The sequence below is a fragment of the Arvicanthis niloticus genome, chromosome 18 (genome assembly GCF_011762505.2).
Source record: "Arvicanthis niloticus isolate mArvNil1 chromosome 18, mArvNil1.pat.X, whole genome shotgun sequence".
NCBI classification, from domain to species: Eukaryota; Metazoa; Chordata; class Mammalia; order Rodentia; family Muridae; genus Arvicanthis; species Arvicanthis niloticus.
Genome location: NC_047675.1, coordinates 34,559,840 through 34,631,928, shown reverse-complemented (window position 1 = coordinate 34,631,928; position 72,089 = coordinate 34,559,840). Strand labels below are relative to the sequence as shown.

Here is a 72,089-nt window from a genome sequence, read left to right as displayed (position 1 = left end):
TTGGTCCTTGCCTTGATCTTGTCCATTTCTCCTTTGCCCTTGCTACACCAACGCTGTTAGCCTTATTTTCCTCATCAGTGAAGCGGGAGAATAGCAATGCTGCTTTCTTCAGGGGTAGGAGGGGCGAATGCACGAACACACACATACAGACACACACACACAAACACGCCTAGCGTCTCCTCACGGCAGTTGCTCCGTAAACAGAAGTGCCATTCACACATTCACATTTGCCGATCTGAATTCGCCAAGGACTTTCCTGATTCAAGGCCTTCATAAAGCCCTCTGTCGGTTCTCTCTCTTTGTACAGTTGTCCACCCCTTATCTTTTAAGTTCAAGTTTAAATGCTAACCTTTTCCAAGTCTTCTCTGACTAGTCTATTCATACACACTTAAGTCCCCTCTCCCATTGCTTCTTCCCGTAGCACCCAACTTGTTTCTACCACAGCACTTTTTTTTCTACCTTGTGACGACGCACTGTTTGTTTACATGGGAGAAGGCCTATATTTAATGCCCTTATCTAGTACAGAAATATTTGTGCATCGAATGCACGGATGACAGAGCTTCGTGCCTTTCATCTTCCGACATCAAAGCCACCTTCCTTATCTCGTGCATCACGCTGTTCTTGCCAAGTCCGGTATTCATCCGTTCTCCCATCCTTTGGCCATTGCTGACCGGCTAACGGCAGTGAGACCTGAAGGGAAACATCTCTCAATCACCCGGTCCAGCCCGTACCACTCTCACTTGTCTGCTCTTCTCTCTGGCTCCTGGACCGGTTTCTCCTTTGAGAGCCTCACACTTTCTTTTATATGTAAATGATAAATAATAGAATATGGAATATGCTGAGTGCGGCCAATGACTAATAACTCCTCATCTGCCAAGTTAGAAGAGTTTGGGAATAAATTAACTCGTCCTCTACCATTAAGAGATCAATGCCTAGGCAATTAGTCCAGGAATAGCCAAGAACAGGTATCTCACGCACCTACCTGAGAGACTCAAGAGATGGAAGAAGTCACGCAGAAGAAAAATCTTAGTTCCCAGACTTGGTCCTCACCATGCTCATCCTGTGTGCACAGAGAAGTCTCTTGAAGCTCTGTCACGTGAGCTAAGAAGAGATGACCTGACCCAGCCCATGAATCCCTCCTTCAGGCTTGCTTTCTTCCTTTCCCTCTTGCTCATGGCCAAGAACACCAAGATGGAAAATGCCTTCGACTGAATTTTTTATTATTTATTGATTGATAGCCTGTAGTTCTTTCTCTCTCCCTTCTCAAGCCTCCATGCACTTTGCTAATTACTTGTTTGGAAGCTATCTCACTTTCCACTCTGCAGCACGTTTCCACCTTTGGAAGGAATGTGGTAATGTGACAGACTGTAGGCCAGACAATAACTAGGCACCAAGAAACGTCTTCTAACTGAAAGGGTGGTCCCACCGTGCCCACAGTCACCTTATGCCCCATGAAGACAATGATGCCATAATGAGAAACGGCATTGGCCATCCATCTAACCTGTCTTTTCCTTTCACAGATGCAGCATACAGATAAATGTCTTTGCCTTTCATTTTGGGCCCGATCAAGATTCAAATGACTCAACATCAAATAAGATCAGATGACTCAACCTCTCTCATTTGTACATTCAAGGCTCTCTGACACCACTGTAGGATCAGCAGACGAAACCCGAATCTCCCATGGATGAAAATGTTCAATGATTTGAATTATTAGGAGTAGTCCAAATATTAATTTGTCTAAGAAGGAGACAATAAACTCCACTAGTTTGGAGATGCTTGAATGGAGTGACACTTCAGTGGGATTCACTGACATGAACTGTCTAGACTCTCACGGTGAGGGCTTGAGGGAAGAGAAGATAACGCAGATGCTGACTTCTCCTCTATTCTGTTGTAGATTCATTAAAAACAAGCTGGGAGCCGGCAGTGGTGGCGTAGCCTTTAATCCCAGCACTTGGGAGGCAGAGGCAGGCAGATTTCTGAGTTCGAGGCCAGCCTGGTCTACAGAGTGAGTTCCAGGACAGCCAGGGCTACACAGAGAAACCCTGTCTCAAAAAACAAAACAAAACAAAACAAACAAACAAACAAAAACAAGCTGGGAAGATGGCTCAGGAATTAAATGCCTGTCAATCAAACTTGAGGTCCATGGTTTAGATCTCAGAACTCATGCAGTGGGCTTGGCAGGGTACCTGTAATTCCAGCCCACATATTCACCGTCCCTGCACTTAAACCTAGACCAACAAAGTTTAATGTGTTAGACTTGAATCTATGAGGTAAGCCAAGATTGCTGAATGTCTACTAGGCATAAGAAGTGAGAAAGGCATGGGTCTTGTTTGCAAGGGTTTTACTCCCCCACCTCAAATTTTCATATGCAGTATGTTTGCGTGTGTGTGTGTGTGTGTGTGTGCACACGTGTATGCGCATGTGGGCACATATGTGTAGATATGCATTCACACAGGTACATATGCATGTGAAGGCCCATGGATGATGCTAGAAATCACCCTCCATTGCTCTTCCACCTGTCCATTGAGGCAGGCCCTCTCAAGCAAACCCAGAGCTCACAGATATGATTAGTCTTGCTTGTCTGCTGGCTTTGGAAATTCTCCTATGTCTGCCTTCGTGGGCTGGAATTACGGGTACCCTGCCATGCCCACTGCATGAGTTCTGAAAGCCAAACTCTGCTCTTCAAGTTTGACTGACAAGCACTTGATGACTGAGCCATCGCCGGCTTGTTTTTTAAGGAATCTACAACCAAACAGAGGAGACATACACAGAAATGCCTGGCGCACCCTTAAGAGAAAGACTCATCAGTCTATTTCCCCACTTGTGTCAGATCTTTTCTTTCTTTTTTTTTTTTTTTCATTTCTCTTCTTTTCTCTCCTTTTTAAATTTTTTAAAAAATTTTTTAAATTTTTATTTATTTGTTTATTTTTTGAGACAGGGTTTCTCTATATTATAGCTCTGGCTGAAACTTTCTCTGTAGACCCGGCTGGCCTCAAACTCACAGAGGTCCATCTGCCTCTGCCTCCCAAGTTCTAGGATCAAAGATGTGTACCACCCAACTGGAAAAACTTCTAACTGTACGGAATGTCAAGAGGAGTCTACGCACTGATCGCCTCTGCCAAGTGCTTCTGGCATCAACCTATGACATTCCTTGTCCGAATGGAGTCCATCTTCTCTTTCCCTGTGAGTCTTCCCAAACACTCCTTGGCCATTTTTTTTTTTTTTTTTAATTTCAGATCAAATGTAACAATCAATTTCTAAAACTTATTTATCCATGGCACGATCCCCAAATCCTTCTCTTCTGGGGCACTGTTCTCTTGCTAGACTTCCGAATTTATCATGTTCATCCTTAGATGTAATTTCGAAAGTTTAATACAATGTCTTCTATGTATGTTGATTACTGAGTCAGTTTTCCCTTTACTGTCCATTCAGCCACATGTTCCCTTCTGCCCCTCCCTTTCTGTACTTAATTGAGCTTCTGTGATTTGAACTGTTCTTGTAACTACAACAGGGATACAACCAAGGGAAAAAAGTTCAACAAAATACAAGTCTTACGAGATGATGGCTATAGGGAACTGTACTCATGAACACGATCTAAATTTCATGAAAATATATTTTCTAGTCACCTGTCACACAGCAGCTACAAAGCTTATAAACGTCTGACTTTTTAACGTAGCCTCATGAAACTTGTTTGTAGACATTGCTCTAGTTGGTGGTTTAGTATTTGAGTTCTTAAACCAAAGGTCATTTGTTTTATATTAATTTTATCCTGGGGGTGGGACCAGTCGATCATTTCAACTCACTGTAGTTTTTAATTTTTAATTTAAATAATATATATATATATATATATATATATATATATATATTTTTTTTTTTTTTTTTTTTTGCTTTTCGAGACAGGGTTTCTCTGTGTAGTCCTGGCTGTCCTGGAACTCACTCTGTAGACCAGGCTGGCCTCGAACTCAGAAATCCGCCTGCCTCTGCCTCCCAAGTGCTGGGATTAAAGGCGTGCGCCACCACCGCCTGGCTATAATTATTTTTTAAAGAATCTAGAAATTCCCCTCCAGTATCTAGCTACTCCTTTTAGTTATAGGGCCAACTACAAGTGACACAAGTCACTCAGTCTGCCACCATGGGGCATGCCAAGGCCGTCACCCAGCTAGCTCTATGACTTACAAATAAATTCTTTATCTCCATCATCAAACAGATCATGAACATTTATGATCAAATGAAATATTAAAATCTTGATGCTATAAAGCCCAAAGAATGATAGCAGTTTACTAGTATCTATAGGGAACAAACTAAATATGTACATTGATTAAAAAAATAGAACGGAACCAGATGTGGTGGTGCATCCTAATCCTAGCACTTAGGAGGCAGAGGCAGGAAAATCTCTGTGAGTTTGAGACTAGTCTGGTCTACAGAGGGAGTTCTGAGGCGGTTGGTGCTACATTGGGTGACCCTGTCTCAAACTAACAAAAATGTAGACTTTGTAAAAACCTACGTTTGAGAAGGAAGGCCTCTTGGCTCAAGTCAGATAAACTAAGCCTGTGCAGCCAGTCTCCAAGCTGTCTCTGGGCTAGGGAAAAGAGCAGTGTCCTTTAAAAACCATCTTGGATGTCTGTGTTTTAAAATCCACTGGGTCCTATCGGTCTGTGGTTTGTGTGTTCCGTCTTTGGAAAAGTTGAGATGAGATTGCACTGTGATTGGCTAGAGCACTCCGTGCTTTGGAATGAGAAACCCACTGACCCCTGACCACAGCCTGGTCATACTGAGGGCATAAGAGGACTGAGAAAAATCAAACAGAGGTAGGACATGATACAGGGAGAAAAACTCACACAGCAGGCCCAGCATTAGGGCTGAAGCTTAAATTACCACCATGTCAATAGAAGGTGATAAATCAAGGGAGATATTTACTGATTAAAATTACAGACCCCTACGGGAAACTGCATAAACAGATTGAAGAACAAAACCCACAGGGACTGAGTTCAGGCAAATCCATCCGCCTTTGGCCAGTTATTTCTGCTTCCAGCCAACTCTTGAACCCTGGAGGGTCACCAAGAGAGCAACTTGCTCCATAAAGCTCAGACTTGCTACATATGGATCCGAGTAACATACAGGGAACCATCAAACCTTTAAACAATTGGGAAGAGACTGGGGACTCAGCGCCGTTCACAAGTGACCGACCGTCTTACATCATTATTCCCATCTTATTCTCAAGTCTGGCCTGAAGTCCACAGAAGGAGCTAGAATGCCAGCTCTGCATATGTTATTTGCCGACAGAGGCTCCAAGCTTACAGATACTGAAGGGTGGGGGGTAACTGGCCCCAATGCTCACCTCGATATAAGGTTGGCAACTTGTAACGATCACCAGTTTAGTGTGCTCATGTTGGCATTCTCAGGGGACCCAAAGCTTTGCTCTTTTATCCTGGCCTCTTCAAGTTCATTGCATAGGTACTATTATTTTGCTTCTTAAATCCTTAGCATGTGCATGCTCGTGCGCGTGCATGTGCATGTGCATGTGTCTGTGTCCAAAGGCCACAGCTTGAATGTGGAAGTCGGAGGACAACTCGCAGGAGTCAGTTCTCTCCTTCCTCTATGCTTGTCTTGGGGATTGAACTCAGGTTGCTGGGCTTGCAAGTGAGCACCGTGACCTGCTGAGCTACCCAGTGGGTCTCATCTTATTTCTTTAGAGCATTCTTGAATAACAGAAGTGTGCGATCATGTCAGTTGCTTTTCTCACTGCTGAGACCTTCTGGTGGAAGCAAGTCAGGGTGGGAAGGTTTTATTTTGGCTCATAGTTCAGAAGGTGTAGTCTCTACTATGTCAGGGAAGGTATGGCAGATGAGGCAGCACGAACTTGATCTCAGATCAGGAAGCAGTGCGCCAGGTAGTAAGTGGAAGCAGATATCTTCAAGATTCATCCCCAGCAACCTCCCTTTGCTAGCTAGTCCATAGTCCTAAAGGTGGGTTTTTTTTGTTTGTTTGTTTGTTTGTTTGTTTGTTTTTAAACAATCTTCCAAAACAGTGCTACCTGTTGGGGACCAAGAGTTTAAAACCATGAGTGTGTAAGGGACATTCCACATTTGAATTATAGCAATGGGTGTATATAACCAGAGTACAATATGTACATCCATGTACGGGAATATCATAATGAAAACTGTTAACGTATACAATTAATATATACTAATGAGAAAAGAAATGAGAAATAAATGCTTCTGAAAGGTCCCATTGGGGACGGAGATGCAAGGGCGTCCTATTTTGCAGTCTCCTGTGAATTTCCTTTTGCCATTATTGGCTGCGCAAGTAGGAACATCTCCCTGAGCTGCTCTGATCTGCTAAGGGGCAACATGAGTTTCTGTGTGATGGACAGGGGAAGCCCACAGGAGGATGTGTAACATCATCTCTGGCTCCATTATCTCAGAATGGTCTTGGGGTCAAGTTCTGCCCTTGTAACCTACAGTGCTTTCCTTTCCTTTCATGCCTTCGACCGTGGATGTGCAACACTCACTCTGAGAGCATCAGGCAAAAACATTGCGTGACAAATGGGTTTCATGACAAACAGGGGCAGGAGGACCATTTATGGGATGCCTGTCGATGGGAGATGAGTGTTGGGGATGTGGTTTCTGGGAGGCCTCTCTGTGTGGTGGGACGTTCTGTAGACGGTGTGAAGCTGCTGAGCGTGTTTAACTGTGGGCTGGGAGCAGCCAACATCCAAAAGCTCCATGTGTGCAGACACAGCACACGTGGCGTTCTCTTCCTGTGAAGGCCATCTGCTTTTGTCAAGCTAGAGTGCGGATACCCTTGTCCTGTCTCTCTGGAGCCCGATGATGGTTTCTCAGTGGCGCTGAGATTTGGATTGATCTGGCTGAGTTTTGAGCAACCCTGATCTTGTCCTCAGAGCTGGGGAAAAAAAGGAGGGGTGCAAAGGACCTCAATAAGAGCATGTAGACCGATGATTCTCAGCCTATGGGGTTGCAACCCCTTTTGGGGGGTATCAATAACCCTTTCATAGAGGTCACCTAAGACCACTGGAAAACACAGGTATTTCCATTATGATTTGCAACAGTAGCAAAATGACAGTTAAGATAGAGCAATGAGACTATCTTTATGCTTGGGATCACCATGACATGAGGAACTGCAGTAAAGGCTCTCAGAAGTAGGAAGGTTGAGGACCACTGGCGTAGATGCTCTGATTTGGCCTTGGAAGAAGCTGTAGTGACTGACTGGTGCCTGCCTCCTTATCTTGGCCTGCTTCCCTGTTCTTAAAGATCTCAAAGTTGAGTTACTGTGAGTTATTGCTCGCTCGTTCACGCTTTTGGGTGAATTCCCTGTGTGGGAGTGTCTCTGAGCCCATCTCTTCCCATCTGTCCAGAGGTGGTGGTGCTGACCAGGCAGAAGTCACATGTTTTTAGTTCTGGAAATTTCTGAACTGTCCTTTCACTATTTGTTTTTGGAAATTGTGTTCAGAGCTTCCGAGCTTGGCTCCTTTGTCCCTTAGAACTTATTCTGACTGGCTTCCAGGGCATGCTCATCTCCCCTCCCCCCTCCCCCCAAGCACACAGTGGGGATTGGCTAGCATTGGTTAGGCTGTTTCTCTAGCAGTTCACAGAGTGCTACCATCTTGTGTTGTTGCTCTGTAGCTCTTTGATACTATGACCCGGAGCCCTTTAAATGAAAAACAGTTGCAGAATCGGCAGCAATTTCAAACTTCTGCCAGAGCACGAGTCTACAGAGGACTGGACCTTGGGGATCAGGCCATGTGTCCGGGAAGGGGCCTGGTTTGTGTCCTTGGCTTTGACCATTCCAGTCTGCAGGCCTTGGCTTCTTGTCTTCCACAGTGGAACATAGATTCTTTAAGGCGTGGCCAAGCCTTCCTTCAGACTTGACCTGTGCCTTGTTCTGTCTGAGAATGGAGGGTTTTCCTTTTGCCAAGTGGTATTTTTATAACCTTCGCCAGGCCAGGCCTAGAAGCAGAGGCCTAAACTTCCATTTTCAGAGTGGCCAAAGGTCAACACCTTGGCAGCGAGAAGCAGCAGCCATGTAGCTAACAACAAGGCCTTCACAGATGACAAGAATTCTTACTTGGAAAGCCAAGCACAAATAGAAAATACCCTGCAACACACCCCTTTGCTCTCAACTGTAGGAGAAGGTTGTAGAACTGGAAACATTGACAATGAAATGAAGAATTGAAGATGCGCCAGTAAAATTCTTGTGTTTATGGCCTTTCTTTGATACCTAGAGGCACCCTGGTGTTCCCCACCCCCCAGCCCCCAAGGTGTGTGTGTGTGTGTGTGTGTGTGTGTGTGTGTGTGTGTGTAGTCAAATGGTCTTGGTCAGAGGGTGGAGTAGGTGCTAAACCTACAGGGGTGATGGCTCATTTTCATGAGAAAAGTCTTCCTTCAGAAGCTTTTTTCTGGCATTCCACGGTGGGGTATTTTCTTATCCTGCTGGAACATCCTAAACGACCTAGTACTGTGACTAAAATATAAGATCCTTCTGTGAGCATGAGGAAGGATTTAATATCTGTGAAATCATCTTTGGGAGAAAAAGACTTTAAACTTAAATCTAAAAATAAATAAATAAATAAATGAAAAAAAAATCGTATCTCGTTCCTTAATCAAATTCAGAGTGATGTGCAACAAGCTGTGCTGACAAGTGTTGATTGACTGTCTCCTACCTGTGGTATTGGGAAACAGGGTTGGCAAGCTTGGAGAGTTTACAGAAAACAGTAGGAACAACTCTAAGGCGTTTGTGCTGTCTCTTAGAGTAGATTTTTTTTTTTCTTTTTTTTCAGAGACAGGGTTTCTCTGTGTAGCCCTGGCTGTCCTGAAACTTACTCTGTAGACCAGGTTGACCTTGAACTCAGAACTCCACCTGCCTCTGCCTCTCAAGTGCTGGGATTAAAGGCGTGCACCACCACCGCCCGGCTACAGTGGATTTTTTTAAAGAAGAGATGACTCGAGCCGAATTATGCTTCAGAAGCCTCATCTTTGAGCAATTACTGACAAGGGGGCTCCTCCCGTCTTCCTGTTGTCCCTCCTCCTATTCCTACTGTCCTCTTCCTTCTCATTTTCTGTTTTTCCTCTGGACAACTTCCTAGACTACAAGATGTGGACAATATTATCTGCTTAGAGAGTTATTGTAGGATTTCCTGGAATGATATAAAATGCACAGTGGAGTAGAGCAATTCTCTAGTTTCCAGATAAAGTTTTCTTTTCTTTTCTCTTTCTTTTTCTTCCTCCCTCCCTCTCTCTTCCTTCTTTCCTTCCTTCCTTCCTTCCTTCCTTCCTTCCTTCCTTCCTTCCTTCCTTTCTTCTTGGAAAAACCACCCAACTGTTGACCATTTACCTGTCATAGAACTTGGCTTTGTTCTCCTGAAGAAGAGAGTGTTAACTGTGGGCCCCTCTTTGATGTTTCACGCAGACTATGCTTAAAAACACCATTCATTTCCTCTACTGATAAGCTGCTGCTTTAAAAAGAAGAAACAAAGATAAAAAACAAAAACAAAAAGCAAACCCTTAAGGGTTCGAAAGTGGCTCAGTAAGTGACAGTGCATTCTGCACATGCATGAAGAACCGAATTCAAATCACCAGCATCCACATGAAAAGCTGGACATGACCATGTGAGCTTATAACTCCGTTGTGTGGAGGCAGGGGGATTACTGGATCTGGCTGGTTGTGAGAGACCTGGTCTCAAAGAATAAGATGTAAGGAAACATAGTAGAACACTGGCATCTTTTAGTTTCTGTGGGAGGGAATGCACTCCCAGCTCTTAGGCCTGCAATGCTGACTCCTTCCCCATCTTTGCATGGTTCGGAAAGACCTGAGAAACAAACCAAATCAAATCAGGCCTCAAGCAGCACTCTTGGGACAGATGTGGAGGGACAGACGATTGCGTGTGAAAATTACACACTCAGCGGGAAACATATTTGTCTCCAAACATTAGCTTAGGAACTTCTCCAGTGCCAGCATTTCTTCCTTTCTTGCCTTCATTTCTAGTTCATTCTTATCTGACTCCTGTCAGCTCTCAAACTGACATTTTCCTCTTCTGATCTTTTCTCAGATAGTAAAGAGAGATTTTTTTTTTCCCTCCTTTGGTTTGATACAAATAGCAGTTCAGCCTACAGAGAAGGGCCAGGGACAGTTTGGAGTCCTAATCCCTGACCCCCTGCCCTCTTCTAACTAGCTATTGACATTTAAATTAAAAAAAAAAAAAAAAAAAAAAAAAAAAAAGCTTGCCATGCTGGGATGAGATAATATTTTAGAGGGCAGGAGAAAAGGGTTGTGGAAGGGAGTGTGGGGGATGGAAAGGGCTGTAGTGGGGAATACAGGGGCTGGAAGGCTTCAGAAAAGAGTGTGATGCTAGCCTCAAAGTCAACCTTCAGGCTTTTAAAAGTTCAGCTTTGCTGATATGATCTAGCAAAGAAAAGGTTGCAGTGATCTGTGACTGCTTGTGCCTGTCATTCCAGGTATCCAGAAAGCTGAGGCAGGAGGATCTCAGGTTTGAGGCAAGCCTGGGATGTTTAGTGAGACTCGGTCTCAAAACAATGACAATTGCAACAATATGGAAAGACCTTGCCTTTCAGGTCAGGATGGGGTGGGTGGTCCTATTTAAATGATAGACACTTGTCCTTTTGGGACGTGAATGTCAAACTGTGATGTTTTCATGATGCTGTGGTGTGATAGAAATAAGCTTTATAGTTCGTGTGTGTGTGTGTGTGTGTGTGTGTGTGCACGCGCGCGCGCACACCTGTGCATGTATGTGTAGGATATTGGACCTGGAATATAATATTTATTTAGATTAAAAAATGAATTCTGAAACACCCATATTCTCTCTTTCTCTCTTATAGCTATTTATGTATAGTGGGGCCACTGTCTGGATACTTCCAGAAGGCCACAGTGCTTAACAGAAAAGGATGAAGGCATTCCTGGATGTCTCTACCTTCTAGACAGTTCCTTTTCCTTCTTGTATAAGACTTGGGAAGTTCATACCAAGGGCCAGTGAGCAGCCTGGGGAATTTGACTCATATGCTCATCGTTCCCTGTGGTGGGCAGAAATTTCACTTTCTGTTTCATGCATTCACTGACTGAGACCCTTGAAATGAGGCCTGGTGTACCACTAACGAATGGACTGCAGGGAACCAGCCTGCACTGGGTCCTAGGGAATGATCTAGAAGACTCAAAAAGGCCTTTTCCATCTTTCATTTCCACGGCTCTGAATATGTTGGCTGTTTATGAAGCATTGGATTGGCTTTTCAGGCATATTGGTTGGTTTTGAAAAGAGTGTTCAGTGGAGGGGTTTGGCTTCTTTTAGCCATAACTCCATGACCCACACTTGGGAAGCTGCCTGAGAGCTACACTTCTGTATCTTCTCTCATTCCTTGTGGCAGAGTGGGAAGAGATCCTAACGTGCTGCCTTGTACTGTCTTTCAGCGCACAGTAGCTAAGTACTGTGGTCTCTATGTCCTGGGACTCTTGCTGGACTAGCGAAGGAGGAATGGAAGGACATTAAGTGACTCACTACTGTTTTGTGTCTCCTCTGAAATAAGCCAAGGCTTAGGTGCAGCATAGAGCTCTTCCTGGAAGAGTCCATTTGCTTCCTCAGAAGAGATGATCGGTTTGAAGGTCACAGCCAGACGTGAATCTAAGGTCAGGGGAATGACTTCCCAGACCCAATAGGAAGTCGCCCGATGTGCCTGGGATGGTGTGATCTCCTGCTCTACAGCTGGCAAGTTCATTTGGGAAACAATTGTTTTGGGAGAAGACTGGCTGGTTTTTCTGTTGGTAATTGTTCCCATTGGCTTTCATCATGTCCTGCTCCCAGTGTGACACAAGGAAACAATTACTGACAATAAAAAGAGACAGGGCTAAGCTTGAGGAGAAGGGAAGGGTCCTGGGGGTTTCCAAGTTTTCTTTGCGCTCATACATGGAGTGTTTCCCACCATCCCCGGGTGTGGAAACAGGAACAGCTTCAGCTTTTCCATCCATAAAACAGGAATCTTAATTATTGTTTGTTTCACAGAAAATGCTAGGATTTCTGCTAGGATGCTAGGATGAATTAGCTGATATAAATATCTCACTATGGAGAGGAACTCTACGTTGTAACTGTGAAGGATCTTTTGGGATGGTATAAGGTACCAAAGAAGCATTTGAAACATTCAGAAAGGAAACTGTGATCCTTGACACTCCAAGATTAATACAACAGGTCTCTCTCTCTCCTTCTCTTTCCTCTCTCCCTCTTCCTCCTCCCCCCCTCCCCCTTTCTCTGGCATATGGACACGTTTGTGTGGGATAGGTGGAGGCAGGTGGAGGTCAGAGGTTAACATAAGGAAGAAATTGTCTTCCTCAGTCACTTCCTAGTTTGTATTTTTGAGATACTCTCACTGAACTTGGAACTCAACATTTTGTAGGCTGGCTAGCCAAGGAGACTGAGGGGTCCTCTGTCTATTCTTCTCCCAACCCTGGGAGTATACAGAGCCGCTTGCATTTTCCTTGTATGCAGGTGTCATTGGCTCCAAACTCAGCTCCTAGTGCTTGCAAGGTGGGCACTTCATCAACGGAGCCGTTTCTCCAGGTCTGACATCATACTTTGAAACCCTTTATCCAGATGGAAGGGGTCAGTTCCCAGTGAATCAAACCTCGAGGTCACTCACAGAACTATGGCTTCAGGTAGAGTAGAGTTCTTTATGAAGGGCAGATCAGAGAGCCAAGGGAGACAGGGACAAGTACTGAAATAGGCTGTGCTCAGTAGTTTTTTTTCTTACCAACTTGACACAGGCTAGGGTCATCTGGAAAGAGGAACCCCAATCTTCAATCAGACTGGCCTGTGGGCAACTTCCTTAATTAATGATAGACGTGGGAGGGGCCAATCCACTATGACAGTGACATCTATGGGAAAATGGTCCCGTGCTGTATAAAAATACGGGCAGAGCAAGCCATGGGGAGCAAGCCAGTAAGCAGTACTCGTCCATGGCCTCTGCTTCAGTACCTCCAGGTTCCTGTTTGAGTGCCTGCCCTGATTGCCTTCATGATGGCCTATAAGCTTTAAGATGAAATAAACCTGGACTGGAGAGATGGCTCAGTGGTTAAGAGCACTGACTGTTCTTCCAGAGGTCCTGAGTTCAATTCCCAGCAACCACATGGTGGCTCACACCCATCTGTAATGGGATCCGATGCCCTCTTCTGGTGTGTTTGAAGACAGCTACAGTGTCCTCATAAACAAAATAAATAAATAATAATAAAAAAAGATGAAATAAACCCTTCCCTCCCCAAGTTGCTTTTGATCGTGACAGTGATTGAAAGCAGCCCAGGACAAGGCCCATATCCGTGTGTGTGCCTCATCTCATTTGGAAGAATCTCTGGCCAGCAGGAGCTTGCCAGCTTCTTGGAGTTCTGTTTTCAGCCTGCCATCCTCTAAAAAGAGCCCTGTTCATGGCTGGAAAGAATCTTGCCTTCCTCCCTGCTGGCCCCTGGCTCTTCCCAGCCTGCATGTCAGAGGCACCAGTGAAGCAGGCCCACCTCTCCCCCATCTTCTGCTAAAGCAGTTTCATCAGGATTCTGCAAGCTTCCCATGTAACCACCCCCTCTTAAAAATCTGAAAATGAAACAAGACATATTTCTAAGGTTGTCAGCAGGTAGATCCACTGGCTTGTGGTAAGTACTCTCTCTGGGAGGAGCGATCCGTTCTGATGTCTGTGTTGAATGCTCTGTGGCTCCCCCTTGGCCGCCCCTGTGTATGTCTGTTCGCTGGGCAGGGGTGGTGGTGATAATATCGTTTCTAACAACCAGACTGAAGCGTAGCCTCAGGCTGTCTTGCAAAGCCCCCTCCAAACAGCGTCTAATTAATTTTTACCCTGCCATTCCAATGAGTCCCGGGAGTGTATCGGCCCCACAACAAAACCCCCTCATCTAGTGGTTTGGAGACAGCTTTGACGTAACACTTGGCGGGTCTTAGATCTCCAAAAGAAAAACCGTTGTAGAAAAAAAAAATTAAGGAAACTCTCTCCTTTTAGTCTTTCTACCCCACTTGATATTTGTTTTTCTCTGGCTTTGCTTCTTCTTTCCCCTCAGTGATCATTAATCTGATCTTTCCTGAACTCCCTCCTGCCCGTGGCACTTTCAGAGAGAACCCTAGAGATATATATGTATATATATGTATATATATATCTCCTGTAGGAGGACCCTGGCATTCTCTGGAGTCCAGGGTCAGGTAACTGTATGGGGCTGCCCTGAGAACCTTACTAGGTTTAAAAGGCAGGAAAGAGAGCAGGCAGCTAACCTGACTGGCTTTCATCTGCAGTGTGGCCAGGTAACACTGGAAGCAAGGGAGAGGTTTGTTAAAGAGGCCTTCTCGCCCATCACATCAAAGCCGCAGTATTCCGGTACCCACTCCCTTCCCCTGGAAGCAGGCATGGAAGAGGCTCAGTCTCACTGTCTGGCTGTCCAAGCCAACTCCCTAGAGGCTACCTAAGTTGCTTTCTTTCTCACTCTTCAGGAAGTTGGAGTTGGGTCAGGGGCTTCCAACCTGGCGCTGGCCCACTACTCTCTCTGTGGCTCCAGGCTTCTCCCTCCCAGAGCTGAGCAGTTCCTGAATGCTGTATCCTCCCCGCTTTCAGCACCCACTGCAACCCCCTTTCATCCACCCAGGCTGCTTATCTTTGGACCTTGGAATGAATTAAAATTCACAAAAGCATCCATTTAACAAGGTATTCAGAGATGCTGCAATCTAAACCGGCAGTGGATGGAGGCTTCCTGGGATTTCAGGACCAAGAGATTGAGTGACTGTTCTGTTCTCAAGGACCCCCCCCCCCCCCCCCCCCCCCCCCCCCCGCAGAGGAGACTGATCTCCTGCAAGCCTCTTGGGTGCTAATTTCACCATCACTGGGTGCCAAAGACGTTCCCTTGGGACCACTTGACTTGGCACCTCCTAAGAAATGGGGTCATTGTTTCTAATGAGTTTGAGCAGTCTGGCTCCTTGAAATGAGTTAATCACAGAATTGCAGGCCTAGGAAAGGTGTGTTTGATGGCTGGCGTCTCTGTACCCGGTCCAAAGAGTGAGAGCCAATCCTATTTTTGAAGACACCCATGGAGCCACACACCAGTGACTAATCGCTCGTAACAATCCTCTTTAATTTGATCCCCATGAACTGGTGAGATTTCTGTTTGCACCCTCTTCAAGGAAGGTACAAGGAAGGCATTGCTTACCAACCAGACTGTTCATAGTCTCATCCTCCTCTTTCTCCTCTTCTACTTCCTCCCCTTCCTCCTCTTCCTTCTCTTCTTCCTCCTCCTCCTCTTCCTCTTTTCCCTGCCTACTGGGGCTATAGTGTGGCCCACTGGCCAAAAGGAGATTCAGACATATCTGAGTAACTTGCCAGCTATGAGCTGGGTGGTAGTGGCACACACCTTTAATCCCAACACTTGGAGGCAGAGGCAGGCAGATTTCTGTAAGTTCGAGGCCAGCCTGGTCTACAGAGCAAGTTCCAGGACAGACAGGGCTACACAGAAAAACCCTGTTTCTAAAAACCAGAAAAAAAAGGACTAACCTCCCCCCCCAAAAAAACCCAAAACAACAACCAAACAAAACTAAAACCAAAAACTTACCAACTATGCTACAAAGCCTGTGTTTCTCTGCTTTTATGACCTACAAATCAAAAGGAACTCTTTGTAGAGGAACTCAATGCATGTGGAATAGCCTCCTTCCCCTGGGTCTCATGTGGCCCAAGTTAATCTTGAACTCACTACTTAGCTGAGAATGAATGACCTTAAACTTCTGGTCCTCCTACCTCTACCTCCCAAGTGATGGGATTCTAGGCGCACACCACTATGCTGCGGTTGCGTGGGGTCTCTAACCAAGGGGTTCGTGCAATGCTAGGTGAGTACTCTTATCAGCTGAGCTCGTCCTCAGCTCGGTCATTCTTTAATTAGCCAAGTGATATGTGTGCAAAGAACAGTGGAGCCCAGAGAGACTTGGGCACTACACATGGTTGTTATAAGCCAGGACTGTCACCTTAGCTCAGCAAGTAAAAGAGATTGTGTTCAAGCCTGGGTTCAGTCCATAGAAACCACTTGGTAGAAGAAGAGAAGAGACCCCTGCAAGATGTCCTCTGATCTCTAGACATATGGGACATAAACCTATCCACCCCTCCCACATACACTCAAATATATAAATATAATTAAAAATAAAGAGTAGTGCCTTGGTGTATGGCAAATGCTCAATAAATGTTGAGCATAATTAATAATAATAGCTATTATTATTAATTCATTTTATGCCTCGTCCATGTAACAAGAAAGCCTGATCAAGAGACCCTTGGTTTAGTTCAGAGAGATTTCACTATTTCAATATTCTCTTGCTCAGTGAGGTCCTGAGTTTCCAGGGACTGTTGTTTGTCGGAAGAAATGGTAAAATGTTCTGGGCTTTCTGTAGAAAGGTTTACACAGACTCTTAAATTTCACACATGTCTTCTACCTATTTATGGAATTGTCACTAATAAGGGATTTCTACTTTATTTTCTTCTTCCTGAGATCATCAGAACCAGCCAAATGTGGTTTTGGAGGCAGTAAGGAAAATTATACTAACAGTTATTGTCAACTGGAGATCCCCAAAGGAAAGAAAAATATATGAGATACCTGAAGATAAAGTAGACTATGTGCTTATATTTGATTACGATCCTGTGTATGTGATGTGTGTGGGTACATGCATGCCACACTGTGGTGTGGGGGTCTGAGGACAACTTTCAGGAGTCAGTTCTTTCCTTCTGTGCTTCAGGCTTGCCTGGTAAGTGCCTTCTCCACTCACTGAGCCATTTCACCAACTGGAAACCACACCGTTTTAGCCTCTATTTCTAGAATACCGTACCTTGAAGTATGCCATTGCAGTTAATTTATATATATATAATATATATAATATATAATATATATATTATATATATTTACTGATTTGTGTATGTGTATGCTTAAGTTTCTGAGTACAAGTTTTTTTTTAAGCTTTAATTATTAAAAGAACCCTTGATGCTTACCCATGGTACTAAAAATACAAGCACTACACAATCTAGTTTGGTTTCTGTGTGTACACATGCAGTGTACACGTGTGCATGTAGGTGCATGTGTGTATGCAGGCTGGCAGAAAACCTCAGCTGCCATTCCTCGGAAGCTATCTTGTTTATTAGGGCAGAGTTTCTCTTTGGCCCGTTATGAGATCCTACCTAGTCAGAGAGCTCCAGGAATTGGCCTGTCTCTGTCTCTTTCTAGTAGTGCTGAGATTTTAAGCATGCACCTCCATGCCAAGCTTTTAATGCGTGGGTTCTGGGGACTGAACTCAGGTCTTCACGCCTGTATAGCAAGTACTTTACCAGTGGATCCATCTCCCGCTCCCAGTTTTGTTTCTTTACACTTGTGCTCAGATAACAGGGATAGAGAGAGGAAGAAGATGGCGATAGAGACCGTGCCATCACAGACAGGAAAGGGATGGGGGACAGAAAAGCATGCTGGGTAAGGCTGTTATGCAAATGACAAGAACAGAGACTAGGACGTATCTTTCCTATTTACTGTCTTTGTAGAGCTCCCTCATTGCTTCGTATATACTAGGTACTCAATAAATCAATGGAACAGCAACAAGAATCCATTCGATAGTACAGGCTTTGAAATGAATGTACGACACAGAAGCCGATTTCATACGGGCTATGATCTTGGCATCATCCACGATGATCACTTCTTTCCCCGGGAATTCCCTTCCCACCTCCAGCCCCTTTTGTAGTTTAAATGCCGTTTACAGATCTTCATTGGCTATAAGCTTCAGAAGCCTTACCCCAAATGAACTAACTAGAGCTTCCAGCTTGAGGTGGTATAGCGAGGATGGGGAGAGCCATCCTTATGTCTGTACTATGAGTAGGCAAAATCGTAGCCAGCGGGGTGGGAGGCTCCTGTGCACCCAGGTCTCCACAGTCTCCCAACCTGACCCTTGGGATTGTGAGTGAGCCTGATGACCTATTAGTAGATGTCAGATAGCTACTAAACTTTCTTTTATGGAGAATAATTTCTGAATTGGGGATAGAGAGTACAGAGTGAAGAAAGAAGAGGCACCCATTTTATAATCCACATCTCATAGGAACATGAGCCCAGGAAGGCAAGTGTTATCTTACTCTGATTGAGGTAGGTGCCAGTAGATGATGAGTCTGGAATGCCAAGGAGCTTAGGTTAGCTATATCCCATGTTGTATCGGCCATGGAAGAAATGGCATCTAGCCCAACGTAAGCAATGAACACATGTAGGTAGCCCCTAAGATGTAACTGCTTGGAATGAGTTTTGGAGAGGACTCTACCTCATTAGTTCAGGTTAAATTTCTGAAATGGTCGCATGTCATGAACCTTCAGCAACGTGCCTTGAATAAACTGAGAGCCAAGGTCCGGATGATGGAGGGCTTTCCGAGGGCAATGGAGCTGGGACACTGGTATTAATATGGCGCCCCCTAGTGTTTTTGTGGTGGTAGTGTGACTTGAAATCACACCAGCACGCTGGTGGTCTTCGGATTGAAGGAGTTACTGCCCATCACAAGCGGTTAGGTCTTTTAAACCCTCATGTTAAACACAATTCTCTTCAACTTCAATGCACTTTTTCCTGCCCAGTATCCATTTTCAGCCTGTGCTGAGTAGAACCGAGTCTTCACATTGTCTTCCCATCATTCTGTGTGGCCTCCTGTCTATGTATGCCAAAGACCAAGACATTCCTCATTATTGTGGCTTCAATGTCATACGCAGTGGATAATGGCATCAGTGGATGAATCGTTGGAAGAGGTGGGTATTGCTCTGTCATGGCTAGCAGGCAGAGGACAAGTGAGCCATCGGGGCATGTTGAATGCTACAAGTTTCCCGTCTATCTTTTGCTAGATTTTTTTTTTTTTTTAATCTTGGCAACCTTGTCTGTATAGTATAGTCCATGAAGGACACAATGAAAGCAGTTGGATTGTACATGTACATAAAAGGAGGCGAATCAGCTAACTGGAGCCATATCGTTTACACATTTCAAGGAAAAGTGGTGGGGTTTTTTTTTGGGGGGGGGAAGGGAGGGTCTAACCAAGTGTCCTTCTGTTTAGTGTAACGTGTCTTTATTTTCAATGTTGCACAATATAGCAGACATGGGCATGCGTTAAAAACAATAAAGAAAGCCAGTTCATTATCTATTGGGAAACATGTGACACACCATCAATAGACAGCCAGTTGGGTTCAGTCCTACTGTTCTGTTTATGGTTATTGCCCTGTTTTATCAAGTATAAAAAGACTCTTATTGTCCCCATTGCACACATGCATGGGGGCCAGTAAGGGGGAAGGAGATAAACCAGGCTACTATATTTGGTGTCTCAAGACTCAAATCATAGTATCACAAAGACTATAATGAGCCATTTCATTACACAAAGAAGTGGTTATTTTCTTTGCTCCACCATGGTATCTTTTTTTTTTTTTTTTTTAAAGTTTCAATCTCAGTAGGTAGAGAGATACAAGCTGACCCAAAAAAGAACTTGGGAACACATCCCAGGCTCCACTTTTCTACCAAGAAACAAAGGCCAGACGCTATATCTGGATAGGACATACCGATGTTATAAATGTACATAAATATACAACCATGTAGATAATTTGCCATTGAAGATTGTTTATATAAAGATATACAAAACGCAGGCCCAACCCCTTCATGTTTGCGAGTTCTGTGGTGACCCTGTGTAGCTTCCTTCCATTTGGTCAGACCTGCAGGTTTACTTGGTTGACCACCTCCCCCAGAGGAATTTCCTTTAAGTTTCAGATGGCCATTTGAGGAGCAGAAGTCACCTACCTGGAAGCGTGGGCTGGGCATACTTTTCGAACGATAACTAAAAAGAAACAAAATCATCAGATGATGTTTCGGTTTGGAGACACTTTATGAACGCTTTATTTGCAATAAAGCCCTTTACTTGGAGAGTGGACCTGGTGAGGGGCTTTCAGCCAGTAGGCTGCACACGTCTAGCTAGACTCAGTCATACACAGTAGGAGCCCTTGGGAGCCGAGGTCCTGGTTCAGTCACACTACTGGGGACCATTGCTCATGGGTGATCAGAAAGAATGGAGATGTTTCACGCAGGCACTATAGAAGGAGGAAATGGGGTGTGGTTGAGGGTACCAATCCTCTCGCCCTGCCCACAAGGGGCAGACACTTCATAGTCTTGGAATACATCAATGACATTGCTTTATTGGGATACTGTTTATGGGGACTGTTTAAAAGAAAACCTAGCGCTGAGATGGCCACAGTCCACTGTGCTCCTGCAGCACATGGCTAGCTCGACTGCTGTTTATGCCCAAAGCGTCTTATTTCCTAGGAAGCCTGGTTTTATAGAAACACACTGGAACATCTTCTTTTACCTTTTGACAAAATGAAACTGCATCCTTGGGAGTTTCCCACCCATTGCTCTCTTGGCTACTTCACTCCAGTACTATTTCATTACTTATTGATTTTTTTTTTCAACGCCTCTCTGCATGGCTGTAATTTACACAGGTCCTACAGCCCTTAGCAATTCTTAACACCTCCAGGTACGAAGATCACGAGTCCACTAGAGAGGGAACGCCAGCTACTCCCTTTTCGCAAATGATGAAAAATTGGTGAATCTCCTCGCTCCAACAAGTACCTTGGGAGGCTGTGGTGGGTAGGGAACACCACAATAGTGTGCATGCTGAGACAGGGAGATGAATGGATCTAACTCTAGGACAGTGTTACCACCATCTTGGTGTTTTAGGGTGTGGCACAACGTTTGTTTTGGCAGTAGAGTCAAGGGTGTTTTGTAGGGTGTTAGTTTGAGGAAGGAAAGGAGGGAGGGAGAGATGGAAGGAGGGAGGCAGATAGCCCATGAGATCAGCTTAATGCTGGCAGAGCTGGATTTATTATAATCTTAAAAAAAAAACCCAAAACTAATCACCGTTCCTTGTCAACGTATGAACTGTGTGCTTGCCTTTGTTGTAATCAAGGTTCCACATGGAAATAAAAAAGCAGCATGCTATTGTTCTAGAGAAAAATACAATAAAATGGCATGTCTTCTGGAAAGGTTCTTATTTAGGTAAAATATGCCAATGTTTGAGGGAGGGAAGCAAACTGAAAGGTAATTGTTTCTAAACAAGTGCATCACTTAGATCTATCATAAAAAGAATCAAATTTAGTTGGTAGAGTTCTAGTCTCAAAGGCAAATGTCTTCCTTTTGCTTATGAAAGCTAATAGTTTAACGGGGCCAGTGAGGTGATCAGCAGAGAAAGATACTTGCCACCAAGCCTGATGATCTGAGTTCTATCCCTGTTTCTCATGCGGTGTGAGGAGAGATCCAACCTCTCAGAGTTGTCCTCTGACTTCTACACAGGCACCGGGGCATGTATGTTGTCCCCATTAAATAAATAAATGTAATTAAAAAGAACTTTAAAAGCTTATAATTTAAATACATATTTTGGCTAGGTGGTGGTGGCCCACGCCTTTAATCCTAGCACTCAGGAGGCAGAGGCAGGTGGATCTCTGTGAGTTCCAGGCCAGCCTAGTCTACAGGGTGAGTTCCAGGACAGCCAAGGCTACACAGAGAATCCTGTCTCAAAAACCTAATATATCTATATTTATATCTCAAAAATGAATATATCTCTATATCTATCTATCTATCTATCTATCTATCTATCTATCTATCTATCTTGGTGATAAAGCCTCTTTTTGTAGCCAAGGATGCCCCCAAACTCATGATCCTCCTGCCTCAGCCTCTCAAGCACTGGGAGTTCAAGTATGTATCATCATGCCTACCTTGTGTGCATTTTTTGCATGGCTGGGGAGATGGGGTGAGGGAAGAATGGGAAAAAATCAATCAGTGGACATAAAAAAATTACAGTTAAGTACAACCCAGAAGTTCCATTATGCTACCACACAGTGGGAGGCTACAGATAGCCACGCATCCTGTGAATCACAAAAAGCGTGATGAAAGGATTCTCTGTGTTTTTTTTTTCCCATAAAGTAGCTATAACCATTTGAGGAGACAGTTACACAATGACACAATGTATTGAAACATCACAAGGCTTGCCACTTGCACGTACAATTTTTATATATTTATATACATTGAAAACTAACTCAATTTAAAAATTAAAAATATATATTCCTCAGTTCCATTGTATATTTCTATGGAATTATTTTTGTCTTACCTATAAAAAACAATGCATGAATTTTTGTTTAATATAGAGCTATAGTGAGGATGAAGTTGATAAATCCGAAATAATTTGATTATGAGATAACTAGAAAAATATGGTGAGATGTATTTTCCTCTAAAGATAGAGTTGACTCCTTTATTTCTTCCACAGTACAGTTTTAAATAAAGGGCCGAAGAACTTGCTCTTGCTTGGCCTCTGGGGAATCTGGAGTCTGAAAAAATAAGGCTATTAACTAACGGATTGTTTATGCAGGATTGTGTCGCTTACCAAACTCTGTGACCTGAAAGCAAGTCTAGGTGGTTCTAAAACAATGACATCTTCACAGAATGGACAAGGGTGTCTTCAGGTGAAAAGACAATTTTTACTCCATTTGTTGAAATCAGTGCAAATGACTCAGCCAAAGGAGCCACTCGGCACTGAAGATTAAAATTAATGAGCAGGTTTTGTGATGACTTATTTTCTGTTATTTGTTTCATTTATGGCTATTATTTGTGATAGGTTCTCAACTGACTTCTACCATCTGATTTTCTTTTCTTTCTTAAAAGGAAAAGAATTAGAATTCTCTGTTCTTTCTATAAAAATTTGTGTGTTCAGTCTATGTACTTTGTGTGAGTGTGTATGTTTGTGTGTGTGTGCACGTGCGTGTGCGTGCGTGCGTGTGTGTGTGTGTGTGTGTGTGTATGTAGAGGTGACAGATTGACACTGGATACCTTCTTATGTTGCTGTCAATCATTGATTTGGAGGCGGGATCTCTCACTAAACCTGAAGCTCAGTGATTCAACTGTGCCAACTAAGATGACCAAGTACACTGCTATGCCCAGCTTTATGTGGATGCTGAAACTCCAAATTCAGGCTCTCATGATTGTGCTGTGGGCACACTTATCCATCGAGGAGCCCTCACCCCAGGCCCCATTCTTTGACTTCTTACATCATAGTAGTTGTGAAGAAATGATAATGAACAGGGCTCACTGCTTGAGTATCCTACCCTCAACTTTGGGGACACAGCCCCGACATTTCTTTGCTGTGGATGCACCTCTCACATCACTTGTCTGAGACAGACCATCCCCGTGGCTCTAGGTTGACTTGAGCCAGACCAGATAGGTACAACCCAAACCTTTTCCCAGTGATGAACCCGAACTAAGAGACAAAGAGCCCTAATCTGGGCCTCTCCATGGAACGTTTGATGCTCGAGGAGTTGATTTAATGTCATCTTGGGACTGACAGGGGCCATTTCAAGAAAATCCCCACTTACAGTGAGGAAAATATATGAGAAAACCATCCTAAGTGAGTGTAAAAAGGAAGCAGTGGGTTAGGTGGTGCCATTGGAGCCATTGAATCTACCTGAGCCCAAAGCAACCTGTCCAGGTATCTTAGCCTATGACTTAATACAATCTCAATTTTACTCAAACTAATGTGTGTTGTATTCTAGTTGCTCTCAGTCACTGAGCACCTAGTAATGAGGGTAATTGTGTTTAGGAGCAATCTGCATGCTTCAGGTAAATTTCCGTTTGTTCTGAAATAAGTCTAGAATGTTCAGGCAGGCTCATGGAATTAAGAGGAGATTTCTGATTTTGTTATCAACAGGAAAAATGCAGTTAAAACATCTGAGGTTTGACCTTGTGATTTCCAAAGTATGGGAGCAACCCCTGCAAAAGCAAGAAAGAGAGACTTTGAAAAAAATCCTCAACATCTGCTGCAAGATGTTTCTCTGATGAGGGATGAGTGAGGTATTGATCTACGGGTGTAGCAATGTGTTCTTTGTGACTAGGTTCATTTAACAGAATAATTGTAGTAAGTTTTCTACAGGGCTATCTGTCCTATCTAGTCTCAGGTTCTTGGCCTCATTCATAGTGTCAGGTATGGGTTCCATCTCATGGAGTGAGCCCTCAATGCAATTTTAAAAAGTGGTTGGTTACTCCTATAATATCTGTGCCACTACTGTATCTTGCATGTAGGTCTCTATCGTAGAGCTCAGGTTTGCAGATAGGTGAGACTGAGCATAATCTTTCTCCTCTGGCACTGCGAACATCTTTCAGCACTGTGAACACTAGTCAGAAGCTGCTTCCAGTTCAACAGCAGTTCAATTTCTCCATGTTCTAGGATGTAAGTATGTGATGTCTTCAGCAGTGAGGTCTTACTGCCAGGAAGTAGAGGATAGACAACAGCACTGACAACAGATACTGTTTGCTGGGGGGAGTGCCTATGGTAATTAACATGGAGACCCACAAGTGGCTAAAGTGTAGCGATTGAGAGACTTTGGAGCGCTCAACTTTAAAGGGGATGTCTTTATCACCCTCTTCCCCGCAAGGCTCAGGACTCTTTCTGTGTGGAAGGCTAGGTAGAAAGATTCTAACAGTCAGAGGTAGTAGATGATTTCAAGGAAAAGACGTTTTCCAGACACGACAGGGCTGATGCACACAGAAACTCACAGAGACTGTGGTAGCATATATAAGATCTGTACAAGCTCAAGCCAGACGAAATCCCAGCATAGAGAAGGGGAGACGAGCACAAAGTCCCACCCCTAGGTAAGAAGTTATTTAGCTAAAAATAATAGCCTCTAGGAGAGGGAAGATTCATTTTCTTCACTGGAATGGTTATATCACCCACATTTGGGGTAGGCCCTATGGTCAGGAGTAGCTAGCCAGTAAAATTTGGTGTGTGTCTATGTGTTCACCTTTTTGTTGTTGTTGTTGTTGTTTTTTTCAAGAGCGAAAGAAAGAACATGAAGTTGTGTGGGAGACAGGGGAGGATCTGGAAGGGGTAAAGGAGTACGATAAAAATGTATTGTATGAGATTCACAAAAATTAAACAAAACCATGAGAAATCTCCCAGTTTTTCTTTATTTCAGGTACTACTGAAGGATACAAAACCTTGTAGTTGTAAGCGACAACAAGACCAAAAAAGAGCTGGGTGGTCAGGATGATCTTACTTGATTAAACTAACAAGAACTAACTGTCATCATCTATTATTAGTGGCTACCATATATTAAAAAAAAAAAAAAAGAATGGCTCTTAGGTCAAGCTAATATTTCTAAGGCGTTTAATACAGTCTGAAAAGGATGACTGTTCTTTCTGAAGATTGACAAAATTCCCAGAAAACACCAAGAACTCAAATCAGCAGGATGGTCTTCATTTTCTGTGACTCACAGGCACACCCTCTTAAAATAAAAAGGCATTTAAATGCAAAGACCTAAGCTGACTTTAATCACTCTACGGCCTGAAGCCAACCAACATTTCTCACCTCAGAAGATTCATAGGAAGAATCCGCACCTTGTTAAAGTTTATCCATGTGTTCCAAACTTAGGCTGGACTGGGGATTTCTGTGCTCTTAGAATCTTCTAGAATGAGCACCACTAAAAGAATGCATTCCTTTTCGAAGCAACTGTCTCTTCGGTGTTTATTTCTTAACCATCTTTTCCTGATGCTACTGTTGGTCAGACATGAGACTAACAGCCACGTGGCAGTGAGAAACGACACTGAGAGGCAACCTGGGACATGGCCCGGGGCAAATGGCTCAAAGAGTTTCTCTTATTGAAGCAGCCCGGCCATATGGCCAGTTTGGCCCAGAGTCAAAAATCAAAGTTGTAAAACCATCACTATGATGGGGGAGATGTGTGGGCAGCTGGAGTTAAAATGCCTGTGTTGTCGCTCTGAGAACTGGGCCAGCCAGATGGCACGGAGGGACCCAGACAGGAATTCCGCAGCAGGAAGATGAACTCCGCCGGGTCCACGCCACCTTTGCAGATCCTACTCTGCGTCCTCTCTTCTTGCCAAGCCAGAGTGTTGATTTGCTTTCATGTCGAGCGCTTTGCACATCTCCGTGTCTTTGATGGTGCCGGTTCTACCGTCTGTCTGGAATGATCGCCTGCTCCACCCTCATCAAAGCCCCAAGCATCCCAGATACCCCTGCTCTACTTTCATCACCGACCCTCCAGCACGCTCTGAAGTATCTGGGGTGCCACTAAGCTCCAGCTGCTTACCCCCAATTTCGCCTTCATGCTTTTACATGGTTGTTTTCCTCTTTCTTCTCAGTCTCCCAGTCTCTTCTTAATCTTCTAGATTTTTCCCGTTATCTCTTTCTGCAAGCTACCCTGGTCTCCCCGTACACTGGAGAAGATTCTCTTTGAGTCACCTGGTACCTAACTAACTCATCAGGTCTCAGTACACCTTCCAGCACCACAGAGCCCTACAGAAATCCCTTCCATAGGCCTGGAATACCTGCCCTTGAAGAAGACTGAAACCAAGCAGAAGCTAGATTCGAATTCTTACCGCATAGCATCTGGGGCTCACCAGGCAGTAGTGAGAGGAAGGATGCCTCTGCTTTCATGTTGCTTCCTCTGGAGTGTTCCACGACCCAGCCAGTCCTCTTGTATTCTGCATATGTACATGACTGAGATAAAATCTCACAGATACATCTGCATGAGAGCACATCCCACTCTCTTTGAGCAGGATATAAGCTCTACTATGAAGTCAGAGTTCAAGTTTTATTATTATTATTTTTTTTTAATCTTCAAGCATGAAATCTGCCTTGTGCACGGGGCCTATTGGTTCCTGTCTCTGAAACATTGATAGGAATTTATACGGTCCCACGGAGTCAGAAAAATCCGAAAGCCAGTCAAATTGTCTTGAACTGGCATGAGAACCTTGTTAGCTTTGGATATTAAAACCCAACTGATTGGGGATGGTAAGATGGCTCAGTGGGGAGAGGCACCTGCTACCAAGCCTGATCACCCGAGTTCAATCTCTGCCCCCCAGCGCCCATGGTGGAAGTGGTGAGCCATGTCCTGAAAGTTGTCCTCTGACCTCAACACGCATACAGTAGAGTCTGTACACGCAACCGACAAAGAAACAAGCAAAAGATAAAATTTAAAACAAATCAGAAACTCACCTGCTTCATCAAGACTGAAGGATGAGGCAGGCTGGCCACAGGTGAAGTGCATCACAGTAATACTTGGTGACACTCAGGGAACACCTACCACAGGAGGCAGGCTGTTCCCAGAGGTCACTATGCATGCTAAAATGCCATTTCCTAACGTGTGGGAAGGCCTGAGCATGTCCCTTTTCGGTGACAGTCAGGTACTAGTAACTCAGGAGAGAAAGTTGAATCCGGTGCTTCTGGCTTTTGTATGAAAGCCGAACTGGTATGAGTTTGTACTGACTATTGGCAAAGACTTTTTTTCCAATTGCTCTCTGCCCCCACTGGAGTACTGAAGTAAAAATTTAAAAAATTCCATTAATCTGTGATTTTGTAACAGAAAAGATTCTTGCCTGGATTTGAAGGTGTTTTTTTCTTTTGTTTTCTTTAGTTCTTTATTTGATTCTTTCTTTTTTTTTTTTTTTGTAAAGATTTATTTATTCATTTAATGTATGAGTACATTGTTGCTGTCTTCAGACACACCAGACGAGGGCATTGGACCCCATTTCAGATGGTTGTGAGCCACCATGTGGTTGCTGGGAATTGAACTCAGGACCTCTGGAAGAGCAGACAGTGCTGTTAACCGCTGAGCCATCTCTCCAGCCTTTTTTATTTTTAGAAACAAACACCAGGTGTTTAGACAGGGAAGGTGGACTGCTAGACTAGTTTTCTCTACAGCCTGGTATCCTGCTGTAGTCATCTCTCACCATGTAGTTTGTAGGCTAAATACAAACTACACCCAGAAAAGGGCAAACGGCCCAGGCTATGACGTAATTAATTGAGGCACTATTATTCTTTCATTCTACACAATAAACCTGGGAGTTCAGGCATTTTCTTCCTGTTTGTGTGTGTACACATACAAGTACATATAATCACATAGTCACATGTGAGTGTTTATATCAAGGTCAAAGTTCAACTTCCCATGTTCTCCTCTGTCCATCTTCAGCCTGCTGTTTTGAAACAGGGTCTGTAACTGAGCTTGGAGTTCACTGATTCAGCTAGAGGGATGGGCAGGTAATTCTTCAACGATCCCTCCTCCGTCCTCTGCAGTGCTGGGGCTACAGGTATGTCCAAACTCAGGTCCTCATGCTTGCCTAGCAGGGACTTTACCAACTGAGCTGTTTCCCCAGCTTCACGATTTCCTCATTTTAAAGATGTTGATAAATTGATATGGCTGCATGCTTGTCATCCCAGAACCATGGAGGCTGGGAGGCAGGATCAGTATGAATTCATAGGCAGCCTGAGCTATAGAACAAGACCTTGTTTCAAAACAGCTAAGAAAGAAAAATGTTGACAGTGTTCAGGGGTGGAGAGAGAGGCAACTGAAGTGATTTACCAAAGCCAAAGGATGAGTAAGAAGCTGGGTCAAGATTTGAACCCAGGGTTCCCTGCGTTTGGCTTAACCATTAACTTCAAGGGTGACAATGTCACTACTGTTTAATTGCTTTACAACCTCAGGAAAGTGATTTCCTTCCTGAACTAGTGTTTATTGTGGAGGAAGAAATAAAGACTTGACTCATAATAAGGAATTTGGGCCTGGCATAGATTCTGAGTCCTTATATTCAAGGTGACTTTGATCTATGGCCTACTAGAGCATATTCTTGACTTGAGGGATGGACCCCCCGATGTACACATATAATGCAATTTAAGAAGCCTTGGGAGAAGGGTATAGCTGACCCTACCTTGTGATCTCAGAGGGCTGTTACCAGGAATAACTAATAAAAAAAAGCCCAGGACGTGTCCAAGTGCCACAGTGACAGATGCCACTATACATAAATTAGTCTTGCAGAAAGCTCCTTGCCTGGGGTCATCATAAATTTCCGAGGGTGTAAAGCAGGGCTGATTGTATTTACTTTGTTCCCTGTCAGGTAGAGGAGGGTGATAGGCTAGTAAAGCGATTTAGTTGGCTGGTAAATTATCTGTGAGATTGATTAGAAATAGGAAGCGCGCAATCGGCAAATTGTCAATGTACAGAGAACAATACCCAATAACTAGATGCAGAAATTAAATTAATTTAATACAAGTCCGCTGTTCTGAGAGGAGGTTTCATTGAACTCTTGTGATATTATTTGGACTAAAATTACTGTCTCTCTCTCTCTCTCTCTCTCTCTCTCTCTCTCTCTCTGTGTGTGTGTGTATGTGTGTGTGTGTGTGTGTGTGTGTGTGTCTGTCTGCCTGTGTCTCTGTGTGGTGTGTATGTGAGAGAGACAGGGTGATCCCATTGGCTCTGAAATGTTATTTGGGCTGAAATTACTCTGTGTTTGTATGTGTGTATGTGTGTGTGTGTGTGTCTGTCTGTCTGCCTGCCTGCCTGCCTGCCTGCGTCTGTGTCACTGTGTGGTGTGTATGTGAGAGAGACAGGGTGATCCCCTTGGCTTGGCTCCGAACTCAAGAACTGTTAAGCAGTAAAGATAACACACAAGGGATAGCAGCCCCTCCTGTGTGTCATTCAAGAAGAGATCATTTCGTGGCGATTAGAAAGAAAACATCAGCCATGTAATAAATTACTCTGAGTGTCCCAAGGATGGAAGCTGTCTGCTATTGTTCCTCCTTCCCATAAATGGTGTGTCTCATTGTCCCATCACTCTAACATGATTATGTATGCAAATGATGCCGTCCCTTCTGCCATTTACAATTCGGCTGAAGTTCTTAAGGAGCTGGTAAATGGACTCAGCCCAGTCACAATGTGAGGCTTCGAAAATGAACTTCTATCGCAGAGCAGAGCAAGAAAACAACAGGCATCGAGCTATGCTGATGTAAATCCATCAGCACTGTATGTGTCACGGAACAGACATGCGAGGGTGGCATGCTCAACGTTTTTAAAATGGGCATCAACTCTTCGCTCTTGTTGGAAAATGGATCACTCAAATATTGCTCTGGTTGAATCAAATATTGAATTAATAGGTTATTATCATACACACCACACATGGATCACCAATTTTAAAAGAATTAGACCTCCGCAAAATACATTTAATTTAATATTTCTTTGATGAGTCAGAGGGCACTTTGAGATCTTGCTGCGCCCCCGGGTCATCATTATGAACCACTATTGATATTGGCGAGCTTTGGGGGTGGTTAATGAAGCGATCTGGTCAGCAGAACACAGGAAAACAGGGAGTCTGTTGGTTTTTTAGACATTTATGTCAGGGTGCTTCCATTTCGATTTTGATCTCTTTCTATCCCTAGGGAAACCCACAGGTCGGTCTTCCTTTCACATCTAGGCCAGAGCATGGTGACATCATCAAGGACCTTGAGGAGTTTTTTTATAGACGACTGTAGCCTTCTCCTTTACCATTAGCATTGTGCTCCCTTAAGTACATCATGTTTCTCCTTTCTACTCTCCCCTTTCCCTATACACTTGCTATCTCTATGTGGATAGTAGTCAGCCCTCTGTGTTTACAGGTTTCTCATCTGTTGTTTCAACAAAGCACATGTGTGTGCACACACATGCACACATGCGCACACACACCATATTATGTCTATATGACAAACGTGTACATGTTCTGTTCTTGTCACTATTCTTAAAACAATACAGTATAACAGCCCCTTCTATAGCCTTTGACTCTATTAAGCACAGTAAGTAACCCAGAGGTGATTTAAAGCATATATATACCAGGATGTGTGTATGTTCTATGCACATGTGTAAGAGTGCATCTTACACATTTTAAGCATCTTAGAATTAGGTGTTCCTAAGGATAACCTGGACGTGATTCCTCATGGATACCAAGGGCAGACACTTACAGCCCAACAGACTGCACACCTACAGCCAAACAGAATGTTTAGAGGGTTACCTATTTGTATGCGACTGTAGAAGGGCACTAACACAGGTCTCTTTGCTGCAAGATTTTCCACCCCAGTTATTTGAGAGTGTATGTATCAAGAAACTCAAACATAACCGATAGAGACAGAAAGACTCACATCACATACTTAGGGCTTACCCCTCATGATTGTCAGGTGTCAATTCTAAACCAAGAAAACAAAACAAACTTTACCTTTACTCTTCTGTTTCTGCTTTCTTTTTTGAAAGTATAAGTTATTCATGTTCCTTTTAAATGAAAGGGCACATGATTAGACTGTGGAAGGCAGTCTGCTAAGGCAGGGCATAACGAGAAGCCTTCTTGTGGTTTCAACAGTTTGTATTTCTGGCCAGAAATTTCTAACAGTGTCGGGTTAACTCATTTGTTGGCAATAAGTAATAATGAAGCCAAAGGCATGAGTTCAGAGCTCACTTGTTTCATCACTGTAGACTAGGAATTAAGGTCGGATGTCAACATGAGTCCGCCATCTTGAAGTCAGCCATCTTAAAAATAAAAATGACTCACTAGAGGGGCAAAGGCAGAGAGTAGAAAGAGATAATTGGGAAAACAATGTCTACGTCAGGAAAAATCAGTCACGCAAATTGACATAAAGTAACATTTTGTTTATTAAGTTCATCTGGAAACCCAGAGAAGAGGTAAGAAGTAGAACCCCAATCCCAGCATGAAAATATGAAAGAGCCCCTCTAATGAGGCAGGTGGGAATGCAAATTAGGATATTTTGGAAACCAATTTGGAAACAAAAGATATAAATGTATGTCTACTCCTTTTGTCTAAGTGGTTTAAGCTGGAGGAATGAAGCCTACAGAACTATGGAGTTTCCAGAACATTCTCTTCACTACTTTCTGATTTTATCATCAAAGGTGTCATACACGCATGGTTGAAGCTGACAGTAATAGGCAAAGAAAAGTCTTTATATCTGGCTTTAAGTGCAGTGTATAGCAAAGCCTTTCTGTCTGGCTTTGTGTGAGATGCCTCAGTAAAGCCTTTGCCGTGTTTGTGTTAATCAGAAAAGGCTGAGAAATTGTTTTGAGACTGTTTGAACTTTAAAGAAATGTCTTCCTGGAAAGTCTGCACTTGTTGCTACCTGAGAGCTTGCCAGGGCACACACCTCGGTCCTAAGACACCCCTGGCAAACGTAGAGCTCTTACTTGTGATTGTGGCTAGTGGTGATCAGAAGGGACTGAGATTTGTGTGGGTTGTCTGCTCTCATGGGCAGCAAGGGCAAAATAACTTTGGTAGTTGGAACCTTTTTCAGCCCCAATTAATTTTGTGTAATGATTGAATAAAAGTAACTGGAGTGAGGAAGTTGGGGGTTAGCCTTTTTTTTTTTCCAAGAAGGCTGAACCCCTCTGCTCTTTCAGAAAATGAAGGCTTAGCATCTTGAGCTTTCTCTCTCTACTGCTTTATCTATGACCAACATCAAACAATAGAGCCCTGCCAAGGCTAACTGGGTGACGCTACTTTTGAGAAATGAAGTGGAAAACCTTCAGTTGAGAAAGGAGATGTGTTTGTCCAAAGACTTTTATAATAATACACCAAGCATGCCAAACAGTCTGTGTTGACAGAGAACTTGACACCGTTATTGCAGGTACGATTGTTTTAGGTGGCCACTGTAAAGAATGGTTTAACTCTACATTACCATCTGAATTTAAGGACTTGAAAAAAAAATGAACATGTTGGTTTCTTTTATAATCCAAATAAATATTTACATGAGTTTAACACGGTGATTTAAATAAAATGAAAAGCGTTTGCATAGTAGTGCCTAACGACAAAGGTAGGACTCAAGATGAAAACGTAAAAGTTCTTAGCGATGTAAATGCACCCAGGAAACTGAGTGAAAGGAATGTATTCTGAAGAACTGTGTACAATGGGGTTGAGTGGTTAAGAACACTTCTTGCTCCTCTAGGGGACCCAGGTTTGATACAGAGTGTACCGACAATAGATGGTAACGTCACTTCTAGGGGATTTGGCTTCTGAGAACACCAGACACTTAAGTGGTAGGTACCCAAGCATACATGTAGGCACTAGGCCCCTTCCCCCTCCCCCACATACACATTTAAAATAAGAATCTTATACAAGGGCAGAAATAAGCAAACCCACTGGTTTTTGTTGTTGTTTTGTTTTTTTAAAAGGGACTCATGGAGTGGGGAGGAAAAATGTTAGGAAGTGGGTGGTGGGGGGAAGCTGGAGGAGGGGGAGTGGGGGTGGATTTGACTAAATGGTGATGATGATGATGAATAATAATGAGAGACACAGAGAGAATTGCTGAATTTTAGCTTAGGATTAGGGCAAATTTCCAACAATTTCTGAAAGGGCCCTAACCACATTTTCACCATTCTGTACTGTGTATTTATGTGAAGTGGTATTCTCAGCACTGACAAGTATAAAAATCAAAGCATCAGTCAATTCTGGAGAAGTTGAAGATGATCTATGCCTTGTAGCATCAAATATTAACCCAAGATTTAACTTTTTATGTGAATATAAGCACGCATGTCTCATTAGCAGGCAATTATGTTTTGTCTTTAATAAGGGAAAATTATATACACAAAAGTTTTGTTTCAAAATAAAGTTCATTATTATTCATTATCACTGGGGAAAATGGCTATTTCTAGATGATCACATTACCAGTGCGTTTCTGTATTTTATTCAAATGATACATTATCTTATCAGCAGGACTTATGAATAAAAGAAGAAAATGTTATTTTATAAAAATAATCTGGGTTATATAACATGGTGAAACTCTTTTACCCAAACAAATGCAAAATTTCAAAAACAGTGACCCATATACAGGACTAATACTGTATTTCTATTGGGTTTGCCCAAAGGAATTACCATTTTTTTTGTAAGCAAATAATGGTCAAACATTAAAATAATTGGTTCCTTAGAACTAGTTGGTAAGGCCCCATTGCTGAAGATACCATGCACCTTGACTGCAAGACATAAAGAACCTAAGATGAAAGTGGGCTGGAAGCCTCTTGTCTGCTAGCTAGGTCTCACAGCATGGATCGGGGAAGAATTTATCAGCAGTCTTAGTCATGTGGAACCCGTGTGTAAGCATGAGTACACGAACGAGCTGAGCCGTTGAGCCCACAGCTACAATAGTGGCAAGCCTGTTATAACGGTAACCACCTTAAAAAAAAAAATCCAGTTTGATACCTGCTTTCATGAGGGAATTCTCATCTTGTACCGTAAACCTGTTCAAAGACCTTTGGCTAGAGAGGTCACAGGTCCTTGTAGATAAGCCTCTGCTGTTTGGTTCAGTGGACATGAGAGCCTATGAAAGTGCCCTCATTACTACCATGGCCACATTTACAGAGTAGCGCTGTTATCAGCTTCAGTCAGGGAAACTTCTTTTCCCAGCAGGCAGCAGGAACCACAGAACCTCTTAATTGGCTGATGTGCAGAGAATCAGTGACTGTTGAATGTCCAGTCACAATGGGACATCTGTATCACCCCCTCAAGGATCAGGGACCATCATAAATGGAGGATCAGAGAGAATGTAAGAGCTGGGAGAAGGGAGGGAACATGGCACAGAATGCTGACTTCAAGGTATGAGACGGTTATCGTCTTCTTGAATTCACATTGGCTGTGATTAACTGCACAGGAACTCCATAAGATAGGGCCTGTCAATACTCTCTTATGGAAGGGAGGAGGGTTTGTGGTCCCCCTATCTCCCTGAAGATTTGTACACAGATAACAGTTTATGAGGGAGGAGAGACATTTTCTTCAGTGGTGTAGGTACATGGTCCTATAAAGAAACTCCTAGACATGTTCCTATAAAAGATCCTAGAAAAAATCCATTGGGCCACAGGAAGAAAAAAAGAAAAGACATACAAATAGAAGAAATATTAGTTGGGGAAGAAGGAGATTAATAGAAGTCAGAGGAGGGCAAAAGAGGGGGATGGGGCAAATACAATTGAAATATATTATATACATATATAAAAAAGTCATAATGAAACCCATTCTTATATATAATTAATGAATGCCAATAAAACATTAAAAATAAAGATAACCACATTAATATAAGTAACAAATTTCAATTAAAATAATACTTGCCAACCCAAGGTAATTTAATGAGAAGAGTTAGCATTGCCTTAGTCCCTTTGTACCGTAAGTTTGTACCACAGACTAGGTAAGTTATAGGCAAGAGAATTAACTGTACACTGTTCTGGAAATTGAGATTCTGAGTTCAAGATGGCAGCTGCTTCAGCATCTTGTGAGAGTCTAGCCTATGTCTCCAAGGTGATGCCTTTGCTAATGTGGCATCTTTTATGGGGAGGAAAAATCACAGAAGAGAGGGACAGACCCATTCCCATGAGCCCACTTCTATTTTGGTGGGGCTTGTGATCGAACCCAAGGCCTTGTGAACACCAGGCAAGCATACTTCTGTCTGTTGCTTCAACAATCCCTTTCTAGGCCTTCTTTGTAAACATTACCATTAGGCCTCATCTTACAGTATAATTTCATTGGGAAAAGATCCCAATAGAGTTTTGCTGGGGACAAATTGAAATGCTGTTGAATATATTTTTAAACATAAAACTTAGCAGAGGACAGTTTATTTAGGACTTCTTATTTAGTGTCTGTCTCTGTACCAGACACATCACCATATATATATATATATATGTATATGTATATGTATGTGTATGTGTATGTGTATGTGTGTGTGTGTGTGTGTGTGTGTGTGTGTGTGTGCTCGTGCGCACACACACACACACAGTATCACATAGCTGTCAGAAAACAACAACTTTGGAGAGAATTTAAAGTGAATCGGGCTAAAAATCTCTGTATATGAATATGAAACTTCCTTTGACCCCCAGATGTCACAGCAAAACCAGGAGTCCCTAGAGAACAACTTAGAGGGACAAGGAACAGCTTTTTCAGTGTCACGATATTACTGGTTGGAATCATCTCGCCCCTCTGCAAGAAATGTACAAGCACGAAGGTATGTGCAAATAGCTTTGGGTGTTCACTAACAGCATAGAGTTCATGGACATCTCAGATTAAGAGTGTTTCACCTGGCTGTACACATGTGGAAGTGCACAAGTGAAGGCTGTGGCCAGTTATGGTATTCAGTAGATACTGCCTAGGAAGAAACACAGATTCTGGCAAAATTAGATAAATGTCTAAAATCACTGAAAGATGGGATACGATTAAATGGCAATAACTGTTGGCTTGGTTGGTTGTTCTCTAAAACAGACAGCAAAAGGGCAGGGGATAAACGCAGCCTTCCTTTCTGCATTTCTCCCAGAAACATATCTAGTCCAAAAAAGCCACCTGGCTACCATTCAAAGACATGTTGGGGGGGAAAAAGATATAAATATATATTTGGGGGTTAAAAAAAATCCATTACATTTTTTTTGATTGCATTGAGTTGCTTATCAAGGGTGTGTGAATAATGCCAGGAAAAGATACTTTTCAAAAAAATCAATACGTTGAAAATGCTGTTTTAGGGTTGCTGTAGTTGTTGGTTGTGTTTCAGAGTTATTCCTATTGACCTGAATTCAAAAACAAGGTATTGATTTATAAAGTACCTTCAGTAAATAAATGCACATTCTCTCTGCTAACCCTAATAACCTAAAGCATACAGAGCAAGGCTTCATGTCAGCTCAGAAGAGCCACATTTACCATACTAGAGTTAATCGTCTTCCAGAGCCTGCAGGCCAGTCTTCTGTGAGGGAACAACTGAGGCAGCATTATAGATGAAGGGAAAACATCTTGGGGGGGGGCACTTCCAAAAGATCTGTTCAACCATTACCCCCATTATCTAAGCATTCAGGAGACACAATAACAAAATCCCACACCCCTGAAGATAGGATGATGACCCGCAAGATTCTTTTTTTTTCCCCCTTTCTTTTTTTTATTTTGAGACGGGGTCTCATTCTATAGCCATTGCCAGCCTAGAACTCACTATGTAGACCAGGCTACCTTTAAACTCACAGAGCTTCTCCTGCCTCTCCCTCCTCAGTGCTGGGATTAAGAGTGACTCATGAAATTCTTATACTCTGTGTTCCTATCCAGCTTTCTTCTTGAGACCGAATGGCCAGATACCAACAGAGAAGTCTCTCTCTGCGTTCCTTCTACAGAACGGAGCCTGAGGCTACCAGTGCCTGCTTTAGATTCAAAGGCCATGTCAGGACCATGTCACAGGCTGACTTTCATTTTATACCACTTCCATTTGTCATCTCAAAATGTCGGTTTACTTGTTGGTCCCACGTTTTATTTAAAACAAAACAAGCTGAAGGGATGGCTCGTTGCTTCGAGATTCTGGCAGAGGACTAGAATTCGATTCCCAGTATCCACAATGAGTGGCTTACACCAGGCTGTGCTCCAGGGGATCTGATGACTTCTGGTCTCTGTGGGCACAGGCACACACATGCACATATGCACACATAGAGACATATACATACACAACAATAAATAAATTTTAAGTACAAACTATACCCCCAAGCGGTTGTTTCTTCTTCTCCTTCTCCTCCTTCTCCTCTTCTGCCTCCTCCTCCTTCTCTTCTTCTCCTTCTCTCTCTTCCTCTCCCTCTGCCTCTGCTTTTCCTTCTCCTTTTCCTCCTCCTCTTCCTCCTCCTCTCCTTCTTTCTCTTCTTCCTTTTCTTCTTCCCTACTCCTTTTCGAGAGCCCCCACCCCCCTTTGTCTGTGTGTCTTTGTATGTGTCTGTGTGTATGTGTAGTTCAGAGCACAGTCCAGCCTTGGGATTTGGTCCTTAACTCCCACTTGGTTTCACACCAGGTCTTTCCTGTTGCTCCCTTCTTGCTCAGGAACATTAGGCTTATCTCTATCTCCCAAAGAAATATGCTGGCATGACAGACACCTATGCTACTATACCGATCACCTCTTATATAGCTTCTGGGGATCCAAGCTTCTCAGTACATTGGGCCTGTGTGGCAAGCACTTCACCCACTGAATTGTTGTCTCAGCTCTCAGCTTGCCACTTGATAGGGTAGGAAACTTCCATTAATGCAATATTGGGCTAAATGTGAGTGATTAGGGTTTCTGGACATCGGGATTTCTTTTGCATTGTTCTTAAGGTCAAATCCCAATGACACCACAGAATGGTTAAGTGTTAATGTCCCCTAGTTATCATCCAAGATAAATCCACAGATACAAAATACAGGACAACACTGTAGTGAGCAGAAATCAAACCGAAACAGAGAAAACACAGATCTGGACACTTCATCCAGTGGTTATCCACATGCACTCTGAAACCATGGGTTCATATGTGACCCATGATTCTTAGATTCTTGCCAAGTGCTGACACAGGAGTTACAAGTGCTCTGGTGGCACTCAGACCAGGCAACGCTAGATATTAGTGACACTTGTGGTCTACCTGCAGAGAGGTCTTGCTTCTGCATCCCCCAGATTCCACATTTCTTCCTCCTCTTCTTCCTCTCCCTCCTCCTCCTCTTCCTTCTTTTCCTCTTCCTCCTCCTCCTCCTCCTCTTCTCCTTCTCCTCCTCTCCTCCTCCTCCCCTCCCTCTCCTCCTTCTCCTCCTTCTCCCCCCTCCTCCTTCTTCTCCTCCTCTGCCTCCTCATCCTTCTCTCTCTCTCTCAGTGTGTGTGTGTGCGTGTGCGTGTGTGTGTGGTGTGTGTGTGTGTGCGCGCACATTAAGAAAAGAAAAGAGCCCCTGGAAATTCTTCTGTCTCTGCCAGCTACAGTGTTGCGCTTACAGGCACACATGGCCTCACTCAGCTTTTTCTGTGAGCTAGGTTGACAGCTGTGGTTCTTATGCTCACAGGTGCTCTTACCCCCTGAACTAGATCCCTCCAGCAACCTTCTCCCTATTTCTTTTAAAAAATGTTTACTTTTATATGTATGAGTGTTTTCATGTATGTATGCATGTGCACCACATGCATGCCTCTTGCCTTCAGAAACCAGAAGAAGGCATTTGGATGGCTTGGAGCTAGAGTTAGAGATGCTAGTTAAAGTTTAGAGCTACCAGGTGGGTGCTGGGAACTAACTTTTGTCCTCTGCAAGAGCAGCAAGCACTCCTGGAGGCATCTGTCTAGCCTACTTGTCCCGATTCTTGATTGGATGGAAACATATTATCTGTTCATGACTATTGTGTTGTTTAGATACATGAATACATGTAAATGTTGAGGACAACTTCAGATCTGCAGGAAGGAGGAACAAGGACAGTCATTACCATCATTGTAGTTTTGACTCTCTGAGACACCTTCTCATCTGAAAGGCAGAATAGACCCTGGAGTTTCGTAGCTCTGACTGCTTATATGTGACCCGTGAGAGGGGGATTCTTTCACCCTTTAGGTGGGGGTCATGGAGTCAGAGCTAAGCGAGAACACCCAGCCTTGGGTTGCTGTGAGGTGGTGAGACAACCTTTCTCATTGTGCCCACTGACTCTGGGAATGTTGGGTAGCACGGTCTTGAGCTTTGAGTTCATCCATAGTTCCCCTTAAGAGACTCCGCCTTCCCCCATACATTCTGCTCCTCTATCCTTTTCTCAGTTCTAAACACCAATTATTTGGCAAACAATCCCACCGAACCCGAGTCTGGGTTTGACCTACATGCACGAGGAGGAGAAAGCGATCAGTTTTCAGTAGTTTTCTGAGCTAACCTCAATAGCACATTGCAATATAATATGATAATTACCACTTTTTAAGAGACAGAAAAACAAGTTAATAATCCTTCTCTATGTATCATGTGGCTCATTGTTTTCTCATTCTTGGCCCGTCTCTGCAGTGTGGGGGACGTTCAAGGAGTATGTGTTGAGATGCAGATTCCTGTGATTTCCTGGACCTCGAAGTTGTACTTAAAACACAGGGGGTGGGGAGCCATTTTTGTGAACAGCCATTTGTCTGTCTTTCATTTCTGTAGCTGTTGCCCTTCATCTTGAAGTTCTGAAGTTTACAGAGTGCCCTTTATGGGCCTGGCTCCCATTTTGACTCGGGCTCAGCCCAGATACATGTATCAAATTCTGGCTGCAAAATCATCTGCCTTCTCAGCTTTCAGGAGATGGCTCTTCAGTTCCTCACACAGGCTCCTTCTGTCTTTGTTCTCCGGTCCAATCTGTAAGCCATCTGCACCCTTGATTATTAAGAACATATTTACTGAGATTTCACAACTATTTAATAGATATGTATCTTATTACATGTTTGATACACCTCATTAAACAGACGATTCAATTGGTATTTATTTAATATTCAGTAAACACTGAGACCCCTTGGCCTAGATGCGGGGAGGGAGGGGCAGGACCCCAGCTGCCCATCAGTGTCCTCTTTGTCCTCCGTTACTGCTCCATTGCAGTCTGGTGTTCTGTACTTAACCCTTCAGCACTCCAGCTTAGATAGGCCTGGGCAAAGGATCAAAGCTGGGGTGGGTGGAAGCTGCAACTATAGCTCAGGGCTGTAGCTACCAGTCTGGATACAATCCACACTTGCCTCCTGCAACCTCAGCAATAGGGCTAAACGGAAGGCCCGGGGCCTGGCTTCCTTAGACCTACCACTGGGACAGGGGTCATCTGTGTGGCTCAAGATGAGGCTACAAACACAACTCAGAGCAAAGGAGACAGGATCTGGGAACCTGTCAGCCATTTTCCCAGACCAGACAAAGATGCAAGGGAATGAACTAACCTCGGCGTACATGAAGATGCTTAGAATCTATCGCTTAGAGTTGATGGTTTGAACCTGCTCAGTCTCAGACAGACATGTCCAGGCTGTGGCCCTTGGGTTATTGTGACAGAGGACAGCCTATGAATGAGGGCCAGCATAAAATCATAAACCACTTAAAATGAGAGACTTGTGTTTTGTTTTGTTTTTCTTTTGTAGGAACTCATCCATGGGCCTCTGGATTGTGAACTTTGTAGACAACAACACAGTGCTATAATGTCTGCACATGCCTGTGGCCTTTGGCTTATGACACATACCACTGCCTACTTTTGTGCTTCACTATGGATCCTGTGATTGAGTCAAGGGGGGAAGCTTGATGACACAGAGAGGATCTTACCCCAGGGCCTTTCTCTCCATGGACGATCATCTCTTCTCAGCCTGCTCAGCTTTGCCTTCTCCTAAAACAGCTTCAGAGAGACATAACTCTACTCAAGGGTCTCAGACTTTTTTGTTCCTGTTGATCTTTACCATGTTCCCAAGATCCAGGGAGGAAAGAATTAAGCATCCTCTCCTAACTCATCCTTAAGAAAAGTTTTCCTTAATAAAGCCACAGTCTTGGCTGAACAACCCATCACCAACCACGGGACCCAAAATGCATTCAGTGGAGGAGGGCCGGAGGCAATTTAATTCTTTTTTTTTTTTTTTGCCATAAATAACGGATTAAAAAGCTTAGCTGATGCTATAAATTAAAAACGTGAAACTAATTATCCAAGTCCCCATAAAAGCAAAACAATCAATTCATAACCCAAGGATGAGATGTGGCTGTGTGAGCCCAGTGAGGGTGACAGCTCGGGAGATACAGAGGGGGACCCAGTCATCCTACAGGAATCTGTCTTCTAGCCCAGAACCACAGGCCCACTTCCTTGCTGCAGAGTGAAACCGCTAGTAGCTCTGTGTTCTCTCTACCCATTTTTCATGACAACGGTCTCATCCTTTCTCCACCCCTTCCTCGCAGACCCATTACTCAAAAGAGAGGCTCACCCACCCAGCAGGCACAGCTGCATTTTTGCCAATTCAAACCAGATGGGCCTGCAAGACAGCCGCTGCCAAGACTATAACTCAACTAGGAATTCCTAAGTGTTTCAACCAGCCACTTAATAATGCTCCTGCTAGTGTTCTACCCCTGTTCTAAATAGATGAACAAGGCCAGCTCGGTTGGATCCCTCGGTTTCAGAAGAGTCCTGTGTGTTCCTCAATGGATTGTTTCCTTCTGTTTTACATGGGATCCTACTCAACATATCATAAGCTGCCTGCGGTTTCTCCACCCCCAGCTTGTCTTCTCCTTGGCGTGGGAGGAAGGATCACTGTTCACAATTCTTCATGCCTTCTGCATCTGAGAATCATACGTCGACAGCCTTTGTCTCATGATGTTTGCAGTTCTTCCCACTGAAGGTGCAGGGCGTGCTCCCTTGGGTGTTGGTGTGTGGCTCAATTGCATGACTGCGTTTGTCTCTTGGTGTGTGTGTACACATGTGTTTCTGTGTATGTGTGGTGTGTGTATGATGTGTGTGTGTATGCTTGCCTGTGTGTGCATGTGCACATATGTGTGCTTGTACATGTATGTATGTGTATATATGTGTAAGCATGTGTATGTGTGTGTGTGTGTATTCTAGAGTGAGATCTCTAGAGGCATTGCATCTTTTGTCTGTGTGCTTATGCCCTGTGGATCTGTTATAGATGGATATGCCCTGAATAGTGACTGGTCCGAAAATCCTGAGCAATTAAGTTCACTTGAACTCATCATACAATCTGGAGCCTAGCACAGCTGATTTCAACCCAGAAGAACCAAAGAACATGTTTATGTTTTAAGACAATCTGAGGAAGAGTTGTTACACAGCATAATGGTGGCAATAGCTGACTGATACATTCGCTACCTAGGTTGATCTTCTTTTAAATTGACAAATCATTATGGCAGTCCTTAGTTTTATACTTCCTGCTGCTTGCAGGGCAAATGCAATCTTTACTCTGTCTTTCAAGGCTTCTACCAATATGTCTGTAGCTTACCAAGGGCCAGCTTCTCTGTAAAACCTTCCCTCTCTGAATCACTTCCCCTCCTCTGGGATCCCTAGAGCACTCCTATGATCTTCTACTGATTATAGTGGAGACAGTTAGTTTTCTATCCACCCCAGACGGGAAACTCTACTGTTAAGTGTCAGTTCAGTTACCTTTGGGGTCTGGGTACCAGACTGTAAAACAGTTTGAGTTTATTTATGACCGATTATGGCTTGCCTGGTTTTTATAAGAAACAGAGATAGATCACATGATTACAACAGGTTCCAATATTGTGGGAGTATTCTCCTCTCCTCCCTCTCCCTCTCCCTCTCTCTTTCCCTCTCTCCTCTCTCTCTCTCTCTCTCTCTCTCTCTCTCTCTCTCTCTCTCTCTCTCTCTCTCTCTCCCCTCTCTTTCCTCTCTCTGTCAGGCTGACCTCAAACTCAGAGATTTCCCTTTCTCTGTCTCCCCTGTTCTGCACCATACCTGCCTTCTGATACTTTCAAGAAAGTCACACAGCTTCACTTCCCCTTTAGTCCCTAAGTCTTGACTTACACAGGGTGTGGGGTTCGAGCAGGAGATGCAGAGGTGCTGGTATCAGTGAAATTCATGAAGTTACGTGGGAGAGCAGGGCCACGGCCCACTTGAGGTTCCTCTTGGGATTTCAGACTGATCCTTGCTCTAATGTTGACCTATGGCCATTGCCCAAATAGAGAAATCTGAAAGCAGGCTGGACTTGGATTTCTGCTCCCTGAGTTGATCTGGGCACAGTTTTGCTGGGCATGATTTTAGTGTTTTCCCTGGACTGTGACTGTTGCTTTGAGCAAGACACAGCAGGGCTGGAGGCCTCGGCTGGATCAATGGCATCGATCCTCAAGGCTCTGTGTCATTTCCAGGGGATTTGCTAAAGAAGAGACTTATGTCCTTTTTTTTTTTTTTTTTTTTTTTTTTAATTTTCACCACCACATTACCAGCTGCTGCAGCCTTCGTGTGTCTCAGCAACACCTGGAGGCCTGGGACGTGGAACGTGGATTTGAGTACAAACACCTTCCTTCAAAATTAAACACAGGACAGTGTGCGACTCACCAAAACCTGAGCCCAGGGAGGAAGTCAGGTCACACTGGTCCACGGGGGCTTGGTATTTTTTTGTTTTGTTTTGTTTTGTTTTAAAAAGGGCAGCCTGGCCCGACACTAAGCAATTGATCCCCCCGGCTTAACTTTTAAATTAAGACCATTGTAAATTTGGGAACTTGAGAAGACATAGAGAGGGCACCCATAATTCTTTGCAAATGTCAAGTGCCTCTCGAGGTTGGTTACTTTTCAAAGGTAGCTAGGTTACAATGTACCCTGGTAATGAAAAAAACCCGTCAGGCCCACTCCACGAGTTTCAGTCAATATACATAATATTATTGGGCTTTGCAAGGATTAAAGGTTGTTTCTCTCACAGCTTCACAATTGGGGCCCCCCCCCCCCCCCGACTTGACTGAAGGCAAAAAGAAGCCTTCTTGATAACAGAGGAATCCAGAACATTCTGCGGTCCCAGAGACGGCATAGACTTCCCTTCTCATACCTGTCTCTACCAATGGCTTTGTCACAAATGCAAACCTAGAGCTAATTCCTTTAACCTATAGATGTTGGGTCTTTAAAGAAGAAAAAGAGACCATTTATGTGTTTTATTGTCCGCACATCATTTCTAGGAGACAAAATCGATGGTCGATTCAGTTTCCTTAGGAGAGTAAAAGCTGCCGCGTCATTCCATCCCATATCTGGCTCTGTGCATCCAGAAGACCCAGGTCCCCAGAATGAGGCCTAAGATGCAGTGTGGCCTCAGTCTTCTCTTCGCTCCTTAGGAGGCAAGGGACAACACAGCAGGTGATTCTGTAGTCTGTCACAGCTAAGTTTAAACAAAAAGGCAGCTCCTGGCAAACTTTAGCGTGTGTGATCCATCTTGGATCTCACCATAGAGATGTGGGGGCTTACCTATCTAGTAGAAATTTAGGGATGAGGGAACAGAACAAAATGGAGAATAATATTGGGTCAACTGTGGGGGTGAGCCAACTTACTTTTTGTAAAAGATAAATCTTACATGCATTTATTTGTTTATTTATATGTGAACATACATGCAATGCCACGTACAGGGAGCCAGAGGACCATCTGTTTTTGTAGGTTTCAGGCATCAAACTCAGGTCATCAGGCTCGGAGGCAAGTGCCTTTATCTGTGGGGCCATCTCGCTACCCCCCTCCCCACTTACTAATTATTTTAAGCATCTCTGTGGTTTCCAGAGCTTTCTTTGAATTTGTTCGAGTTAAACACAGTAAATAAATCCATCATACACTTTACCACTGTAAAGTGGCATTAAGCACATTTAAAATATTGCACTGCTATTGCCTCCAGAGCTCCTCATCGCTCTGAGTGGATGAGCCATCCTGGGAGGCGTCACCACCCTGTTTTCTCCCCTCCACAGTCCTGATGTCACAGCTCTGCTTTCAACACCTATGGACTTGCCTATTATGGGTATTTCCCATAAATAGATTCATACAACATAAAGCCCACAACTGTTTCTCACTTAACATGTTGTCTTCGAGATTTATTCACACCGCAGCCTGTCCAGATCCTTGTTCCTTTTTTGTGACTGAGCAATATTCCTTTGTGTATGGGTATGCCAGATCTGGTTCATGTATTATCTGTTGGCGGCTGTTTACACCCACAGATATGGCCTTTATGGATAAATAAAAGTCATAGAAACAGCAAAAGGTCTGGGGCTGTGGGTTGTTTTGATAGGAAACTAACATAATTCAGCATGTTTGATCAATGTGGGTCTGTCATTTGACAGCCCAGCCTCTGTGGGTTTCTGTTGGACAGACCAGAAACAAAGAATGACATCTGATGCTGAGGGAGGGAAGCAAGAGATACAGGGATGAGTTGTACTGTGGAGGAGGAGGGAGTTGAGCCCTGGCATGGGAGCTGTCCAGTTGGCAGGGTGGCATCAAGGAGTGCCCAGTGCCCAGTCCACATTTGGCTGTCTGAAGAGTACTGCAGTTTTCCATTGGTCTTTGACCAATGGTTGTTGGTAAGAGTTCACAAAATGAAAGGATCACCTACTGTCATATGAGCAGACTATATCATGGTAGTGGACTGTACGCTGGTTTTGTTCAAAATTCTAGCATAGTAGAGGCCGAAGACCAATAGGACAAATAGGGCATTCTCGGAAATTATGTTCTGAGGAAAACTAGTTGAGGAAAACTAGGTAAGGTGTGAACAACTTGAGAGACAAAAGGGCTGGGATTCCATTAATATAGGAGAAATGCTAGGTTAATGACCACAGAATAGGAAGAGAATTCATCCTCAAGCCGGTGTTCTATGGAAGTCAGAAATAAACCAACTACAGATGCTCAAATACAATGGCTCTATTACCCCCACAGCTTTGCTCTACTTCCAAGAGTCTTTGTGACAAGAGTCTCAGAGCCTTTAACACCACATCACATATATTAAGCTCCTAAAGGCCAGACAATATGCTGTTGTCTTAGGTAGGGTTTTTATTGTCATGGAGAGACACCGTGACCATGACAACTCTTATAAAGGAAAACATTTAATTGGGGTTGGCTTAATGTTCAAAGCTTTAGTCCATTGCCATCATGGTGGGAAACATAGTGGCATGCAGGCAGACATGGTGCTGAAGAAGGAGCTGAGAGTTCTACATCTGGAACAGCAGGCAGCAGGAGAGAGAGTGACACTGGACCTGGCTTGGGCATCCGGAACCTCATAGCCTGCCCCCAGTAACACACTTCTTCCAATAAGGCCACCGCTCCAATTATGGTACTCCCTATGAGCCCGGGGTCCAGTTTCATTCAAACAACCACAGCAGAATTTTCTAAAATTCTTCAATTGTTGAGTCCTTTAGTGATGGCTATGCTCATTGTGCAGCTTCTGTGCTAACCAAAACCAGCTGGTTAAGGGGTCATTGAGAACTGAAATGTGTATTCCTTATAGTCTGTCAAGGCATGGGTCTGCAGGGCTGTATTCACTGAAAGGCCTTCCTCCCTTCTTCCCCTTCCTTCCTCCCTTCCTTCCTTCCTTCCTTCCTTCCTTCCTTCCTTCCTTCCTTCCTTCCTTCCTTCCTTCCTTCCTCCCTGTCTTAGTTTCTTGTCTGTTACTGTGATAACACCCAACGACTAAGGCAATGTATAGAAGAAAGAGTTTATTTGGGCTCATAGTTCCAGAGGGGACCATCATGAAGGGAGAGTGGTGGGCACGGCCACCTGTGTGAAGAATGGAGTATCAAATTGAAAGCTCTCATCTTGAATTTTACAACCAGGAAGGGGAGGGAGGGAGAGAGAGAGAGAGAGAGAGAGAGAGAGAGAGAGAGAGAGAGAGAGAGAGAGAGAATGAATATGAACTGAAATGAGTTAAAGTTTTAAGCCCACCCCCAGTAACATAATTTCTTCAGTAAGGTTACACCTCCTAAGTCTCCCTAAATAGTGCCACCCACTGGGGACTGAGTGTTTAAATACACTAGCCTATGTGGAACAATTTCATTCAAACCTCTATAATTCCATTTTCCCTGTACTTTAAATCTTCTAAAGCAGGCCCAGGATAGATGAAGTTTGGGGGGTGGTGGTGGATGTGTTTATATAAGTGAAGGATGGTGTCCCCAGGGGACAACCATGCTACAAGGAGTTGGTGGGTGGGTCCTACATAGGATATGTTCTAGATCTAGAGAGAATCTCTACTGAAAGAGAAAATGAACTAAAGAGGAGGCCCTTGAAGTCACTGCACCACAGAATTGTTTGGGCACAAAGACTCTTGGAAGTATAGCAAAGGCACGGGGGTAATAGAGCCATCTGAGTATCTGTAATCGACTTACTTCTAACTTCCATAGAATACCGGCTCAGGATGAACGTCTGGAGTACCAGGGGTGGCAGAGCAGGATGATGAATTTGAAAGGATCGAGATGCAGATTCTAAAAGTCCAAGGACCCAGAGAAGGAGCCGTTATTAGAGAAATGGGGGCCAGGAGGTGCCTGGGGAAAACTTGAGCTGGACATCAAATGGGATACATCTGTTACCTCTTGCAGCCACTCTTCCCTGACCCGAGGTCTCCAATGTGAAGAATAAAACAGCCTAGGAACATCCAGGACCTACGGGATTTCTTCTGAATCAACTTAGGATGATTCCATTATTTTGATACTGTCTTAGTTTTTCATATTTATATTTGGGTTCTCTGAATGCTGCTACTGCATGAGAGATGGTCTAAGAAGAAAATCTGGTCACACATAACATTCAAATCTATGGCCCTGATCATAACAGAAAGCATGGTTTCTACGGAACAAACACACTTTTTTTTTTTTTTTTTGAAAAGTTAAAAATTCCTTAATTTTTTAATTCCTGGCACCACTACCACAATTTACAGGGCAATATACCTGATGTAATGAAAAGAAAAAGAAAAAGACAGAGCTACAACAGATAAAAGACCTCAGGAATGTACATCTAATTGACACTACATTGCATTAATCAATAGCTGCACTTTTTGCAAACTGTGGCTATGACTCCTGAACAAGAAGGGTTTCCTGTTTAAGCTGCAGTAACTTTTCTGACTATGGATCATCGTTCCTCCTGTGGCAGATTTTTACAGTTTCTCTAATGCATTTGGGACGACTGTCTCAAAGTAACCTGCAGCTTTCCTGACAACTCCTCGCTCTCTCTCCTGCTAAGAACTGTAGCCATTTCTGTTTTGCTTTAAAACCTTCTGCTACCATATCTACCACTTCCACCTCCAGATCCATAGCCACCACCATAGGGACTGCCTGAGCTTCTTCCACCAAAACTGCCCCCTTTCATGGGTCCATAATTTGATTGCTGCTGTCCACTATAATTTCCAAAGTCATTATAGTTCCCACCACCATAGTTACCGCCACCAAAATTTCCTCCTTCATTGTAACCATCATATCCTCCTCCACCACCACCACATCCACCACCTTGGTTTCCATATCCCTGTCCACCACCTCCATAACCTCCTCTACTACTGTAACCAGGACCACCACCATAGATGTCACCATCACCTCCAAATCCATTATATCCACCATCACCACCTCCATAACTACCTCCGCTGCCACCACCTCCACCACCATAGCCTCCTCTTCCACCAAAGTTTCCTCCACGACCAAAGTTTCCTCCACGACCCATGAAGTTGCCAGATCCACCTCCACGACCTCTCTGTGATCCAGCAGACTGCATCTCTTGTTTAGAAAGGGCCTTTTTCACTTCACAATTATGCCCATTAATAGTGTGGTATTTCTGAACAACGATTTTATCAACTGTGTCATGATCATCAAAAGTTACAAAAGCAAATCCTCTCTTTTCCCCACTCTGCCTGTCTTCCATAACTTCTATGGTTTCAGTCTTGCCATACTTTTCAAAGTAGTCTCTCAGATTATACTCTTCTGTATCCTATTTAATACCACCAACAAAAATTTTCTTCACCGTTAAATGGGCACCAGGCTTTACAGAATCCTCTCTAGAAACAGCTCTCTTTGGTTCTACCACACGCCCATCAACCTTGTGGGGCCGAGCACACATTGCAGCATCCACCTCTTCAACACAAGAGTAGGTCGCAAAACCAAAGCCCCTGGAACGTTTTGTTTGGGGATCTCTCATTACCACACAGTCTGTAAGTGTGCCCCATTTCTCAAAATGTTCTCTTAAGCTATCATCTGTGGTTTCAAAGCTCAGACCACCAATAAACAGCTTCCTCAGCTGCTCTGGTTCCTTTGGATCATGGCCCTCCTCCCCCAGGCGGCGGCAGCGGCGAGGGCCGGAGTCAGGCTGGGGGCGACCGGGCGGCGGTTTTACTTCCATTTTGAGACCGGACTCGCCTCTTCCAACTCGAGTTCAATATGGGACCGAGCCACAAACACACTTTTAATATTATGAAGTCGGTGGTACTAGAGCCAAGAGATAAAAGAAATTCTATATACCAGCTCCTGGGAGAAACATTGTAATACATGAATATATATTATTTCTCTCTATTATCTATATGTCATCTATCTCTTATCTATTTATCTAGCTATTATATTTTTATTGTTTACAAAGATGTATATGTCCATTGCAGAAAATTTGGAAAAATTTGAAAACTATAAGATGGAAAACAAATAAAAAATGATACTTCTATTCACAGTAATAATCTTAGCACATTATTTTATTTATTTTATGGAAGTATATACTTTATTTCTAGATATTTAAATATGCATAGATTTATTTTAAATGGTTTATATCTTTATAACCTTAAAACTAAAAGCAATACCACATATCTATTCTATTTTATAATTAACTTACTATTTTAAAAAACACATATAGACATATTAAATATACTTTCTATGTCCATATTGTGTCTCAACACAGTTGCCCCAGCACAGTGTTGTGTGGATGTACTGTATTGTATCTTTTATCTGTCGACTTTTATTCTTCTGTTATTCATAACTCAGTGATAAGCTTTATCTTTTACATATTTCCAGAAAATTTCAGAAGACTCATGTCTTCTTCTTATAGCCCTACAGATTCTTTGTCAAAGACTTCTTGGCTTTATTTGTGTGGCTCTACTTCTGGGTTCTATTTGCTCAATTTGTGTGTTTATCTTCTCATCAACAGCACACTGCTGACATCCTCCTGTCTCCTCCTCACCCCTGGCTATCATGTGGATGCTCGGGATCTGAACTCAGGTCCTTATGCTTGCCCAGCATGCACTAGGCCATCTCCCATAGCACCCAGAGTGTTCTTATTTAGAGATATCTCCTGCAACTTAAGTGGTTTCCTTGGACTCCAGTCGTTGGATAGCCACCGTCTTGATTTTATTCTAGTTCAGAAAAGTCTATTGTGACTATTGTTTTTCTTGAATGGCCTTACAGTTTTATTTAAATAGACTGAACTTTAGCTTTTAAGACAGTATCCATTAAGCCAAGAGATCATGGCCTAATTACATATATTTAGAAACACATGTTAAAATTACAAAGATTATTAGTGTTCTGACACCCAATGCGTGTCACAGAGAGGAGGGGGGGTCCCACCCTGGAGGAAGCAGTGGTTAGTGGAAAGAACAAGTGCCTGACACTTGTTTTTCAGGACAGTCTCAGGCTGCCAATGAAGCCATGTTTAAGATGTCAGCAAATGCCTAGAGGTCAGATCCACAGTTAGGCATCAGTTAGGAGATTTTGAGTTACCGATTTCCAGAGGCCAGGACTCACTCACGACGAGTCCTGCATAGTGTGTTCCAAGCACAGGGTGAATACTGGGGCACTGTGTTCTTGTTCTGACCCAACACTGCATATATGCTTCTAGCTTCTTACCTAACACCGACTAAACCCCCTCTTCCTGTTTCTCTCCCATTCTCTCCCCCCTTCTTTCTCCCTTTCTTTCTTCTTCCCTCTCTCTCTTCTTCCTTGTTTCTTTCATTTCCTTCTTCTTTTTCTTTCTGGCACTGGGGATTAAACTAGAACTTCATGCATGATCGGCAAGAGCTCCACTCCCGAGCTACTGGCCCACTGTTTTTAGTCCCTCCCTGAATTGCAACTGCCCTTTCTTTTGGAAGCCCTAGAGATGGTTACTGGAGCCCGTTTGAACCCAGATCATCAGTCTCTGCTTTGGAGCATCTTAGCACGGTGGGCCCACCATCCCAGATCCATCTTGTTAAAGAATCAGTTGTTTGGAAGTTATTCATGTCAATCAAATCGGAATATAACACAGGGATGTATGAACATAGGAGGATCTGCATGTAGGGCAGTGACACTGACTCTCATGACCTTCCTGGATGCCTCAGGCTCCTTTTTTTTTTTTTTTTTTTTTTTTTTTTTACTTCAAAGAAGCTTCATTTAGACAGAAATGAGTAACATGCCAGTGGTCCATGCTAAGATGCTGTGAACCCCCCAACAAAAAGGACCGGCAAACGGATGCATGGATGCTATTGTAGGTTAAAGTATTCGAAGACTAGCTAGTCATAAAAAAAAAAAAAATTGCAGACTCTGATCAAACTTTAAAACTCAAAAACAGGTTGGCTACTGATTGATGAATAAGATGATTCTTATGGGCCTATCTGCTAGCTGTGCTCACTGCTGGTCCTGAAAAAGTATTAGGCATTTCAGGTTCAGTTTGTCCCAGAAGGGACATGCTCGCCAGAGACAGAGCCTGTATATAAGCCATATTTGCTGATGACACACAACACAGAGTCTTGGGGCTCCTGAGGACATCTTGGTCTTACTTTGCATTCCTTTAGGTTGGCTGTTCTTTCTACCTTGATCTTGAGCCATTCCCTCACCCCTACCTTGACCCCAGCGGTCAGATAATTAGGTATGTTTGGCATGGAGAAATGACTGGTAATTACCACTCATTCTGCTTGGACCGGCTAGCAAGGCTAAGGCAAGGGAGGGGACTTCTGACAGCCTGAGCATGACTGAGCGATGGCTTGGCCAATTAAGGCCTTCATACTAGAATATTCCACGCATGCTATAGGATAGTGAAGAGATTCATCACCTATATTTAAAGTTGAATTTACTGATATTTTATGGTATTAGATATTATTTCTATTAACATTTTATGCTGAAATTACAGAATGATTCGTGAGTACTGAATTTTTGATTGCTTTTACAGTTGCTGGGACACTATTAAACTTGATTTACGTTAATAGTGCTGTAAGAAGATATTAACAATGGAAGTTCCAAAAGCACTTAGCATCTCATAATTGGAGTTAAATGACAAAAAAAATGAAGAGATAATAAAGTGAGGAGAGGAAAGGAGAGAGAAAGTTTTGACAATATTCTTTTCAACCTGTGGTTCTTAATAAGTTTTTTTTGCAGGATTGTTTTAAGTTCGGAAGGGATCAAACCCTCATCAGGAGAGGTGATGCTGATTTATTAAAGGGATTTTATAATATGGAATTAAGACCTCGCTCCAGGTAGAGAGCACAGAATTTAGCACTTCTCTGAGAGAAAATGTTCCGATTTCCAGAGGAGAGAGGAAAGTCCAATTACCACATTCTTATTCCCTCTGTTATGTCAAGAAGATCGCCAAACTTTTTAAAGTGAAAATTGATTTAGCCGGAGCTGCTAGTGTAGAGACAAGGGGGCATTTGTAGCTAAGATGTCAAAGCTCGAGCAATAACAACAGCCTCTGTAATGAATTTTACGGCACTTTACGGCACTATCATCACAGGCGGGCTCCATTCTCGCCACCTTCCGCATATGATCTCATTTAACCTCCACAACATTCCTGTGCATTACGTGGCGGTGACAAATACCCGAGAGAAACAGCTCAAAGAAAGAAAGGTTGATTTGGACTCATGATTTCAGTCTTTGGTGGGCTGATTCCATAGCTCTGGGCCCAAGGCAAGGAAGAAGGACCATGATGACAGAAGAGAGCTGTCTGTTCATGGTAGGCAGGAAGCAAAGATGAGAGACCCGAAGTGGGCAAAGGTGAGATACTCCTCAAAGTGATGCCTTCCGTGGCCTACTTCCTCCAAATGGGTCCTATTTTCCCTATCTCTCCATACATGTACACATATATGTGTATATATACACACATACATATCTTCATATATATGCACATATATATGTATATAGGAATACACATATGTACATGTACATGTATGCATATGCACACACATATATGTACACATATATGTATATATGCACACATGTATACACATATATACATATACACACATATGTATGAATGTATATGTATGTATACATATATGTATGTGCATGTATATATACACATGTGTACACATATATATGCGTGTCTACATATATGTGTATATATATATATATATATATATATATATATCTGAAAAAATATAAAATTATGTGTGTGTGTTTGTGAAGGGGGTCAATACATTGACCAGGTCAGAACCCTGATATAGTTGTATCTATCATCAGAGTACTAAGGCTCCAATATATGAGTGTTTTGGGAGTTATTTCATATCTAAACCACAATAGTTACTATTATGACTTCCGGTTAAGGCTAAAGAGAGGGAAAAACTGAGTGGCTTTGATTTTCGATATAAGGTCTCACTCTGTCCTACACTGGCCTTGAACTCATGGCACTCCTTCTAGCTCAGCCTCCCAGATGCTGGGATACAGATGTGAACCACCATCTCTAACAATTCAGTGGTAACAACAAGTTCAGCACCAGGATTTGAACATAGGCAATAGTCTGGCTTCCAACAGATCTTTATCTTCTAGACTTTTCGGGGCGTAGCAGGTTATAGTTACATGGGGAGTTAACTTCTATGTGACTCTCTTGGGCCCAGTGTGCTCTATCAGGAGACACTCCTTTCTTAGAAAACCAAGACATTTTAGAACTGTATACAGATGAACTGGAGTCCGAGCAACGCTATTACTATATGTTAACATGCTTTTCCTGACCCAGAAGTTTATATTTTGAATGCTTTTAAAAAGAATTCAAGGGGCTGGAGAGGTGGCTCAGCACTTAAGAGCGCTTGCTGCTCTGGCTCAGACCTGAGTTTGGGTTTCAGCACACACTGGGCAGCTCACGGTCATCCATAACTCTTGCTCTGGGGTATTGGACATCGCTTGTCTCCATAGGCTTCTGCGTTCATGTGCACATTCCCACCTCCAACCACATATACATAATTAAAAACAATGATAAAATTCTATTAAAAAAATAAGAAATCAAAGCACTTTTCTGGACTTCTGCAAATGAGGTTGATGTCGAGTCAAGCAGATTGTACTGACTAGAGAAACCATCTTAGCATGGCAAGCAAAAACAGGATTAGACTTAGGATCCTGCCGTCTCATTCCAGATTACAAGAGACTCTGAGGAGTGATGGTGAGAAGGTGAGTGGAAACAACACAAGAGAAAAGACCCAGGTGAATTCTGACTTCCTGGTTTTCCCGGGGACAGAGTGAACAGGATGGTCTAGGTCTTTCCCCTGTCTCTTTGGCTTCACGATGATCTGTCTTGGTTTTTATGGTCTTCATTTCAATATGTAGTCATCTTTCAAAATCTATAAGGTATTGACTCCTGGACCATTTGGGACAGCCCAGTTGAAGGACACTAAGGCATCATAGGAAAAATGAAGTTGTTTACATGTCCTTTGTGCATAGTCTCCTATGTTCTAATCATTCTAGATGATTTGTCATGCCTCATTCAGTGATATTCTCCTATGTATCTCTGGAGTATATACAATGCCAGGCACAAGGTATGTGTTATGCAAATAAATATACATTACTTAGGGAATGACAACAGAGTCTGCACTTACAATGTTTTTGAATAGTTCTTGGCCAAATCCCTGCATATGAAACCTGCGCACATAGAGGGCTAAACACCCTTTGTTTTAATCAAACAAAGAGCAGAAAGGAACAAACAAACAAAAAAACAAATGAATTCTAAATTGGAAATGCTACCTAGATGATATCATGATATTCCTGGTGAATATTGGCTACCATGATATTGAGGGTGAACATTGGTAGAGACCTGCTGGATAGTTAGGATTCTGAGATGGGATCACGCTTAGGAAACAATGTCCTGCAAACTCTGAGGACTCGTGGCCCCCTACTCAGCCTTGACCATTCAGAGCCACAGCCACAGTGCAGGTGTTCTGTCTTCAGTGGAAGTGACTCTTTTCATTCCTCTCCCCATAAACCTATTTTCTTTAGAGCTAAAACTAGGCATCTGAGAAAGTATGGGAGCCCAAATCTCAGCCTAGACTGAAGTGCATTTTAACTATAAATAATGAGAAAAATCCAATTTTTGTACTTAGTTTTCTCCTGAAACATATATGAATACACATATACATTGTGCTCACACACACACACACACACACACAAACACACACACACACACACACACACTCACATGCACACATGGGGTCTTGAATCCTCTCCAGATAAAGAAGAGATCTAAATGCATACAACTACACTGCCACGTTAGGGTTAATATCTGTTTTGCTTTACGATAAAAGTAACCTCAAGTTGTTTCTGTTGAATTGAAACATTTGCATGAAGGACGCACAGTGGTAAATATAACAGATTGAATGAGATTTATGTTGTAAACATTATCTAAAAGCCACCTCTTCTAAAGGCATGGTTCAAGGGGGAGCAGACATGTCTATTTTATTAAGCAAGGAAATTGCTCCAGGAATCTAGGGTAAAATATTTTTCTTGTAATTTTAACTCACTTAAAATCATGTGACTGTTTTTACTGATTTATTTCTTTAGTTCATTCTTTTAAACTCAGGAATGGACAGCCAAGCATATAACATTTATAGACTTCATTTGGAAAATGGCCATTATTTACCTTAAAAGCGATTGAGAATGTGAATCCGGGACCTTGTTAAGATCATAGCTAACAAAAGGCACAGAATAAAAAAAAGGGACTGGTCACCAATAAGCCCACGATAGATGATTGCATGGACAGACACACGAATAGATTAATGAATAGACAGAAAAACAGATAGATGGATAATGCAGATGAATGAATTAAGAGAGACACAAATGGATAGACAAGTAGATGACAGATAATAGAAAGGAATTCATAGATCAATACATGGTTAGAAAATGGATAGGGAGATGCACATGGATGAATAGATGACTGGGTAGCAGAATAAATAGTTGATATCTAAATGAATATGCCTAGATGAATGGAGAGAAAGATGCCAGAGGTTGATGAATGTAAGGGGAAATCTGGAATGAAACGGTAGATAGATGCAAAGTTACCACAATATCATGATTGTGCCCGACTGTAGTGGAATACCAATGAAGATAAAGACATCTCTCTTTGTGAAGGGTTTTAAAGCAGTTTACCTGGGTTGTGTATAGGCCAGAGTAGGAAATGAGTCACTAAGTGCTCTGAACTTACACAATAAAGGGCCCAAAGGCATGAACAATCAAACACATCGATGTAACATGACTAGGTCACTCCTGAATCCCCCAAAATGCACTAGTGAGGTCTACTTGGCCTCTTTGACATCTGCTTGAACAATGCCCAGATGCAGAGACAGAGGAAGATGATGGCTTCCCAGGCAGCCTTGGTGCATTCTTGATAACAGACAAAAGACATTCCTTTTGGCCCCTTCTTTAATTCTAATATTCCCATGTACTTGCTCTGGTAGACCTACTTAGGAGGGCCTGGTGTTGTAATTAATCCATGTCACAGGAAGATGTAGTATCGGTGGGGATTTATGAGTGGTTTGAGCTGCCATGATGTGTAGGGGAACCTCAGCCTGTGTGATATAAATGCCTCTGCTAATTGGATTGCCAGAGCTAATCAGAAGCCAGAAAGGGAATTTAAAAAAAAAAAAAAAAAAGAAAGAAAGAAAGAAAGCCATGTTTGCTGCTGCGGCTGCTGAGGTGCTGCCGGCGGCTGATAAAGTGGACAGCTCCTTTCAGGACAAGAGCTGCAGGAATTGAATCCTCATGTACAGGTCTTACTCTTGACAGCTAGGCTATCTCAAGTGACACATCCCCCTTTGTCACCAGCCCAGGAAGAAACAGGGCCATAGGAGGAAGAGCAGACTGATCTCAAAGAGATTTCTTTTCTTTTCTTTCTTTCTTTCTTTCTTTCTTTCTTTCTTTCTTTTGTTCTTTCCTTTTTTTTTTTTTTTAAAGATTATTATTATCAAATTGAGAATTCAGAGCGAAGAGGAGAGATGGAAGGAGCAGAGACCATTGTGAGAAGATGCCCATCAGCTAGCTGCTGAGATAGTTAGATGGCTTCTCTAAATTGAAGTTCTACTTCCAGGAACATGGGAGTGACCAACACCACTTTGGGGTGTGACTCTGGGAGTGTGAGCCCATGTCCCCACGGCCAAGAGGCACATGCAGGTTTCTGCACCAAATTTACTGAAAAAAAAACGAGAACATGATGCAAGGATACCCATTTTACTGGACAGGTACAGTTTGGAGAGTGGAAGGGCTGGGTCTGTAAAGAGTATTAAGGAAACAGACCAGGTGTAAAGCCTCTCAGTTCAGGGGGTTGGGGGTGGGGGAAGCCATCAAAGCTAAGAAGGAACTCATGGTCTAACCTTGGTCTCTCTGTGTTTTGCATGAGGGTCAAGATAAAAGCACATGTATGTTCATCGGGCCACATACTCCCCTCCAACCGATGGTTCATTCCAGCAGAAAGCATGCAAGGTATCTAAGGAGAGACTGGACAGCTTTCTGTCTCCACCTTCCTTGCCTATGCCTTCATGATTCTCTGCAAGGAAAACAGGTCTTTAATATCTGGATTTACCAAGCCGAGTTTCCTGAGGTTCTCATTAAATCCTACTTCTTATCCTCCCCCCACCCCCCGGCTTCTTTCCCCTCTGTCATTATCTCTCCTTTGCCTGTATTTCTTCTGGAGCCCCCACTCTATGCCCCAGAGCCCTGCCTGAGAGGCAAATCCTTAGCCTCGGTGAGTAGGCAGCAAGCCCCTCTTGCACACAACAAAGAGTCTATTTTTTCCCCCCTGCTCTATCTTTTGGACGACACGATAAAAAATAACCCTGTATTTATGCAAATTGCAAAGTAGCGTGTGATAATGAAAACAAAACAGCGCTGGCCCGCAGCCAAGACATGGCGTTGACGGGGGCTCCGGACCATGTGGCTCCCGATTCTTCAGGGAAAGCAGCTGTAGAGAAATGAGACTACACACAGCACCCTCCTCACGGCGCGCACACCCACAACGGCACGCATTCCGGTACCCGTCACCTTGGAGCTGGCCAAACTTGGGGATCCAAAAAGCGGTCCTGCTTCCTAGCGGTGTTGAGCTCTGCAGCGTCGTCCCCCACGAACCTCCCTGCCCCCTGCTCCTGATTCCCTTTCAGGAATTTACAAACATTTTTCCCTAGATCAATATCCGTATTGATTATTCATTGTGAGCGAGTCGTGTGTCTTTGGTGATCCAGCTTGCAGAGGGTAGCAGCTAAAGACGGCTGCAGGGGGAAAAAATAACAGAAGGTGAGAAAGACCCAGCTCTGGCTGGGGTCTGCGGCTGTCACACCACAGAGAGGAAGAAGAAGAGAATGCTCCAGAATGAAAGGATGGAGAAGGGTGGAAGAGAAAGAGAGCAACAGCAAGCAAGGAAGACATGAGGACTGCATCTGGTCTTAGGGATCTCAATGGGCTTGGAGGAAAGCCCCATCACCTTGGGTCTGCTGCTAGGTGCAAAATGCCGTGTGTTCCTCTGCTCTGGGAGTGAAAAGGGACTCACGGTTTTGGTGTCTTCCTACGTAAGAGCTTTTGGTGGGGGGATTCCTTGGCATGCTGACAGACAAGGAAGGACGCAGCAGCAGTGAGGTAAAAGAAGAGGAAGAAAAAAAAAAATCAACCCAGTCCTTTCCAACCGCCTCGCCGAGGATGTGCACCCGTTCGGTTTGATTTGAACAGCTTGCTGCTCTAAATGGCATGCGGAAGGAGGATAATTAAAAAGGCCAGCATCACTTACTAAGTGAGTAAACACAAAGCCGTTCCAAACGTGCTCTCCAGTTAATGAGGAGCTGTGATTTCTTATACTTCAAGGCAAAACAAGACAGGGATAGGGGCTCAGCCGAGTGTATGTCTGCATGTGGATGTGGATATGGGGGTGGCCGGTGGTCCTTGGTGATGGCGATAAATCGACTAATTGTTGGTGATGTTTAAAAAAGGGATTACTGGAAAAGACGGTGAGAGGATGACAGGAAGACATCTTGGATCAGAGCCAAAAAAATAATAATCAAGGCAAATCAAGTCTGCAGTTCGGAGAAAAACACCCATGGCTTGGGAAGCTCCGATGGGAACATGGGAACCGCTGGAGTTCCTCAGCCGAGTCTGGGAATATTGTTGTGGGCACAAGAGGACAAACAAGACTCAGGAAAGAGTCATGGCATGCCAGCTTACCCAGCTATGCCACACACTGAGGAAAAAGAAAACCCAAAGCAAATCCACACCAGACCCAAACAGTGAAAGCCAACATATCCTTTGCATTGGAGTCTTTCTGCTGGCTCAAAGTCATTCCATCTATTTAAAGCAATTCTACATCATGCCTCCTGCTAGTAGCTGCTAGTCCTCTTTTGCCTGTCTTCCAGAAGCTGCCTTACGGTTGCAGGATGATAGTGGGAAGAGGAGGTTGGGGAAAGTCAGTTTTCCATTGGCTGGGCTTCTGGCAAATGTGCCAAGTGATTGTCTTTGCCATTTGGACCGACATACGGGAGCTGGTTGGGGATTCCTCTTCTGTTGTCACCCAGCTGTGGCTTGGTGAGTCCCAAACCAACCGTGAACTCTTTTTATACAGTGTTCCAAATACACATGGACAAGGTGGGGACCCCCAAGGAATAAAAACAGTTGGATTTTCCTTTCTCTGGGTGTTCAGTTAATTGAGCTATATGGATGTCTTTTCCATAAGTGGGAATGAGGCTTTAAAAAAACATCCTGGATATGGTAGCACAGATAAGACTCTCCAACCAATGGAGTTTTTAAACTTTTACCTTGCTTCTTAATTTTGGGCTCCCCAATATATCTTGTTTCCCTGAGTAGTAGATGTCCTGCCGACATAGTAGAGACCCAAAGAATATAAATTAAACCCAGCTATGGATGGTTAGGGTATATCTGTGAACACCATCAGTGTTCATAGAGACCCATGCCTGTGCTGTTTGCGGGTGCATGTGTCAGCATCCTACGCAGTGTGTGCTTGCATGTGTGTGGATCAGTGCCTGTGTGTCTCTGGGAAAGGGAGGGAGAGTGTGAGGTCAGTGTGGACTGGACGCTTGGGTATTTATGTAATTCATGCAAAGCATGTTCTGTGATGCTAGGCAGACAGCCACCCATCCCTGGACTCTGCTACTCTGGAGGGCCTGTTCAGACCTGATCTGAATGTTAAATGAAAGAGACAAAATTAGCATACTAACCAAGGATGTCAACCCCTCCTCACAATCAAGAAATGGCCCAGCCCCTTTTCTCTAAAGCTGGCACAGCCATGCACGAACGAACGCCAGCCACTTAACTACGTCCTCTGCCGGATCATGTTTTTGTTGTTGTTGTTTTTTGTTTGTTTGTTTTTAATGAAAGACTGGAAATTCATTAATGAGGAGAGAAAGAAGCCTTCAAGGGGGGGGGGGCTCTAATGAAAACAAATGAACCTCTTTGAATCTCCTCAGGGCCAAACTCAGGGGGTGGGTGGGGTTTGCTTTTTCCTCTGTCGCTGGAGAATAGAAAATTCCAGAGACAACGGACCACTTGAAGAAAGCCAAAGAATGCCCTGCTTGGGAATAGTTCTCCTATGTGGCATAGACCAGCCATGGTCAATGTATCTGTGTTAATAAACCTCAGTAGGCTTTATCGTGCTAACTCTAAATGACAAGTGTGGTCTACCAGATGTCTTTCCGGTCAAGCTCAGGCATAGGTTATTGAAGTTTTTTGACCTTGTAAAGGTCAGAAGAAAAGAACCCTTTAAGCATTTGCTTTTGACCCACATCCCCCTCCCCCCTATTATCAGTCTTGCTTTGTAGCCCAGGCTGGCCTGGAACTCATAGTGATTCTTCTGCCTTAGCTTCAAAGTGTTGGGACTCCAGGTCTGAGCATCCACAGTTGTCTGGCCTCTATTGACCTACTGGGTTTTTTCTTGAGTCAGGGTCTTACATAGCCTAGGCTGGTATGTAGTTAAGGATGCCCTTGAAGTGCTGTATAGATATGTACCAACATGACTGGTTTTATGAAGTACGGGAGATACAACCTAGAGCTTTGACTATGTTACATAAACCACGTCCCAGCTTCTTGCCTCTACTTTAGAAGTAAAACACATTGTTTTATTGGGCTATGTACCAGGCCTTTTGCAAAGACAGGAGTTGCTTTTACTTTGATCTCTATAATACAAGAAAGCAACAAAAGGAAAGATGTGACTTGTGCCTCTACAGAGCCCACACTAAAGTAGGCAGAATGCTGGCTAAGAGCCCAAGAGCTGGCCAGGCTACTCTGAGTATTAGGCCAGTGAAAATGTAGTTTCCTTCTCTTTTGTTTCTCATTTCTTTAGTTTTCCAACAGGTGCTAGAATTTCTTCTGTTTTTCCTTTATTCTTCCCTACTCCTGCCTCCTCTTCCTCTCCTCCTCTTCCTTCTCTTTCTCTTCCTCCCTCTTTTTCCCCTTCTTCCTCTCCTCCTCTTCCTCATCCTCTTCCCCTTCCTTCTCTCCTCTTCTTACTCCTCTTCTTCCTCTCTTCTTTTTCCTCTTTCTCTTCCCCCCTCTTCTTCCCCTTCTTCCTCTTCCCCTTCCTTCTCTCCTCTTCCTCCTCCTCTTCTTCTTCCTCCTCTTCCTCCTCCTCTTCCTCCTCCTCTTCCTCCTCTTCTTCTTCCTCCTCTTCTTCCTCTTCTTACTCCTCCTCTTCCTCCTCTTCTTCCTCTTCTTACTCCTCGTCTTCCTCTCTTCATCCTCCTCTTTCTCTTCCTCCCTCTTCTTCTCCTTCTTCCTTTCCTCCTCTTTCTCATCCTCTTCCTCTTTCCTTTCTTCTTCCTCCTCCCCTCTTCCTCCTCCCCTCTTCTTCCTCCTCTTCCTCCTCCTCTTCCTCCTCTTTCTCTTCCTCCTTTTTTTCCTCCTCCTTTTCCTCCTCCTTCCCTCCTCCTCTTTGTCCTTTTCTTTTTAATTTTAATACTGAATCTTTAAAGACTGAATCTTGGGCTTTGGATACAGTGCATAAGAACTCTCCCATTGAATCATATCCCAAATCCTCTTTTTAAAAACTTTTTCTTTTAAGTCTGAAACAAAGTCCTATCAAGTTACTCAGGACCCTTTGAATTTATTGCATAACACAGGTGGGCTTTGAACTTGGGAATCCAACTTGAACTTTGAACTTAGGATCACCTGTTGTCTCAGCCTCCTGAGTTGTTCTGATTGCAGGCCTATGCTGACAAGCTTGCCACCTTCTTTATTTTATTTTTTTAAAAAAATATTCTTATCCTTTAAGGACCAGAATATCCTTAAAAACAAACTTCTATTCATTGTTCTTGGATGGTTTTGTTTTAAAAGTGGGGGAGGGGTCACATATTCTAAAATGCTCAGGAATCATTGGCCCAGTTTCAAGAGGCAATACACAGGACAAGGGCTTGGGTTAATCTAGCGAGCAAAGAGAGCCCTTATCCCTGATCCTGCAGCATTTGGGAGAATAAAAGCCCTGCTTCCTCTTGCCTAACTTTCCAGTATACCAACAGGTGCTAGAATTGGTGTGTTTAAATAAATACATTACTTTTAACTTAAAAAAAATTACCCTATTGAGGATTGACTCTAGGGCATGGTCTATTCCAGGCAAGCATTCTTTTACCATAGAGATATGTTTATGATTTAGATTGATGTATCAATCTAAAAAGCTAGGGGCTGGAGAGATGGCTCAGTGGTTAAGAGCGCTTGTTCTGGCAGAGGATCCTGATTTAATTTCCAGGACCCACACAGTGGCTTACAATTATCTGCAACTCCCAAGTACTCTCCACACACATCTCCTGCTCCTCATTGTAGCCAGTGCCAGGGATGGCTAGTTATCACAGTGCTTGATTTTACAGATGGTACGCCCTTAACACAGAACTTGTCTAAGGGCAAAGCTACAGAGAAGCCATCATGAGGCGTTGGGGTCTGACTCTGATGGGCTCTATTACTCTTCTGAAGGTCTCATTAAAGACACCCTCTTTTGAACTCCTGACCTCATTTCTAGATTTGCATTGTATGGGCAGTGTAGTTGGTCTTGTTAGCCATAAGCAACCATGGCTCCATCATGGTGGTTGTAGCAAGACACTCACTAACTTTCTATTCTCCAGTATTTGTACGTATATCCTTTCTTCTTTTGGAAGTCAACTTCACCCACCAGGTGATCTACATTTACCTCTTGAGGGGGAGGCAGGTACTGCCAAGTGAACCCAGGGTCTCATACATCCCAGGAAAGCATTGAGCCCTGAGCTATGCCCCCAGGCCTCCTTTAACATACAATTATTTATTTAACATTTTTTACATTTGTTAATTCTGTGAGCACACATGCACATCATGGTGCGTGTCAGAACGTCAGAAGATAGGCTCCAGGAGTTGGTTCTCTCTTTCTACACATGGGTTCCTGGAACATGAGTTCCAGAGAACTCAGGTGGTCAGACCTGCAGGCAAGGTTCTTGAGCCACTAAGCCTTCCTGCCAGCCCCTTAACATTTTATTTGAGACAAAGTCTTAGTGAATTACCCAGGCTAGCCTTGAACTCATTCTGTAGCAGCAGTGGATCTGTCTCAGCCTTTGATGTGGTTGAGATATAGACCCTGCCACAGACCCCTCTTCATTTCTGTCTGCTTCCTCATTAACCCTCTTTCTGGTCATTGATGGTCCAGTACACTCTGCTTTACTTCCCAGTGTTACCGGATTCTTTCTACCTCCCTCTCCTCCACCACACTTCCTGTCATTATTCCATTTCTTGCTTCACTTCTGGGCCCCTCTTTTTTTCCCTTTCTTAGATACGACTGCCCCAGAACAGGCCTGCGACCTCCTATTCTCAGTCACACACAGCTTGCTCTGTGCAATGTCAGGCAACCCCAGGTATCTGGCTTCCCGCTTTCCTCTCCGTGTGGCCTTTGGCTGTGTGCTTGATGTGCCTTTCTTGCTTGATTTCCTCAGTGGGTTTCCCAAGAGCTAGACTGTTCTCTTCATCCTCAGATGTGCCCGGCCCATGATGCATCCTCTGTACCACTTTAATTGAGCCACCACAGGGAGTGCAGATGTGTTGGTTTTGATGGCCTCCGTGACATCCTTCAGGGGACTGTTCCTTCCTAGTTGCCTTTAAAGGTTACTCATGAGCCAGGAGTCGCTTCCCACTTGTCTTCTCTCGTGTAAGTTCCCTATTTTGCCCTCCATTCTCCTTAACTCTTTCATGTTTCTCCTTCTTTATACTGGGATGCTAACCTCTACTGCTTCACGAGGGGATGGCCACCCCTACCTACTTCATTTGCTGGATCCTTCCACCTTCAAGACTCCATCCCAGCAAGAAGCATACGCACCCCTTCCAAATGTTTACAATATTTACAATGACCCGGTTTCCGCATTTGATTGTGAGAGGTTTAGAGGCAGAAACTTCCAACTTTACCCCTGTGTTCCCAGCACCTGGACACAAACTAGATGCTTCATAAACCAACACTACTATTTCTATTTTGGTGCCATAGCACCCGGTTTCTTCAGCTGTAGGGTTATAAGGTCTCCAAAGTAATCAGGCTGAGGGAAATACAGCCATCATTTCCTATAGACAATGAGGGATTTCCTATGCGGAGTTCTCACCTACATAAGATTTTTTTGACTTCTGTCATGGGAGAGACGAGCTTGAGGGTGGTCTGTAGGTGTTAGTTGATGTGGTAGGAACTTTAGGGTTAATTAGAAGCCCCAGCTACAGGCTAACTTCCTATGCAGTGTTCCTGGGAGGAAATGGGGAATTAACAGTTGGAGGTCACCATTAGAAAACTGCCCTGTTCCCCTTAAGCTCTGCCTCAGGGAGCTGGTTCACCCTGCTATTTATATTTCTACTTTTATTTTGTCACCTTAAGTGTGGTCATGTGGACAAGGGTACAAGCGTCTGAGGTCACGGACTGCTTCTTTGTATGTCTCCGAGAGCAGATGCGGGTTAGGGGTAGAGATGTGGGGGCTGAGGGTGGGGCTCAGTACTGGGTAGATCTGAAGAGTGAGGAGTCTGCCCATGCCAGCACCATGACTGAGAGATGGTTCTGGAAGACCTCATCTTCCATGGAGCAGAAAATAGCATGAAGGATGGGCAGAGGGCTCACAAGGCCCCACCCATGTGTGAGGAGCTATGGACAGTCTATGGTTGCTAAGGGAGAATTAGTGCTCTCCAGTGAAGTCCTCCAGGGTAGGTTGTCCATGGCCCAATGGCCAGTCCTACTCCCATATGCCCAGGGGCAATATTAACTAAATCCAGGAGGAGAGACACATATCTACTCATATTAGAAAAGAATGGGGAGGGGGGATATGTGGCATTGTGATGGCCGGAAGGAGCAGATATTATCAAAATGCATTATAGCATGTATGACATTTCGAAAATATTCAACAATTACAAACTCTCAAAAGCATCGATTCTTATAATTTACTGTTTTGTTCCATGAAGTCACTGCGGACACTGAATTAGTGGGTAATAAATTCTTTGCTATTGTTAGGCAACCATGGGGTTAGGGTCCTGCAAGCCTCTTGTCACCGCACTTTCATCTAATACGTGTATCTAAGGACATCTTATTAAGCACATACAGTTCCTTCATAAACAATGAATTCAGCCACCAGCGCTGTCATGGTCATCCTCTCAACTCAGGCCTGAATGATGCTCTTGCAATGTTGCCTTTGGGAAATATTTCACAGCTTTCTTGAGCTTGGGAGTGTTCTCTAGTACTTGAGTGCTATACTAGGGGTACCTTAACAGTGACGTCACCTCAACACTGATGTCCCTTTAGCAGTGACATCACCTCTACAGTGATGTCACCACAGCAGTGACATCACCTTAGCAGTGACATCAAGGTAACAGGGATGTCGCCAACCAAAAATACACAATGTGAAAAATGGAGCCCCACAGAAAGAGCCTCCTTTACAGAATGAGAAACAAGTCAATCAGGTGGAGTCACCTTACTTGACTTCAGCTGGGAACTTGTCACCTTTCTTCCCCATGTCTGTGAGTAACCATGTAAGTGCCACAAGTTTTAATTTTGGAGTCACAACAGAATTGCAGTGGAAATGCAAATTCACTGACAACCTTTCTTTCTTCCCTTCTTTCCTTCTTTCTTTCCTTCCTTCCTCCCTCCCTTCCTTCCTTCCTTCCTTCCTTCCTTCCTTCCTTCCTTCCTTCCTTCCTTCTTGTTTTTTCAAATGGACTATGATGTCCTGGTTCATAGAACAGTCCTGACTCTGAAGTTCATTCTCTAATTTTCATAAATCTTCTGCTATATTTCGGTGTGCAGTGTATACAGTATATACCTGTGGTTGTGCAGGTGTGTGTGCTAGTGTCCAATAGCCTCCTCTAGGTGCTCTCTGTTGGTCTCTGCTCTACTGCCTTGAGGTAAGGTCTCACTGAATGAAGAGTTCAATGTTTTCTGGCTAGGCTGGCAGCCAGCAAGCCCCATAGATCCTCCCGTCTCTGTGTTGCTCTGGCATTGGGGTTACAGGTTCATGCAGCCACACATGGCTTTTTGAATAGACACCGAGCATCCATCCAACTCAGGTCCTTATGCTTGTAAGGCAAGTACTCTCACCTACTGAGCCACCTCGCCAGTCTCAAATCAGCTTTCTTAGAAGCCCTGCTAGTCATTAAACTAAATGTCTGCTCTTAGGGATGTATCTTTTTTCCTCCTTCAGAGATGCAAAACTGGTGTGTTTTAGTAAGATATAGAGACTGGGAGATGGCTAGACTCTATCTATCTTTCTCTTCCCTCATCCTTTCCTATTCTAGAGCTTAGGAGAGAGATCCAATGTTCCCTTCTGGCCTGCACTCTCTATCCTCTTCCTTTTCAACCTCTTTTCCTTTTCCTTTTGGTTTTCTTACACAGGGTCTGCTCGGTAGTCAGTCTGGCTCCAAACTCAATATCCTCCTGCTTCGACCGCCAGAGAACCAGGAATTACAGGATGCCCCGCCGTTTCCAGATCTAGCGGTGCTCTTTTCAAAAGAACTACTTTCTACCTGTCCTGTTTGGTAGCAATCGGCAAGACATGCCTGTGGATGTCACTGGATATATAAGCCCTGGTGCTTGGAAGTGATCATGTAGTAACGGACTAGCTGGACGAGGCTCTTTAATGTCTAACAAGCTTGTGTCCTTCTGAATGGACATAGAGGCTTAAGGAGGGTGGTTCCACAGTGGCTGAGGCTTTGCTGTCAGTTTGGAGCTGGGGGTGTGGAGTGAGATGGGATAGTTCTGGAGGAGACGTTGGAAGAAGTGTGTGGTACCGTGAGATGAAAGATGACTTAGCACTCAGGCTAAAGATGTTCTACCTGGAAGGGCAATACCACTGTCAAAACTATGACTGCACAGCGAGTTCTAATGTCAAAGCAGGAGTCAGAGTCTGAGGTTCACACCAAGTAGGGGGTGAAACCTACCATTGTGAGGGCCAAAAAAGGGAAGCTGAGTGCTCTAGGTGGCTGCAGAACCACCAAGGTTGGAGCTGGTCCCATGGCTCAGACTGGGCAGAGCTCCCTCTGTTTGGCTGAATTGAGTTATACAGCAAAGTATCTGGGGTTTGGAAGTGGTTAGGCAGGACCAGAGGGATGGGTGAACCTTTACCTACTTCATTACATACGAGGGAAACCTTGTTAGAAATAGCTCACATTGAGCTGATAGCAGTGTCTTTCAGGGGAAACAGATCTTTCCATGCCTTCATTGCTATGTCCCTCTCTGTGGCCCTCACCCATCGCTGTCCTCATTTTACATGTGTCCAACTGAACCAGTGACGCAGAGGAGCTGGTGGAGGAAGCAACCTCACCAGAGCATCTGCGGTCTTTAAGCCCCCAGGCTGATAGGCTCAGGTGAAGTGCAGCTGACATATGCAGCGCACTAAGCTATTACATTTGCATTTTATATTGAACCTGCCTGTAATCCTCTCTTTGGTAGACGGAATTGATATTCCCGTCTGATGGCAGATGCTAAATTACGAAGAGCTTCCATTAAGGGTTTGCTTCAGTGATTATACCGAATCTATAGAAGAGTACCACAGCAAAGCATCCGACGCATCGGGCTTTCGTCTGTCCAGCCTTAGTGGCTTCATTTGGATTTACAAAATAACCTCACTCACCTCAGACCCCAGCTATTCAGCAATGACTTCATTTCTATGGAATCTATAATAGCAATAGCAATAAAATGCTCTAAGAAGTCAGAAAAGCAGTCAATGAAGTCACATCATGGAAATACAGAGACTGTAGAGGGTCAAAGTGTTCCTTCTCAGTTGGACTGAAGCTGTGTGTGTGTGCATGCATGTTTGTATGCACATGTATGATGCTTGTGTGTGCATGTGTGTGCATGCATGTGTGTGCATCTGTGTAGGTGTTCATGTACATGTGTATGTATGCATGATGTGTGTGTGTTTGTGCAGGTGAGTTTGCATGTGTGCACATACATGTGTGTACATGCACATGCATGCATAATGTGTGCATGCATGCATGTATTTTTGCATGTGTGTATGTGTGCATGTATGCAGGGGTATTTGAACATGCATGCACATGCATGATGATACAGAGGCCAGAGGTTGATATCAAATATTCTTAATATATCTTCACCTTATTCTTTTAACACAGGGTCTCTCACTGAATCTAGAGCTTGTTGATTTGAATAGACTGGCTGGCCAGGAAGCTTTCAGGATCTGTGCGTGTCTGCTTCTCCAATGCTGGGACTATAGATGTTTGGTATGTCCAGATTTTACAAGGATGTTGGAAATTTGACCTCAGGTCCTCACATTTGTACAGCAAGCACTTACTTCATCAAGCTATCTTCCCAGACTCCAGGGCTCCATTTAAGGAAAAAGTCTGAATGCTGCTAATGGGTAGTGGCTATAGGCTCTGGGAGACTCACTGCAGGTGGGAAGCCGCTCTTCATGGAGAGAAAGGCTATGAAACAACATGTGGGCTTTTTGATCTTGGTCCTCACAGAGGCTTCTTTGGCCATTCTGTTCCCTCTGGGGAATGGGTAGATAAAGTTTCTCTTTAATGCAATTGGCAAAGGAGGATCTTCCCGGCTGTTTCTGGAAACTTATACTTACTTAAAAAAAAAAAAAAAAAAAAGTCCACGAGGCTATCTGAACTCACAAAGGTGAGACAAGTGCTGAAGGTACCCACAGAATTCTGGGAAGTGTCACATGTCATACCAAGAGAGCTCAAACATTCCCTCGCAGCACACTCAAGGATTCCCAGAACCCTGGACTTGGCTATGGCTGTAGAAAGATGCCAGGGATTCCTTCAAATCCTGTTGGTACTCAGCATGTGAAGACTGCTGTGGTCTTCCTTCCTTCTCAAGATTTGGTGCTTGGAGGAACAAGGCTTGGATAACAAAGGACTCCTCAGTCACAGACCTTGAATGTCTGTGCTCCCAGAAATGACCCTTTCAAGTGAATTTAGCACTGTGAACACAGGATGAAGACAAGATGTCTACAAGTGATGAACTCTGAATCTGGGATCCAGGGGGGCACCCACTGGGGCCTCAGGTGCTGGGTGGATCTGGTTGTGAGCACGGCTTCACTCTACCCCATCTGAAAGCAGGCTTTATCCCAGCCGAAAGGATGTCTCAATGTTAATGCCACATCATTTATTAGAAAAGCAGGGACACCATAACTATGTGCTTTCCTTCTAAATACTCCTGTCTTGATGCAAACCTACTTATTTAGATATGACATTCTTGAAATAAACAATAAAATGAGGCTTGCCTTTTCACTCTTAAATCTTGCAACTGACTTCAGTTTCTAGACAATTAAATTCCACAAAAATGAGCAATTCTAAAATGCTTAGCTCTTTTAGACTGGATGAGAAACCAGGTGTTTTGGAAGTCCATAAATATGTATAGTATATGTTATTGTATGAACTTATTACATGTGTATAATATAATAATATGTTCTACATTATACTTACATAATACACACATATATATGTTTTCTATAGAGAGAAGATGGATCCTTTTCTACTCCATGTCTGTTGTGCATTTTTTTCAGGCTTTGTAGACACAAAACATGTATGCATGTATGCATGTGTTTCTCTGTGTATATGTATGGGTATGTATCATGTTTATATATACATATATATATATGCATTTTTGTATATGCTTGCATGCATATTGTATATTGCATATTGTGTATGACTGCATGTTTTTTAATGTGTACTCTGCATGCATATGAGCATGCATGTAAAGTATATGCATGTGTGTATAGAAGGTCTCCCCATTACAAAACCCATTTACACTACAATTCACTGTCTATTTTACTGAACCCACAAATGAGGTTGGTCAAAGCTGGTACGCTCCATCTTCATGTTGAATGAAGTTTTTTTTTTTCCTTTTAAAATTGAAAACTATGTTTTTATTCCAAAAGACTGGGTAAGGTGGTATTTTAAAAATAATTCTAGTCATTTAAATTTAAGACCCTGGAGAAAAGAGTTCCATCTATGATCCAAATCTACTCTCTGGCCCAGAGCCCAAAGCATTTTCATTAGCTGGAGAATGGATACGGTTTCATTCACTTTAAGCCTTGCTGCTCTGTAGTGTTTGTTCGGAGACAAGCTAACAAGTGTCACTGGCTGTGTTACCCTTAATAATATGTCTCCTTCCCTTGAATGAGCTATTTCAGTTGCATTATTGCCATTTAAAGGTGGCCTTGTGCTTGCACTCACACTTTCAGGGACTACAGAAGGCATGTTGGAGCTCTCCTCCAGGGCTTTGCCTCTTCCATTAGTGAGTTATCTAGAGGAACAGTCCCAATTGTTTTTGAAGACATTGGGGGGGGGCGGGGGGGGGGAGGACGGACACAAACTATACGGTGCACATGCTCTGACACCCGGCACTTTGTTTTTGCTTCTACTCATGGGGCTCTTGCCCAACTATGCTAAGATTTCCTCGGATTTTAAAATTAATTCATAAAAATCCTAGTCGAGCCTTTTCAATAAGCAATGTTGACATATAAGTAAGAAAGACAAATCACCCATCAGGAGAATTGGAGGGAGATTTTTGACCAAGTGTGCTGCTGAGAAACCTAGTAGCCAGTCAGTGTCCACATTCAGACTACAGCACCTTGTCCGGTGGCTGTTTCCACAGGTGCCAAGGTAGCAAATACACAGGGTAACCGTTGTAAGCAAATATACAGTGTAACAACAGTTGTAAGCATAAGTGGAAACATAACATTACACTCTGCTGGGATGAACTGGCTCAGAGTTCAGTGTGGACATTGTTTAAAGCAGAAGATGCTGCATGTGGGGTGTGTGTGTGTGTGTGTGTGTGTGTGTCTGTCTGTCTGTCTGTCTGTCTACAGAGGCCAAACAAGAGCACTGGATCCCTTGGATCTGGGTTAGAGGCAGTTGTGAGCCACCTAACAGAAGTGTGGGAGCAGAACTCAGATCCTCTGGAAGGTCAGCAAGTGTTCTCAACCACTGAACTCTCTTTACCCTTCTTCCTTACTTTTTGAGACAGGTCTCTTAATGGACTTGGAATTCACCCATTGGTCTAGACTGGCTGGCCAGAATGCCTACTTGAATCCTTCTCTCCTCACCCCTACTCCACTGCTGGGATTACAGGTGCATGCTGCCAGGCCTAGCTTTTTCTGTGGGTCCTGGGAATCTACCTCAAGTGTTCAGGGTTATGTGGCAAGCACTTTAATGACTAAGTCTGTCATGATATGACACTTTTTGATGAACTTTGAAACCAAGTTTTTATTTTTATTTTCCTTTAATAAAGGTAAGGGTGCCTTCCCTTGTAGGGAAGATGGGACAGATCTTCTTAGACATCTGTCATAAGATTCATAGTCAGGCAGCTCCCAGTTCATGTGCTAATCTCTCCTTCATTAGCAATGATAGATCAATTACAAATACACAGACTCACCAGTATAGCTAGATATCA

At 43.6% G+C, this 72,089-nt stretch overlaps 1 pseudogene; it reads right to left on the bottom strand.

Annotated features, from left to right (window-relative positions):
* Positions 1-47,931: 47,931 nt before the first annotated feature.
* LOC117723185 (heterogeneous nuclear ribonucleoprotein A3 pseudogene) lies at positions 47,932-49,403 on the bottom strand (annotated as a pseudogene).
* Positions 49,404-72,089: the final 22,686 nt, after the last annotated feature.